This window comes from Arctopsyche grandis, chromosome 3 (assembly GCF_051622035.1).
Source record: "Arctopsyche grandis isolate Sample6627 chromosome 3, ASM5162203v2, whole genome shotgun sequence".
NCBI classification, from domain to species: domain Eukaryota; kingdom Metazoa; phylum Arthropoda; class Insecta; order Trichoptera; family Hydropsychidae; genus Arctopsyche; species Arctopsyche grandis.
In genome coordinates, this window is record NC_135357.1 from 4,319,495 (window position 1) to 4,391,583 (window position 72,089).

The window sequence follows — 72,089 nt, forward strand, 5'->3', positions numbered from 1 at the left end:
GCTAATTATAAAAAAAATGTATATTATTGAATTTTAAAATTCTCCAGTTATTAATCTATAAATATTCTTAACGCATCAAATCAATACAATAAAACATAAAAAAAACATTTTTATAATCAAACTCAGTTGGCCAAACTTAATTAGTCTACACTTCGGTATATTATTTGTTGTTCAGTGTAATTAGAAATATCTGATAAATCGAGTAGATTAAAGCAAACTCGAGTAGTATGTACCCTTTAGTATGTATGTATGTATGTATATTCATACTAAAAAGTGTTATTTATTTTTATTTAAAAATTTATTTTTAAAAACCACTTTAACAAAATCGACTGATGTTTTTTTTTATCAAATTTTAATTTCCACAGCCGTTTCAAACGAACAAAGTTCAATTTCTCAGATGAAAATATTAGTATCTTGAAATTGATCAAAACATAATACCGATTATAAATGTATAAAACCTTTTTACTCTCATTGTATTCGTACATAAATAATATTACATTTCAAATTGAAAATGCTCTCTTGAAATTTCACAAAGACAAAAATAAAAATATTATATAGCGTTTCTCTCCTTTGACGGTTGCTTTTTTATCTTTCGTTTTGTATTTTCTTTTTGTCACTTTCGAGACGAGTTCTACTTCGTTATCTAGATTTGTATATTATGAAGAGTCGAAATTCCAAGAATTCTCCACGTCCAGTTAAGTGGGGCCTTCAATTCAATTTTTGCCCGGGGTTAACTAATAAATTTAACTGAGCACACCGAACCGTAAAGGTGACTTTCCCCCCATTCACAAATTCAATTTCCCGGGTTTTTCAAAAAGTATACATACACACACACTCATATGTGTGTACCAGTGGCGTGCGGTGACTTTTCAACCAGAGGATGATGTCCAAAACACGATCAGTTTACTTGTTTAAATATTATTTTATTCTTCCAAACATTGTCATATTTATATTTATTAAAATGTCTTTGAGATGTTTTCATTTTTGAATGAATATTAAATATTGGTGTGGGTTTTGGCCTCTTAACAATAATCTTTTTTTATTCATTGTATGGTAGAGAAGCAAATTTCTTTTTTAGTACATTTTTTAATTAAACATTGCAATTATTACTAACAACGGTGATAAATCCACTTGCATTGTTACTTTGACTATCCATATTTAGGGCCATAATAAATAATAATTTAGGACGTAATAAATTACAATAAAATAATAAAAATAAATAACTTAGGACGTAACGTGCGAAATATCAATCAACAAATCAAGCAAAAGTCCATACATAAAAATATAGAGTGAAAAAGAAAAAGTTATATTATATAATAGGCGTTTAAGCAAATAAAATCTGACAAAGCAAGAAGACGCCAAAGCGATCGCAGTAGGCGAACAATGCGACCGAATATGGAGAATTTTCGTGGGAGAATTTTCAAACGTGTCTAATACGATATTTTTTCACCATCGTAATGGCGGATGATACTTTTACTTATATTGATGACCAAAATGAGCAATATGGTAAAGTATGAAAAGGATCGGATAAGGGGCAAAAATTTTCCTTAATAGTAATCGTAAGTGGAAGTAAAAATATGTATGTTAAAAGCGAATCAAGTCCATACATACGCAAAAGGAGATTTTGCTTCCAGAGCAAGTGTCGAGCGAGCGAGAAGACGTTGAGTCGTCTCACTCATGCGCATACGCAAGAGTGACAGCTCACTTGTGCGCATGCGCAAAAGATTTGTAGAGAACGTCACCATCCATGATGATACGAGCTTGATGTGAAAAAACAAGCACCGGTCGCGCATTCGGCTACGGTCTTTCAACGGGAATGCTGGTTTTGTCAATTTTTTTATCAGACAAAAGATCTTACATATCATAATCACGTAATCAAAAATAAATGAAAGAGAAATAAAACTAAGAAATTCAGAAAACAAACGGAATGAAAATATATTTGACGTAAATTTTAAGGGATGCGCAGCATCCACAGCATCCATGGACGGCATGCCACTGGTGTGTACCTGCCCGATGTGCGATTTTCGCGAAACACGGTTCGTGTTTTCATAGGTGCAAAACTATCGCAAAGTTCCGACTCTTCTCCATTAATCCGACCCATAAGGATAGACACGTCTTTATGAAGTTCGCACAACTATCCCGGTAGACGTTTCGGGATACTTTCCAAACGCAATAAACACGAGTTTGCTGAAAGTTATCGCACACTCGAATAAATCTCGCCAACCAATCTTGAACAATGAACGTATTAATAATCCTTAAGCTAGAGACTATAAAGCTATTTCACATTTTAAAATGGCTTTTCGGATATTTAATGCTGAGATCGTTCGTCGTGAACATTCTAATGCTATGTTTTTTTCGTGACGCGTTCTCTTACATCAGTGTTCGCCACGCGGGCTCTTTTTGGGCATAGTTCATTTTTCCAAGTTTTTTTTTTTACTAGCCTCTTCTTAGCTCGTTTTCGATTTTTTCGTCTGACGAAATTTGGGTTCTTATCCGATCGTTTTCAAACTTTGCCATTTTGCTCGATTTGGTCATGAATATATTGGTGTTTATTAATATTATGGTGTTTCCGTATTCATCAATAATATTATGGTGTTTCGGCCAAAAGTCGAATGACGTTTATATTTATCATTTATATCTGTGCGTGCCGACAGATCCTAATCAAGTTACTTCATACAGGTTTAAATATAATTAGTTATACTAAATTACATATCATCAAATACGATGCTATTTTTGGACAGTACGGTTTTTTTATTTAATTTATTTGTAGATATATACATATATACCATGAAGGCCTAACAGGTAAACCCCGATGCGTCTTCCTAGCCAATTACAAACAATGCAGCATTATTATTACATAAGTTGCTGAATTATGAGACATTAAGAAAGACTGATGATTATTTTTTTTTAATCTCAAAGTCTTCATCAGTTGATAGCAGTTCTACGCGAGTGCTCTTATTTGGGATCAAATATTATGTAATTAATTTTTAAATGGTCTCCAATCATTTCGAATTACTTATAAATTATATTTCGGATTATTTAGCACTTAAAAACTATTCTAGTTTTAAAATTACCAAGGTAAGTTCTTCGTAAGCATTTTGCATACTTGATCACTTCCCAGTGTAAGATCTTGAATAAATTATACGAGGGGGATGGGAGGGAAAACAATATCATGACGTGAGTCTAAACAGTGTAAAGGGTCAAAAAATACCGCGACCCTCACCCCGTTAGGTCCTAAAGACAAAGTTACGAGGATCAGCACCCAAGAGGACGCAAAATGGGAAAGAAGGGAGAGGAGTAAAAGGTAGCCGTATCAGCCCCGGGACGATACTTCTCACGGGAAGCTGTTCGTGGGTCCCTTTTCGGACCCTCAAACCCCGCCAGCCCTAAAGTTGGATACGGCCCGAGGAACTACCCCCGAAGGACCTTATAAGTTATTAAAGATTCCTGCCAAGATAGCCTGCAAAAGCCCTTTTAACCGGGCCAACTGCGTGGCCGTTCACCCAGCCGACAACATCTAAATAAATACACGTCCGTGCCGAAAAGGTTAACGTCCCCTCGAGCGAGCAATTAATTCAATCTTTGAAATGTGCACTTTCAATTTCGATTTATATATCTAAATCAGGTCTTTTCTCTTCGTGGACCCTTTCAAGTGAAATTTATCTTGCCTGCTGAAAATGTCCACTTTGTTTCAGTATATGCGAGAATGATAGCTCTGACGCAATTTTAATTTTTCCAAATGGATTTCAATTTCAATATCATATTCGTACTCAATTGTTCTGGTCGGTAAAATGAATAGTTACCAGCTTTCAATGTTTATTTTTTCCTTAAAATAAAATAGCCATAAAATATAGAGTGAAAAAAGGAAAAGTCATAGGCGTTTAAACAATCACAATCTGACATAGTGAGAGGGTGGCGAAAAGGGAAAAAAACGATCGGAACAGTGTGGACAAATGCGGCAATGTGAACAATAGACATCACCGAGAAAGATTATGGAGTATTTTTTAAAACGTGTCTATTACGATTACTTTTCACTGTCGTAATGGCGGAATTGATTTCCACATATTTTGATGACCAAACCGAGCAAAATGGCAAAGTTTGAAAACGATCGGAAGAGTGTGGAAAAAAACCCAAATTTTGTCAGACGACAAAATCGAAAGTGAAGTAAGAAGAGGCTAGTAATAAAATCGCTGGCTTCTTACCTGCAACGTTAAACTATATATATTTTTTAATTTCTACAAAAAGGCCTAACAGGTAACTCCAATGCGCCTTCATGGCCAGTAACATTATTAAGTATTATTAGTATTATACAAAGTAAATACATATAAACTAGTGACGTGCTCGTTGATTTCAACGGGCACATTTGATACACGAATTAAAATATAGTTATATGTTATATATAAATATAGTGTAAAGTAATTTGTAGGCGCGCGCGCATATTAATAATACAAAGTCGAGCGCTCATTAAACGCCCGTCGTTAGCCCGCGTCAAAATAATGAATAAATGTGCGTGCGTCTTCATGGATGTGTGTACACTCCCGCGTATCTGACGCTGACGCCACCCGTAATAAGCTCAAGCGCTCAATATCAGGAGCACGTGTCATATGCTCAGGTTCCCACTTCCCCGCTTCCCTGCGTCTCCTCGACACAATCGGTCGTCACGCCACATCCCTATATAATCCTGGTATTATAAAATTTGTTTTTTTGAAATCTCCATACTTGTCAACGCATCCACCACATACACACAAACAAAAGCTGAACCCGGCATGCGTTGCAATGCCAGAATTAAGAAATGCAATTTCCGTTCCCGTTCCCGTTCCCATTTGTCGGAAAAACGCATGCAGCGAACACGTTGGTCGCTCGTTGCAATGACACTCATTCCCATTTTTCTCATTTCCGTTCCCGTTTTTGGACGATTTTTTTTCACTGTAATATTCCCGGACATGCATACAACAAATCCTAGAATTTACATTGTAATCGGTTCAGTGGTTTATGAGCCTATTCGAGACACACAGACAGACATTCATTTATATATATATATATATATATATATATATATATATATATATATATATATATATATATATATATATATATATATTTATTTATTTTATTTTTTATTTCATACCAGGAAGGCATTACAGGTAAACCCCAATGCGCCTTCCTGGCCAAATTACAAACAATACAGCATTTTTTATTATATACATACATATGTAAGTCGCTAAATTACGAGACACTGACAAACTCGACAATTAACGAGACATCTATGAATTGTACATTTTTATTGTAATATTTACATTAATCATACTCAAATAGTGGTGACATAGTGGGTAGGAAGGATTTTTAGCCAATTTTTAATCAGGAATCGTTTCAACAATGAAATCAGAGAAAATTGGCAAACTCTGATAGGAAACGATCAACCAGGAGTCACAAATCCTGGTCTGACCAGCAGCATTACAGATATACTCAGAAAAATTCTTTTCAATCGAGGTCAGCTCAAGGGATCGAACTCGGCGCCTCTCAGTGTTAAGCAGAAGCTCAACGACCGAGCCACGCTGCTGGCTCAAATTAATCAATTTAGATTTTTTAAATATATAGTATTTTATAAATTTCTCTAGTAACTAAATAAAATAATTCATCATCCATCGGATGACATAAACACGTGCGAAATGTAACTGTTATGAATTACATTTTCAATCAATATATATATATATATATATATATATATATATATATATATATATATATATATATATATATATATATATATATATATATATATATATATATATATATATGTATATATATAGATATTATCAGCACCCACAGAGACGTCTATGGTTTTTTTTAAACAATTAAGCGAAATTCAGTAAATATGTACTTTTCAATTAATATCTACAAACATTTTAAGATGAAATTTGTAAATTTGCAGAATTTTATGCAATTCAGCGAAATTCTAGATTGCTGAAAACTCGAGATTTGCTAGAAAATCGGTAAGGTTGCCAATTTGTTGGAACCATTTCAATGAAAATCAGATAAATTGGCAAACTCTGATAGGAAACGATCGACCTGGAGTCACAAACCAAGGTCTGGCCTGCAGCAACTAGTGGTACTCGAACCCGTGACCTTCGAAAGTATTATATACTAACCACTAGTCCAGGCTGCGGGTTACATACATCGATAAACAATTTATATAGCATTATAGAGACATCTATTCTGCTGGTTGAATAGAGATCAATACGTGTTACTCTAATGCATGATTTATAACGTTGCAAAATGGAGTTAGGATGCAATATGTGCTTATTTTGTGCCGCGTATTGGTCCATTTTGCTGCACTGGCGCACTCTAGCGGATATTTCGATAAAGCTTCTATTCAATTTGCAACAATGGGATGAAAAGGCTCGTAAAATACATTCGCGTATCGGTAATAGCCGGCGTATTTTCCACCATAAAAATTCTATTATAATATTACATATACGAAACTCACACTATGTATGTATTTATGTTACAAATGTAACAAGGAGATTATTTCGTATCGTTTTTTATTCTTATTCTTCTACATGTACGTATGTATGTATGCATCAAATATATATTACTGGGAACATTTCATGTTATTCCAGAGCAATATTCGTCCGTTCGTTCCGAGTAAGCTTTTGTCGGCGACAAATTGAATTTGACCCGTCTGTCTGTGCACATTTTGTTTTGCAATTAACTCGTCAACGGATGTGCCAGACGTAGGACTTTCAAAGAAAAATACAAAACAAAAAAATAGTGTCATATTAACAAAGAGAAACAACGAACCGTGCCGTAAGTGTTGGAATTCGGAACGGATTTGTCAATCGAATTTATAGCACAAAGTGGTCCGGAAAGCTTTCAATCAGTGCGACATATTCATGCGCCTTTGTTCGACTGGAAAGCTGAAAGCTTACAGCTTTCCAAGAGTGTGGAATTTTTAGATGTAGAATTCAATGGACTTTAAAATACCGTTTGTGAGCTCTTTTCATGTGTCTCACGTCACGGCTTTGCTTCGGAGATCAAATGCGAGGTGACTATTCAATGCTCGGAATAAATTCTCGGACTTTCATGAAACATTCTCCCGAGGGCAGTAATTAAATATATTTCTATTCCTTTAATATAATTTTAGTACATTAGTTATTCGACGCTTTTATACATATGCAAATCGCTATAGAAATAATAGAAAACATATACATATGTATGTAGTTAATTAAAATACATCAAATTTATGAACACACATGAACGAGTCTTGTTTAAAAAATTGGAAAATATTATATTACTAGTGTTGGACCCGTTGATTTCAACGGGTGGTTTCGAAAAGGAATTGAAACTCGAATAAAAATAAAGTTAAAGATATTGAATCGACTGGTTTCGGAAAGAAATTGATGCACGAATTACGAAGTGATTACGAATTACGAACTACGTTTTGTGCATCGCCGACCTCCTGACGCCTTTGCCCCCGATGCCTCCGTCGCTCCGGGGCCTTCGGCCCCAGCGCCGCCGACGCCTCCGGCGCCCCCGACGCCTTCGGCACCCCGGGGGCTTCGCCCCCAGCGCCGCCGACGCCTCCGGCGCCCCCAGCACCCCCGATGCCTTCGGCACCCCGGGGGCTTCGCCCCCAGCGCCGCCGACGCCTCCGGCGCCCCCAGCCCCCCCGATGCCTTCGGCACCCCGGGGGCTTCGCCCCCAGCGTCCCCGATGCCTTCGGCATCCCGTCGCCCCCAGCCCCCCCGATGCCTTCGGCACCCCGGGGGCTTCGCCCCCAGCGTCCCCGATGCCTTCGGCATCCCGTGGGCTTCGCCCCCAGCGCCCCGATGCCTTTGGCACCCCGGGGGCTTCGCCCCCAGCGCCGCCAGCGCCCCCGGCAATGAAAAAACTGAAAAAATGAAAAAAATGAAAAAAATGAAAAACTGAAAAAATGAAAAAAATGAAAAAACTGAAAAAATGAAAAAAATGAAAAAAATGAAAAAACTGAAAAAATGAAAAAAATGAAAAAACTGAAAAAATGAAAAAAATGAACAAACTGAAAAAATGAAAAAAATGAAAAAAATGAAAAAACTGAAAAAATGAAAAAAATGAAAAAACTGAAAAAATGAAAAAAATGAAAAAAATGAAAAAACTGAAAAAATGAAAAAAATGAAAAAACTGAAAAAATGAAAAAAATGAAAAAAATGAAAAAACTGAAAAAATGAAAAAAATGAAAAAACTGAAAAAATGAAAAAATTGAAAAAACTGAAAAAATGAAAAAAAATAAAAAACTGAAAAATATGAAAAAAAAAAAAAATTTGTTCCCCATACTGGTTGATGGTTGATCGTCCGTCACATACAAATATACAAATATACAAATATACAAATATACAAATATACAAATATACAAATATACAAATATACAAATATATTTAGCGACAGTCCGTTTTTATATATAGTATAATTATTCACAGCAATTGTCATTATTTAGGCAATTGTCTTCCATTTCATCTCTTGCACTCTTTTACAGTCATCTTGCATTTTTTTACATTCTCTCGGGTTGACGGATGATTGATCGAATTGACAATTGGCCGATGGATATTTACCTGAACGGATTTTTGGCCGAATGGACATAAGCCCAACGGACATTTGGTCGAATATATTTTAAGCCGATGTACATTTGACCAAATGAAATTGAATTTTTTCAATTTATCAAAAATTTTATGATACATCGAAGTGATTTCTTAACAATCTATTTATATTTAGTAAGTATTGAATAATATCGATACATTATTCATTATTTTTATAGTTTTATTTAAAAAAAATAGCTTTTTTTACATACCTCCTTTACGTTTCACTTATGTACGATTACAATTCAAGAAAAAATTTGCCTCTTATCCAATCGTTTTCGTAAAAATATTTATTTCTGAAAAGTGTCTGACGTTTATCCAGTTTTTAGTTTTAAGCATAGATGGCGGTAGTAAAATAAAATTATTGGTATTTTTATTCATAATAATAATTTTATATACAAATTATAGAAGAGGTATGTTTTTAAAAAACTTTTTTTTATAATATAATTTTTGTAAAATGGATCAAAATAAAAAGTTATTTGAAAATGATATTTGTATTAAATAAAAAATAGACGATAATAAAAACGTTGTTTAAGGCAATAAATAGGATGGCGCCACCTAACAAAAGTATGTGTGCGTCATTATTGAATTTTGTTTTATTTTTATTTTTATACTATTTTTAACAAAGCAATTACATTATAACTAAAATAATAATCTGTAGCGATATTTTCTTTTTAGTTTATTTATCTCTTATTTTATCATCATCTTCACCATTCACAGCCATCCACTGTAAATTAGAAATAAAAGTCCGTCGGCCTAATTTCTGTTCGGCCAAGTGTCCGTCGGCCAAATGTTCATTCGGCTAAAAGCACGTTCTATTGAGTACCATTTGATAACTTGTTTGTTCCACCTATCGTTAATTCATCAAACTAACTAACCCATACATTACCATATCAATCTCTTACATATATACCAACTACCCTTATCATATTTCTCATCCACGTACATATTCCGTTTTCAGATTATACATACATATCTTCTAATCTATAATTTGGAAAGAGACTTTGTATGTAAATATCCTTGGTCGTCATCGTCCGTAGATCGGTGACGTCATCGAACACGTGATTCGATTTTTTTTTTTTCGATCCATGGGCGCCGATTTTTTTTTTTCGTTTCAATGGATTCACCCCCGCGGGGGCGCAAGGCGAGTAGCTTCATGGGGCCCCGCCAGGGGCGCCACAAGGGGCGCAGCCCCGTGGGGCCCCGAAGGGGGCGCAGGGGGGCGCAGGGGGGCGCAGGGGGGCGCAGGGGGGCGCAGGGGGGCGCAGGGGGGCGCAGGGGGGCGCAGGGGGGCGCAGGGGGGCGCAGGGGGGCACAGCCTCATGGGGCGGAGCCCCATGGGGCTCAAAAGGGGGCGGAGCCCCATGGGGCTCAAAAGGGGGCGCAGCTTTATGGGGCACAGCCTTATCGGCCGCAGCCTTATGGGGCGCAACCTTATGGGGCGCAGTCTTATGGGGCGCAGCCTTATGGGGCGCTGTCTTATGGGGCGCAGTCCTATGGGGCGCCGCCTTATGGAGCTTAGCCGCATGGGGCCCCGAAGGGGGCGCAGCCTCATGGGGCGTAGCCCCATGGGGCCCCAAAGGGGGCGCAGCCTCATGGGGCGTAGCCCCATGGGGCCCCGAAGGGGGCGCCGCCTTATGGAGCGCTGCCTTATGGGGCGCCGCCTTATGGGGCGCAGCCTTATGGGGCGCTGTCTTATGGGGCGCAGCCTTATGGGGCGTTGTCTTATGGGGCACAGCCTTAGGGGCGCAGCCTTATGGGGCGCCGCCTTATGGGGCGCCGCCTTATGGGGCGCCGCCTTATGGGGCGCCACCTTATGGGGCGCCGCCTTATGGAGCTTAGCCACATGGGGCCCCGAAGGGGGCGCAAGGGGGCGCAGCCTCTTTGGGGCCCCATGGGGCCCCAAAGGGGGCGCAGCCCCATGGGGCCCCAAAGGGGGCGCAGCCTCATGGGGCCCCAAAGGGGGTGCAGCCTCATTGGGGCCCAAAGGGGGCGCAGCCTCATGGGGCGCAGGGGGGCGCAGCCTCATGGGGCGCCGCCTTATGGGGCGCTGCCTTATGGGGCGCCGCCTTATGGGGCGCAGCCTTATGGGGCGCAGCCTTATGGGGCGCTGTCTTATGGGGCGCAGCCTTATGGGGCGCCGCCATATGGGGCGCCGCCTTATGGGGCGCTGCCTTATGGGGCGCCGCCTTATGGGGCGCCGCCTTATGGGGCGCCGCCTTATGGAGTTTAGCCGCATGGGGCCCCGAAGGGGGCGCAGCCTCATGGGGCGAAGCCCTAAACGGCAACTGATCATGGGGGCGAAGCCCTTGACGGCATTTAATCATGGGGGCGCGAAGGGGCGAAGCCCTAATAGGCATTAACTAAGGGGGGCGAAGCCCTAGGCGGCATTTATTCATGAGGGTGCGGAGGGGCGAAGCCCCAAAAGGCATTAGTTAAGGGGGGCGAAGCCCTAAACGGCATTTAATAATGGGGGCGCGGAGGGGCGAAGCCCTAAAAGGCATTAACTAAGGGGGGCGAAGCCCTAAACGGCATTTAATAATGGGGGCGCGGAGGGGCGAAGCCCTAAAAGGCAACTGATAATGGGGGCGAAGCCCTAGACGGCAATTAACCATTGGGACGTGGAGGGGCGAAGCCCTTATCGGCAACTGATCATGGGGGCGAAGCCCTAGACGGCAATTAACCATGGGGACGTGGAGGGGCGAAGCCCTAAAAGGCAACTGATCATGGGGGCGAAGCCCTAGACGGCATTTAACCATGGGGACGTGGAGGGGCGAAGCCCTTATCGGCAACTGATCATGGGGGCAAAGCCCTAGACGGCATTTAATCATGAGGGTGCGGAGGGGCGAAGCCCTAAAAGGCATTAGCTAAGGGGGGCGAAGCCCTAAACGGCAATTTATCTTGGGGGCGCGGGGGGCGAAGCCCTAAAAGGCATTAACTAGGGGGGCGAAGCCCTAGACGGCATTTAATCATGGGGGTGCGGAGGGGCGAAGCCCTAAAAGGCATTAACTAAGGGGGGCGAAGCCCTAAACGGCAATTAATCTTGGGGGCGTGGGGGGCGAAGCCCTAAAAGGCATTAACTAAGGGGGGCGAAGCCCTAGACGGCTTTGAATCATGGGGGCGCGGAGGGGCGAAGCCCTAAAAGGCAACTGATCATGGGGGCGAAGCCCTAAACGGCAATTGCTCATGGGGCGTGGAGGGGCGAAGCCCTAGAAGGCAAAGGCTCAGGGGGGTGCCGAGGGCGAAGCCCTAGAAGGCAAAAAAAAAAGTTGATTTTTTTTTTTTGATTTTTTTTAAAAAATTTTTTGATTTTTTTTTAAATTTTTTTTTTAAATTTTTAAATTTTTTTTTTTTTTTTAATTAAATTAGCTTAGTCATGTTTAAGCGGTTTATATTATAAACACTGAGCGAAGCCGGGTAATACAGCTAGTCTAATATATAATTTCGAAAGAGACTTTGTAAGGTTTAAAGGTTTGTTGGCAGCATCGAAAACAAATCAATGTTGACGACGATATCGATGTCGTTGAAAATTATTTTTTTTCGATTCAAATAAATTTAATAAAAAAACAAATGAATGTTTACTATTAGATTGTTTTGCCATGTTAATATTACAAATACCGAGCGAAGCCGGGTAAAACCACTAGTCTATATATGTATATATAAAAATCAATGTTCGTCTGTTTTTCTATTTGTTTGTCACGTATGCGTTCCTATACCATTCATAAAACTTACAGGAGTTATTGTGTGTATATCCAAGATGGTTTCTGTAAAAAAAAGCGCCCAAAAACGGGAACGGAAACGGGAATGAGTGGCATTGCAACGCAATAATTTCAAATGTTTTGCAACGCATGCCGGGTTCAGCTAGTCTAATATATAATTTTGGAAAGAGACTTTGTATATATGTATGTATGCATTCTTCGTTCGTATAAATCCGTGACGTCATCGAACAAATAATTCGCTTTTTTCCGATTCAAAGGATTCGAAGTTCCCGGGGGCTTAGGCGACGAGGGAGAAGCCCTAGGAGGCGCAGACATCGGGGGCGCAGATTTCGGGGGCGGAGCCCTAGAGCTCCACCCCTTAGGGGGGCAGACGTAGGGGGCGGAGCCCTAGGGGGTACAGACGCCAAGGGTGGAGCCCTAGGGGGCGCAGCCGCCGGGGGTGTACATATATATTTTTTTATAAGAAACTTACTATATATGTTTGTTTGTTCGTGACAGTCAATTTAATAAAAAAAACAAATGCGTATTCAAATAAATTTATATAAAATAAAACTATTCAAATAAATTTAATAAAATGTTTACTATTGTCTTGAAGTGAACGTGCATTCGCATGGCACATTTCAGGTATTATTTCCTAACGCATGCGCGCTTTATGTGTTCATGCGTTGTTGTTTATTTTGTACTTGGTTATGTAAAGTGTGGTTTTTTATTAGAACAGTGATGTACGGTTGTTCTTGTGCGATATTCTCGTCTTCACAACCGTCTCGTTCTCCGATAAAAGGGTCTCTTAGACTGTATTCGTGGGGGGGGGGGTGGTGGCCTCATGTTGAGGGCTTTAAGGGTCAAATTCCTTGACCTTTAAAGCGGGCTAAGAATTAGATTAGTCATATTTAAGCGGTTTATATGACAAATACCGAGCGAAGCCGGGTAATACAGCTAGTATATTATAAAATATAAACTTATTTAAAATAATAATATATACATGATTTTGTAAATATTCATTTATTTATGAATACAAACGGATTTCATTGAATAGTGTATTTATAATTTTTCTTTATTTATTTTTAAAATGCACGACAACCCCAGTTTGAGGTCGATAGAGTGTTAACGAGTCCGAGATCATACATATTCACGTTTACGTTTGAATATAAATTTGGAACAAAGCCTTTCTTTATTAGCGATCCTTTTAAACGCATTTGGCAAATGCGCAATTCTAATCGAACGCAGTGTCGTCGTAGTGTCACGTAGCTCCCGTTATCACGAACCGGGAATTCCCGGGAATGGGGTTTCGATCGCCGAAAGGTTGCCATGGTAAAAGATGGCTGGGACGAGTTCTCCTTACCACCGGAACCGTTTGTTACCAAGGCACATACACACACACACACATAAAGGAAAAACTTACAGATAACGTCAGGACGTTAGGGGAAAATTTATACTGCACAAACTTGTTCCCAACAGTGAACCAACTCTGATACAAGCTTTTGCAGCTAATTAAATGTAATAAACACGTACAAACATACATAATAGTGATGGGAATTAAGTATATAATTAGATCAAATACGCACTGATACATTTTAATCGAAGGCTTGATGGGTATGGGGTTTTAATTATTTTATTTTGCAAAGTCGAATTTGTGCTTTCAATTAAAGTATCCATTACCCTGATAGTGCATTATTCGCTGGGTTTCCTCACTAATCGCGCTTGCCCTTTAATACTTGACTAATGAATTTCCCGACGAGTTCTTTTTCGTTTCCGTTCTATTTTTTCTCGTCCGCCATTTTGGATTGTCTTAATTGCATTTTGGCGAATGAAAAAAGCGTCCGCTTTTAGCTTGCCGGCCGTTTAATTGAGCTGAATACATATTTTATTGTAATATTAATTTATTTTGTAATTATTCTGTGTCTGTGATGCTATGGGGGGTGGTGGGAGAATATTTCGATGAATCCTATTAGCATTATTTAATTGGCGAATGTTTATATATTTTGATAATATTTTATAGGTATATAATAAAACCAGCAGCATAGACTAGTTAGTGGTTAGAATATCTTGCTATTAAGTGTAGTTATGGGTTCGAGTCCCACTGGTTACTACTGGTCAGACCTTGGTTTGTGACTCCAGATCGAGCGTTTCCTATGAGAGTTTGCCAATTTTTATAATTTTTATTGAAACGGTGCCTGTAAAATTTCCTTCTCCTTCCTATGTCTCTCGCAAATCATGAGTTATTCAGCTTCTCAAGGTACGCAGGGTTGTATATAATATACTGAAAAAATTTCTCTCCATATACATATGTACATATATCTCTGTGGATGATTATCGAATATATATGTATATATAAAAAAAAATCGTATTGTATACATAAATGCTATATTGTTCCATACGATGTTTGGAATGCACTTTGCAATGTTTGACCATATATGTCATGTATAATGTAAAAATATATAATAATTATGTATTAATATAAATTTTGGTGTGTTTCTTGACCTGTATAGTACACTCGTCGCATTTGAGCGATCTGTAAAAAGAGTGTTTATGATTAATTGAATAAATAAATATTCGCTTTCATTTTGTTTTATCAAATGTTTCTTTTTTAGTTTTTTGACAAAACATCCGGCTACCCGGTTTGTATATACATACATATGTACATAATACTAGTGTTTTTACCCGGCTTCGCTCGGTATTTGTAATATAAACCGCTTAAACATGGCCAATCTAATAGTCAACATTTTATTAAATTTATTTGAATACTTTTATTTTATTCAAATTTATTTGAATAGTCTTTTGTATTTTTTTATTAAATTGAACGTAACGTAATCTTCGACCCAAACAAATAAACAAACCTACATACAAAGTCTCTTTCGAAATTATATATTAGATATTGAAAATATACAGAAGAAAATACACTAAATTCCAATTTCCTTAGCCTTTTAGCGGTCTGCTTCTGTCTTCGATTCTGAAAAAATGTTTTAATACTATTTTCAATTTTAATCAGTTTTTCTTTCTGTAGACAGCAGAATAAAGTCTTATAAAGTGCATATTCTTTATTTTTCGTTTTTCTTTCAGAAAACTTGCATTTCGTATTTTCTCGTGTTTAAATTTAAAACTCCATCCAACTCAACGCAGTTTGCGTCTCAAAGGAATTCATCTTGTCAACAAGCCAACTTCTTTTAAACAAAGCGAAATATGCAGCGAACACGAACAAAATTTAGATAGAAAATTTTAATAAAATCGCAACGACGATATTGAATTTTTAACATTTCAATCCGGCAGCTGCTCTTCCCGTACACATAACTACCCCCCCTCCCCCTATTCTAGACTGGGGAACGTAGGGTAATTCTTCTTATTTTAAGATGGGGAAATTTTCGGACTTTTCTCCAACGCGAAATTATTTATCACTCGGCAGACGCGGCCGGAATTTTTCCGGTATTACCATAAAGCAATACGCGAATATTTCCCGGGGGGATTTTCGCATAAACCTAAATAGGTTTTTATCGCGATTCTCATATTCTTCTCGCAAGAAATGAGGGTTGAGAGGGGACGAGAGAGGGTGTGCTTGTCAGGTAGGGCAAACATTCGGTTACATGAAAATGTTTGTCCAATGAATTGGGTCGCATTCATCCCCTAAGCAAATCCGCGCACGACCTAAACCGGTTCATATACACGTCAGATAAATATTTTTACAAAAGGAAAACCCCAAAGGATTTTTGATTCATTTCAAATAAAAAAAACAATTAAAATTGAACTTTTCGAATGAAAAATTCAAATAAAATTTGGTTCATTTGCGCAGAACCACGAAGCGAGGCTTTACGACCAGACGTTTGCATTAATCCGCGAAGCTAGATTTTTACTACCGTAAATGTATAATACGACAAATCTATGTATATACACACATATATTATATGTTCTATTCGGTACATCAGGAGGCTGATATTTTTTAGACATACATACATATAAATGATATAAGACGTATGTATGTTGGTACTGTCATCCAGTGGATTTCCAAGCGTTACCATTATTAAAAATTTAAAATCTTCAGTTTTACGTGCTGTCATAAATAAACCGTCATTTGACAGATATGTATTTTTTTAATGATTGGAAATAGAAAATTTTCATGAATGCAAGCTACATACATACATTTTTTGATAATAATAATGATTGTGAAAGTGCAAAAAGCATTTCTTTGATTTTGATTTTCAAATGCTTTTTATTATTACTAAATTATGTTCACAATACATCTTATATCTATTTTAATAGCTACTGATCTACTGATCATTTATCTATTTTACAATTTTAATTTAATTTTGTTAGTAATCATAGTATTATATTATTCTAATGTTAACGAAGACCTGCAATCGTTATTGATCGCAATTGATCATTCATGTTTGTCTATTAATACTAAAAAGACAAAATCAATGGTCATATATAAAGAAAAAATGGATCCATTAAACATGAGTGTGCGCGGACAAATCATTGAACAGGTCGAACAATACAAATACCTAGGAGCAATGATCAATACGGACGTCAGTTCCGAAATGGAGATAAGAAGAAGGATCGAAATAGCAAGAAATGCCTTCGGCAGCATGAAAAATGTTTTGTGTTGTCGAAGGTTGTCTATGAAATTGCGCTTAAGAGTCCTGCACTTCTATGTTTGGTCGGTGTTGCTGTACGGATGCGAAACGTGGACACTGTTAGTAGCATCCATGAACAGGATAGAGTCCTTTGAAATGTGGTGTTACCAGAGGATGCTAAAGATCTCGTGGAAGGAGCATGTAAGAAACGAAACAGTCCTCCAGCTTCTTCATAAAAAGAGGGAGCTTCTTGACACTGTGAAGCGCCGTAAGATGGAATACTTTGGCCACATTATTCGCGGCCCCAAATATCGCCTTCTACAAACAATCATAGAAGGGAAAATAGAAGGCAAACGGTGGCTTGGGAGAAAGAAGCTCTCTTGGCTCCGGAACATCAGGTCATGGATGGGACTCGGTCTCGAAAAGTTATTTCGGCTTGCCCATGATAGAGAAGAATTCGCACGGGCCATAAACGATGTCTGCCCATGGTAGTCGCTTACGTCCCAATGCGGATTCGGCATTAGAAGAAGAAGAAAAATGTTAATGTACAGCATAATAGGAAAAAGAGCTCAAAAACGTCTTTACAATTCTTATAAATGTTCATAATGCATCTAATATATAATATTAATTAAAGACTCTCTAAAGTCGATGACCTAAAGCAGATTGTGTTTAGGTAATCTGTGTGTTATACCTGAAGGGTATAGACATTTTGTTGTAATCGCCGAGACTCTTCACAAGTGTGTTAGTATGAATATTAGTGATTCTGTCATAGAATCTACTGGTTAGTTTGTTAGTAATGTCTGTAACAAAAGGAATAATATTTATGGCATGCAGTTTTTTCAAGTTAGTTCATATGGGTGTATTATAAATTAGTTTTAGGGATTTAATTTGTATTATTTGGATAAATGTATAAAATAGTATAGGTATTACCCATATATCTACCCTGCTCCCTTCCTTTTGGGCATGCTTGGGTATAATTCCCTTGAACTTCGGAGAAACTTCTCATTAATTCGTTTTGTTCTCCAGTTTCTACGTGGTAATACGTTATGCCCGTCGTTGCTGGAACAGTTGGGACTTTTTGTTCCTTATAATTATATATGTATGTATGTGCGTGGTAGACATAATCATTTGATGATTGCCTTATTTTATGACCTTTTTGATATAGATTTAAATATATAAATTTATGATAAATTAAACTTAACGAAAAATAGAACAAGTATCATCCGTGAATAATCTGGTTGCTAGCTAAGGTTATTTGGATTTTATTATGGCAGTATTTAATTTGATTGAAAAATGTTTATTGTGAAATATTATCATTATTTTTTAGACATTATTTTATTTTTTACATATATACCAGGAAGGTCTTACAGGTAAATCCCAATGCGCCTTCCTGGCCAATTACAAATTACAATTACAATTACGTTGAATTGACACTGAAAAACTCGCAAACTAACGAGACATCTATGAATTGTACATAAATTTTATTGTACATCAATCATACTTCAAATAGTGGTGACATAGTAGGCATGAAGGATTTTTAGCCAATTTTTTTCCGGGAACCGTTTCAACAATGAAATCAGAGAAAATTGGCAAACTCTGATAGGAAACGATCAACCTGGAGTCACAAATCCAGGTCTGACCAACAGCATACTCTGAAAAATTCATTTTCATTCGAGGCCTGGCCCAGGGATCGAACCCGGCGCCTTCTCGACGCTAAGCAGAAGCTTAACAACCGAGCTATGTTGCTGGCTAATTAAATTATTGAAAACTTAATTAAATTATCCCGTTGAAATATAATATTAAATATAAATATGTATATGCAAACACATATTGATATTTAATATATGTATACATACATACATACATATATACATATACATATTTGTGCTCATTATAATTAAACGTCAACTTAAAATTCAAGAGGAATTGTTAAATTTTACAACTTAGTAATACGTGGGCTTAGTAAGTTGAAGAAACGCTTTCGTCTCTACGAAGGTTATTTAATTTATAAAGGTTATAAAATACAAAATGCTTTGTTCTGTTTTATACATAATTAAAATCATGTACACAAATACAAATATATATGTATACAAAAATAAAATAAACTTTTTATTTTTTTTAATGTCCCGTTTTATCTATAGGTACGTATGTATGTATATATGTATATATATATATATATATATATATATATATATATATATATATATATATACGTACCTATATATAAATATCATTCATAGATAATTTAACTTCAAATAATACCTCATTGTCTCGACACTTCAAAGCTCACAAGTTCATAGTCTTTCTGCATTGAAACTTTGACCAGACCCGTTTGAAGATATTTACCTATAAATTAAACATGTAATAATACAATGGTTTTGTATAAGGAAAACCACCTGTTAACAATATACGACTAACGGCTTTCAGCTCTTTTCTCGGAGTATTATGTTATTTACATTGTGCGAATTCGATATCCGGCACAGATGCGTAGTGAGAGTCCCCCGTTCATCAATCACTTATCTTTGCCGAACAAACATGTTTACCTTTTTAGTTAAGCTCGAAGGGTGGGGGGGGGGGAAACTGGGAAATTGGGGATGAAACGGGGAAGGGTAGTAGATTTCTGGTCATTTCCCGTGAGATTTGAGTGACTTGGGTACTAAATGAAAATTTGACCCCAAAACGACAATGAGGGTTCGAAACACAATTTGACGTGTAATACGGGGACTTTTTGAATAACATGTTTATGATAGAAAAAATGATAATAATACAATAAATAATGTAAAAAAAATTATAACGCTTATAAGGATAATAAATATTAAAATATATAAACGTTTCAAATTACATATTTTTGAATACGAATGAAATGCTATTTGATGTATTTAATTTGCTTAATACTACATAAATATATATACATACATATATTAGTTTATATATTTTTTTAAATAATTATATGATAAATCTAAAATATAATTTCAATAAACCTTTTTTTTTACTATTAAACTTATAAATTTCATAAATGTATAAATATTGTATTGAATAAGGAGTACATTAAAAAGAAAAAAATGTTTCATCTCATGGCTGTTTGCAGTATTCATAAAAAATAAGCGAATGGATTACTGAAATTAAATATGCAGATATTCAATTATTTAACCAAAATTGTAATTAAGAATTAAAAAACCGGTAAGCCTGTAAGCAAATAATTAAAAAAAATATTTTATGGCAAAACTCATGGTTTATAAACTATAGGGTTTTTTTTAATTTTTTTGATTCAACAAATTGCTTATTAAAACCCCACAAAAATATCAAAAACGAACAATAACCAGTAGCATAGTAAAGTGACTGGCGTGTAATGTTTCAACTGAGTTGTCACAGGTTCATTCCCTGGCCCAGTGCTGTTGGCCAGATCTTGAATATATGATTCAAGATCTTGAATATATGATCGTTTCCTATCAGAGTTTGACAATTTATCTAATTCCATTTAAACTCTTCCAATAAATTGGCCACCTGCCTATGTCTCTCAAAAAGTCAAGTTTATAGCATTTTGAATTTGCTGGTATATAAAATGCTGTAAAAATGTCAAATTTGTCCGTATATTTATATATATGTGATTCTTTATAAATTGCTTATGGATATTATAATTGGCCAGTTTACTTGTTAGGCCTTTCTAGTATATATTATATTAACCAGCAACGTGGACTATTAGTTAGCATGTTATGCTTTCGAGCGGAGTAGTCACAGTTCGATTCCCACTAGTAGCTGTTGGCGACCTTGATTTGTGACTCCAGGTCGATCGTTTCCATTCAGAGTTTGCCATTTTTTGTGATTTTCATTGAAACGGTTCCTGTAAATTGGAATTTTCTTTCCAAACTTTGATGTTCGCCAATTTCTATAATAAAATACTGCAAAAATTTCTCCTTACATGTCACCGTGGATAATGTTTGTATGAATTTGTTTGTATGAAAATGCTTGTATTAATTTTATTGTATCTGTATTAGTACACTTGTCAATTTGGAGTGATCTGAAAAGGCGAGTATACATGTTCGGTTGGAATAAAAAAAAATATATACACATGTATGTAAAAAAAATAATCCATGAAAATTACCTGAAACAAGTATCCAGTCAATCTAAATAGCTTACAATATAATCCAGATATGAAACTACCGTGAAGTGGCATGGAATTAGATGAGTTTGTTAACCCGAATTCTACCTTTTAGTAAACAAGCATAAGCTTTATTGACTAAGCCATCCCCACAGTAAATAATTAATCCATCGAATAATAATTAAGTATTCCTTTTTCGGTGATCATGAAGAGTGGCACTTGAGAGGTACGTACGTATATTTCATACATTTTTGAACGAATCCCCATTTGGAGATTCGTTAGGTTTCGTGTAATTTATGCTGCTGCCAAATGGCCGGCAGTAGGCTCGAGTGCGAATATGCTCTTTTTTCGTGAGCTTCCGCATATTTTCTCCGAACGCTGGGGGTTGGAATGGGGGAGGATCACTTCCTGTCACTTTTGATGCGCACTCGAGTGCGGAATATTTCCCTGGCTTGGTTGTAAAAGGACGAATGTTACATTTTACATATCCACGTACATATTTCTGGGCCACGGCCCTGGTTTTTACTCTACATAAATGATCTTCTTTTTATTAATAATGCCTTTTGTTAAAATTTCGATCCATTTTACAGGTTGATATAAAAAAAGAAACCGGAACTATTTTTATTACAAGGTTTTTATTACTTGCACTTCGTCCGTTAGTACTAAGCCTGCTATAAAGGTCAAGGAATTTAACCCTTGAAGCCCTCAACATGAGGCTACCCCCCCCCCCCAACGAATATAGTCTAAGAGACCTTCGTCGGAGAACGAGGCGGTTGTTCATGACTATCGCACATCACTGTTCAAATAAAAAAACCACACTGTACATAACCAAGTACAAAATAAACAACAACGCATGAACACATAAAGCGCGCATGTGTTAGGAAATAATACCTGAAATGTGCCGTGCGAGTGCACGCCCACCTCAAGTAAACATACTTCGTCCGTTAGTATGAAAAAACTTCCCAAACTCTTCCGATCGCTTTGAAGCTTTGCCATTTTGCGAGGTTTAGTCCCCGATAGAGATTTCAATTGTTTCCGCTTAGTCGATAATGAAATATAATCGTCATTAACATGTTTGGAAATTCAAAAACTGTGGTGTAGATGACATAGTAGATGCCGCTATGGATGTTCGGATGTTTTCCGACGCATATTTGACTTTCCGCCTCCCCCCCCCCCCACCTCATTTTGTATGATTTTAATTGTTTATCTTTTTCACACTCTGTATGTATATCTTATAAAATTTTGCATTATAGCCTCTCATTATCTCTTATGTATATTTTTGATTCACTTATAGATTATATAATATAATCGCGTAAGGATATAAATGTAAAGGTGACCCAAGGTTTACATCATAACATCCTCACGCAACCCAAGGTTTTAAGTGCACGGTTTCAGTTTGGAAGCTTCGATTATATTAAAACAGTTCTAATTTAATAGGTGTGATAAACCACAAAAGAGAGACAATGTGCCCAATTTTTAAAATAAATTGAATTTTTATTAAGAGTGGTATAAATTTAAAACGAATTCCAAGCACTTTGCGTTTGCGCGAGCTTTTATCGTTGGACGTTCTATAATATAAATGTCCTCAACTACTAATTCGTTTTAAAATTATTTGTAGATTATTACGTAGAAAAACAATGGAGAATTTATGCCACAGTTACCCCTTTATATTTTATCTCCCTTAGGTTTTATTACTGTCAGCGTGAAATATATCTCCTTCGCATAAAGGGCACAACCCTATAAATACGTAAAAGTACCTAAATCTTCAGGTACAAACGGACGACAAACGTTTTTATTTTTCATTTTGGTTTGCCTTAAAAGCAAGCAAAAAATCTATTTATGATATATTTCACAAATAAATTCAATAATGCCGATTTCGAAAACATTGCATAAATCTACATTTTCAATATTACAATAAGATCACTTTTAAAATAAAGGTTAACACATTTATAATGAAATTAATCAAAAATACTGATTATATTATACAAGCATGTATGCATGTAATTTTTTTAATATTCGAATATATGTAAATATCGTATATAATAATTGTCTAATGCGTGTATTTGGGTATAAATGGCGTTATCAGTTATCCTAGATATCACTGCCATCTTTACGGAGAATTTAGGACTATTTACTAAATTCTATAGAAAGGGTTTCATTTAAAAAATTTAATTTAATAATTTTGGCATTTACCATTATTTACTGCCGAGCCACTAAATGTCCTTACAATTCAATTTCATCTATTCATATAGTGATATTTTTGAATTTCGAACACATTTCAATGAATTCTATATTATAACTTTGTTTTATTTATACATATATGTATACCAGGAAGACCTAACAAGTAAATACAATGCGCTTTCCTGGCCAATTAATACTAGCGAAAGCTGATTTTGTATTGTTGACTGTTCATTTAAATATACATATTTATAAATCTAAGATAATTTTTCTGACAAAAATACATGTTATTTAAGATTATTTGGTACTTCTACAAACGAATCTATCGTGTCAATTCATAATAATAAAATAATAATCATATTTCACCTTGTGAAATTTCCAAATTTTAAGTATACCAGTGTTTCTCCACTATGTTATGATTCTTCAATAGCTCACCCATTTAATGTTTGATTTCCAAACTGCGTATTTATAGGACGTACGTAGAATTGACACGATAATAATATGATAATGAAATTTCACCAGGTAAAATTTCCAAATTTCGGGCAGATATATACTGTACAAGTCATTGAAATCCCGACATCTTCAAATTTACACTTTATATTGTTTTTTCGGAATATAACTTTTGGGAAATTGTCGTTATAACGTCTAATTTGAGCGCTAACGTTGGGGCGCTAAAGTCAGCGCGCTAAAGTCGGCGCGCTTAAGTCGGTGCGCTTAAGTCGGCGCGCTAAAGTAGCCACAACATTGAAATATTTATTGTAGATATTATATTTATTTTAGTTTAAATTTTAACATTTAAATGACTAACCGGAATCAAATATGTGAGTAAACCTTGGCAGAAATTAATCGAATGGATTTTTCGCCCACAGAGAAAGCCTAAAAAAACACACAATCTTTCTTCTCACTAAAACATACCCGTGTACATATGAATTTATTATAAAATTTTACATTAATAATAAAGTGTAATATAAACACTTGCTTTACTTTAGGAAAGTATGTTTTCATTAATTAAAAGGAGATTCTTTATGGCACCATAACAAACTTTAATGTCAGTGACATTTTTACGACTTGGACGTTTTACGGTCATTTTTTTATTATTCGCATTTCACCCTCAACCAAAAAACTATTTCTTATCCACACATTTTAAATAAAAATAAAGGGTTTATTTGCCAAAAATCCCGTAAATAATATTACAAAATTTTCATATTATGTACTAAAATTAAATAGTGAACACATTTACTTATACAAGTGAACTTACATTTTGATACTTTTTCGTTTTATCATCTTATTTTTTTAACAATTTGCCACTCGTCGAACTTTATCTTTATAGTGTGTTCACTTAAGGCAGAGCAGGTGGTCCATCTAGGTGGAATTAGCCTGTTTTGAATATTACGCCAGTCATGCAAAAGTTGCTCTCCCGGTCGCACATGGCGACTTGAACACTTAAAGCTCCTTTCGAAACTTTCGACATCGTTTCAAAAATATTTCACGCACACACCCAATTAAGAAACACTCTGGAAAATGATAAACACCGATAATAATCAAATAGCCCCAGTTAGAATCTGTTCGATTTTAATTCTGCAGTCCGATCTGTAATTTTCAACTTATAGTTAGGAGTATCTTGGAATATGCCTCTGTGATCTGGAATACTTCCACTAAATCTCTATCTATGAAACTTGAACTTATCCAAATACGCTTTCTTCGACTGCTTTATGAGGAGCAATGTGGGATCTTCATACGTGGGAATAGTATGAAGAGCCAATCACAGCCGAGTATCCTAGACGTGGGGATTTGACTCGACCGCGGCCGAGTCAAAACCGAAGTAGGGGGGGGGGGGTCTGAAGTCGGTGATGCACAGGACATATCACTTCGTAATTCGTAATTTCTAATTCGTGTATCAATTTATTTCCGAAACCAGCTGTTTCGGAACTACCACCCGTTTTGCCACGAGGGGGGCAGGGGAGATGCCGACGGGTTGGGGGCGCCGGGGGCAAAAGCCCCCGGGGCGTCGGAGGTGGCGACCCCTGGGGCGCCATACACACATATTATTTTTGATATAATACATTGAATGAATATGTACGTAATAGGAAAAAATCGTGTGTTTGTTTGTTTATTTATATGTTGTAAAAAAAAAATCAATATAAAACGTATATGACAATATGTCATATTATGACTAAAAATTAAAAATTAAAACTAAAATTAAAATTAAAAATTAAAAATTAAACAGAGAAAAAAATCGCCCTGGGTGGGTGTCGAACCCATGAGCTTTCTATTGATGACTGTTAGGTTGCTGTTCTGATAATCAAATATTTTAAATTAATAACAAATTTTTCTCTTTTCACATGTGTATTATTAGTACAAAAAAAATTATTAAAATTATTTGTTCATACGAATATCAATTTTAATATGTGCATTGTTTAAATAATGCAACTGATGATAAATCAAGTATATTACTAGTACATGTGGGCAGGGGGGGCTTGTAATTTTAAAAACGGGTAGGGCACGAGAAAGCTAAAGCATTTATTATATGTTTATTTTTTTTTAAATAGCTTTATACATATATTTTTCGTAATATGACTTTTTGAATAAAATTATCGACTTCGTTCATTACATGGTTCTGAAAAAGCAAAAATGTTATAGACAAAAAATATTTAACGATAAAATTGTCATATTGTGATTGACAACTTAAATATTCCGTGCAAAATATAGTTTAAATGTCGAAAAACGTTGACGATTAAAGAATATACATATACATATATAGACGACTGGGGCTAACTAAAAGCGACCTTTTATATACGTTAATATGGATATTTTTACATACCTCTTATACAGTTCACATGGTTTTCGTGTTAGTGGTAATTTTTTATATCTCTTATCTCTTATCCGATCGTTTTCATACTTTGCCATATTGCTCATTTTGGTCATCAATATACGTTAATGTATCGTCTGCCATTACGTTGGAGATAAAATATGGTATACAATGCGTATCAAATATCCACAATTTTGGGTACGGTGACGTCTATGACGGTGACGGCAAGCTACTATAATCTATCTTCAACCTTTTCGCCGTGATATGGCCATATCAGATTTTAATTGTTTAAACGCCTATAATTCACTCTATATTTTATAAAATTTGCTCTATAGGTTCTCGTTACCTCTAATATATAAATATTTATAGTTTTGATATATGTATGTCTATATAAATTTAAAATTTGGCGTCTAGCTTCATGTAATGTAATACACGATATATATTGATTTTTGGCCAAATATGTCAGATCTGACATTTGACTGCTAAAAGTATATCTCTTCAGTGAGTTTTGTCTGCGAGATAAGTATTCAATAAGAAGTTATGTTGTATCTAATTGTTAATATGATTTACAATAAGCTTACATACATTTAGTTTTTTACAATAAGCTTATTACTCTGCTTTGAATGACTGTTTACAGTCTAAGGTTAAATTAAATATATTGAAAATATATTTAATTTTTCTTTATCTAAAACCATATATGTATATGTACATAGCTGTCTTGACCGGTAAACATTATTAACAACTTTACCATTAATTATTTTAGATACAAAAATACGAATTTTTCGTGAATTTGGCGTTATTATATTATCAAAATGTATAGTGTTACTTGCTAATTCAATTTCTATCCTTATATATTTTTTATAACAATTTAGTGCTTTCAATGTTTAGTGGAATTCGTCTAAACATTTTCTTGAAAATTCCTAAAATCATTATCGAGCCCCTGAATTAATAAAGATGCTCTCTAAATATCCTGTTCTTTCTGCTGAAGTGCAATGTTAACCTTATTCCATTTACAAAAATATAAGATTCCACAGATTTAAAAAAATTCAATAAACTTATAATAGTACATTTGAAAGTTTCGCAAGTGATTGTGAATTAGCAAAATTATGATCTTATTTTACGATGTTTAAAACTGAAAGTACATACATACATACATATGTCCAAATTTCCTCATATTAATCGTGAACTGCTTCCATTGATTTCGATTTTGAACACCATCTCCTATCTGAATGTATTTCCAAGCTAATCATAATGAACGATGATATTATTTCCCATCTATTAGAATTAGTAAACGATGAAAAAACATTAAAAAAGAGTTTGTAAGGTTCCGAAAATTTCGTTTTCATTCGCTCGGTAAATTTTTCAGAACTCAAAAGTATTAAAAGTTAAACATGCATTATGCTCCCTCGAACAAAGTAAATAATTAAAACATAATACGTACCTACATATGCAGTATGTATGTATGTACATATATACAAATGAATATTTCAAAAAAACATCGAATTGTTCTTAAATTTTACATTATTTATTAAAAGAATAAAAATAATAAAAGGGGAGCCTTCGGCGCCCCTCGCATCGAGCGCCCTTGGCACTCGCCCATTTGCCATAACCTCGCTACGGCACTGACTATACCCACAGTGCCACTCGCAAGTGCCAGAGTAGTGGGTAAACTGAAGCTGGCGACCACGGGACCACGGCAGATAAGCAAATGAATTACGGACCGGTTCAATTGCTTATCCAATTGAATTACGCACCAAGTGGTGAACGGGATAAACAAACACTTGTTGACTCTTAACGACACACCAACAATATATAAAATTTATTTCCTTTTTTGGTTAAGAGAACTGTGTGTGGGGCAATGCCCCGGTCGCCCTTAAATACTTCTAATTATTGTATATAAACTTATATAAACACATATACATACATATATGCATATCAGACTTATGTATACTTTTATCTCAGGTAACGCCTAGAAGTATGCCAGTGCAATGCTATGATAGAATATATGGAAATAGATTAATCAGTCAGTCATTCGAATAATAGAATAGTCTAGAGCTCGTCCGCATAATAATATAATAATAAATTCCATTGTTGGGTCGAAACAATGCCTTAAGAATTTCGCAGGTAAACTCGCGCGAAAGCTTTCGCCGCAAATGAACGCCATTCGTTGTACAGGCTGGCCGCAAAGTAACGTTCATTATAGTGCGGTTATAGATTAGGCTTCCTTCGCGAAGAAATTTCTTTGAATTGTAATGTAAATTTGTTCAGCTTGTCCGCGGTTCAACAAAAGCTCGTTAACAATACTTTTCGACGGTGCTCAAAAGGCAAATTCAAGTCTATATTACGTACATATATGTATACACAATTTAAAGCAAGCCAAAATGAATTGGTGAATTATTAATACATCATAATGGGCCTCATTAACATGCTATTTCAGTCTATCGATGAAATCAAAAGCGCTCAAACGAATTCGCAGTGATGACAATACATATTTATTAACCAGCAGCGTGGTCTAGTGGTGAGTATTGAATTCTTTCGTGCTTGATGTCACGGGTTCGGTTTCCACTAAGAGTCTCGTTGTTGGCCCGACCCTGGCTTGTCGAGGTCAATCGTTTCATATCATAATTTGCCAATTTTTCTGATTTTGATTTTGGAACGGTTCATGTAAAATTGGCTTTTCCTTCCCAATTTTCTATTGCAAACCATCAGTTATTGTTATATCTCAGGTTTCGCCAGATTTCTCACCATATATGTGAGATGTGGTTGTTTATCGAATGTAAAAATTCGTATTGTTACATGAAAAATGTTATTAACCATATTTGTACGATGTTTGTAATATCTGACCATAGATGTCAGGTATTGTTTCGATTTACATGTGTATGTATGTAATAATTATGTATTTAGATGTCTCGTTAATTATGAGTTTCCAATGTCTTGTAATAAATTAGCCATAGTGACGACCTTGAGTTAATCTGTAATGTCACTTTAATCGAAATTGTAAAAAATAAATAAATATGTACATACATATATCAAAATGGCAATTTTTATTTTATTTCAATCGAACATGTACACTTGCCTTTACAAATCGCTCCAAAGCGAAGAGTGTACTAATACAGATACAATACAAGAATTTTTATGTCATTCGAATTCATACAAAAATCATCCACAGTGACATCAATGGAGAAAATTTCATAATACAAAATGTCGAAACTCAAGAAGCTGAATAAGTTTAGATTTGCGATTGGAAAGAAGATGCCAATTTACAGGAGTCTTTTCAATGAAAATCATAAAAAATTGATACGATTGAAAAGGATACGCTCGACCCGGATTCACAAACCGAGGTCTGGCCAACAGCTACATACTAGTGGGAATCGAACTGTGATCACTAGTAGCTGTTGCTATTCTAACCGTTAGTCCACGCTGCTTGTTAATTTAAGTCCAGCATTGCAATTAAATACACTGAGCAATAATGAAAATAATCAATCTATACTACATATGTAAGTTTGACCCATCAAATTCGAATATGTCATTGATTTTAGTTGGATTCTTCTCATTTATGAGATATACGCGTTTAAAAAGGTGTGCAATTTTTTTTACAGATTTTTGGCTTTTGCAGTCTCTAATTCAAAATCTAGTATAACAGTGCCAAAAAGGATTGTTGAAATCAATAGTCACATGTTTATTCTATTGATGGAGATTATGATTGCATTCAAATACTTATAATTATGTAATGCGCAAAATTAATTCATGGAATGTGCAATATCTGCCTCCAGTACCATATTTCAAAGACATATTTTAAGCATGTATATGTATGTATATCGACTTCATACATATACATATATGTATGTAGATATATATTTTTTTAATCAATCATGCATACTCGCCGTTACAGATCGCTCCAACGTGGAATGTACTATACATATCAAGAAACATCTATTATAAATACATATATACATAGGTAACTATTACATATTTTACATTAAACACTACATCATTGTACAAAAGCATTGTTAAAATTATACAAGGCAAATACAATCAACATCTATGGATAAATTTGCAGCGTTTATATAAATCAGCAAAAAATCGAGTTGCCAATCTCGAATGTTTGCGAGATTGGCCAGGGATGCCAATTTGTAGAAACCGTTTTAATTGAAATCAGATAAATTGGCAAACTCTGAAATTATCGACCATGAGTCACATATCCAAGGTCAGGCCAGTGAGAATCGAATCTGTGACCACTTATTTCGAAAGCTTTATATGTATGCTTAACACTAGTCCATACTGCTGGTTTAATCTACAAATCAATAGAGATCACCAGAAATTGCACCAGGCAGATTTCCGCTTTCCTCATTATAGAACGCCTTTTCCATAGCTTGATAGTCAGACAGATCATCACCGTTTTTGCCATTGCTATTCTTCTGCGGATTTCTAATTGACATTCTTCTTTTTTGAGATTAAGGCACCTAGGTTAATAAAATCTTTGACTTCCTCATAGTCCTCTTTAACAATCGTATAAATATACAATATTTATTTTAATTTACATCTCTGCTATTAGACCTAGTTAAGACTAAGTCTGTTTTGATTACTATAAGATTGTAAAACTGTAAAGTTTGTTTATTTTGAAAATTGGATGCTGTAAAATTAGAGTGTGTGCAGAATCAATGATGAGAAGGGATCTTAAAATGAAATTGTGGGTGAGAACTGTGACCTTATGAATATTGGATTTATATAGAAATGTATGACGTCATGTCGATGTTGCCAAAATGTAGAAATTATAGGATTCAAGCTTTATCATTATTATTACATTGTTGTAATTGTGTAATTTGAAACTGCAGCAGTTGCATTTTCCGCACGAATTGTGTTAACGTGTGCAACATATGTGCTGTAATAAATACATTGTGCAACAAAGCGTAATATTTATCCCAGTCATATAAATAAACCTTTGCATATTTACATTTGTATGTATATGTACATACGTTTAAATTTATATTATTATATGTATGTATTGTAAATTAACTTAACACTAAAAAAATACTTTGCGTCAACGCAGCATGTAAATATGCTAGAGAAAATTAAACCTATTCAAAGCAATCAAAAAATGTAAAAAAATAACAGATTTGAGGTTATGTACATATGTATGTATTCGCCGATGACTGTCAAACGAAATCGATGACACAATATGTACTAAAACTAATATCTGGGCCTGGTTTGGATGTACTTTTATTGTACACACATACCTAGCAAGTTTTATTACAAAATGTGTAGATCGCACTTTGACACTAATTGTGGCTAGTATTACAATAAATAATTTTTGACAGTTCTAATCATCGACATACGGGATGACAAAAACGAAGTGGGATGACCTTAAAATGGCTTATAAAATCTAGTATAATATAGGCTCGTAAAATATCACAGTTCTGAATAGATACTCTCTATATTGATAGATATGTAGTGCAAAAATTATAAAGTTATAGGCGCTTAAACAATTAAAATCTGAAAAAACGAGTAGGGGGTGGAAATTCAAACATATAAGGATACAGGCATAGATCTAGAATATACTAGATCCGCCCTCACGTGTTATACTTGTCTCTCTTTTGGCGCATGCAAAATACATGGCGCATGCAAAATACATGGCGCATGCACAGTTTCTCTTAGTAGGTAGGTAGGTACCGCTGCGTCGTAGGGAAAAAAATCCAACTTCCCCGGTAGTTAAACCCCCCGCACCCCTCAGTTAGTGAAGACAAGATCTCCGACCAAAATAACACGTCTGGGCCCATCTAGTGTATTATACATCAATGGATACAGGCTAATGGAAACGGGTTAACTGTCAGCGTCTCCAAATTTTTTTGATTCTCGAACGTGTTTATGACGATTATATATACTTCACCATCAAATTAGCGGAAGCAGCTTAAATGTCTATCGGTGGCCAAACCTCGCAAAATGCCAAAGTTTCAAAGCGATCGGAAGAATCTAGAAATTTTGTCAGTTAATAGAAATCTTGTAAAAAACTAGTAACTGGCAAGATTTTATCATTCAATACGCTGGTCGATTCACCGAAGTAATCTCGCGTACGATCCTATGGTCCATTTAGTAATTTAGTGGAGGTGAGTTTAAAACGTTTACATACAGACAATTTATAAGAGAAGTTATCTCATAATGTACCCATTCAACCGAAATAAGGCGAAAGATTGCGAGTGAGAGAGAGAGCATTTCGCTCAGTAGCAGATTCGCGGATAAGATACATGTGACACAATAGCCCGCGATGTTAAACGAAGGTAGAATAAGGGCAAGAATACGAAACGGAATAACAAGAATAGGTAGAAGTAGAAGAAGAAGAATAAGAAGCGAGCGGAAACGGAAAAGTGGCGTTTCCTAATGCGTACAGTGAAGGAAAACTCGTTTCGTTAATTGGTTTAGTTTTAATTGTCTCGCAAGCCCAGACGTATGCTCTGCATAAATTAGGTTTCTTCGTTTCGAAAACAAATACACACACACACACATATATTTATACATGGTGTTCGAATATATGTACATATTTATATACATACATAGAATGCTTGCTTAGGGCGAACGTACGATTACCGTCGTCTCTGTGAATATTTGACTATGCTGCTATGATTCTAATCCATTTCCATCTTATTCCAAGTGTACATATGTATAATATATTTATAATTCACATATATGTAAGTGTGTATGAATATTTTCCAAAGCGTTTTCAGTAAGACGATAATCAAATATTACGATTTATTTATTAATATACACTTTATGTATTTACATATATATGAAAAAGTCAGTATTTTCTATGAAATTACTCGTAAAATATCAAGATATGCTTAAAAATTTCATTTTGTCTGATATATGCATGTATTTAGTTGACTCGAAACACAAAAAGCACGCTTATATTACCATTATTGACCTATGCTTCACCTGTATGGAATAACGCCTCGAATACTAACCTTTCCAAGCTCCAAATAATACAAATTAAATACCTAAAAATAATTTTAAAACACACCCAAATATGTATACTAACTTGAAAAAACTGCATGCCATAAATAATATTCCGTTAGTTACAGACATTAGTAACAAACTAACCAGTAGATTCTATGACAGAATCACTAACAACCATACTATCGCACTTGTGAAGACTCTCGGTGATTATAAATAAAGGTCTATACCCTTCAGGTATAAACACAGATTACCTAAACAAAATCTGCTTTAGATCGTCGACTTTAGAGAGTCTTATTATGAGCACTTATAAGAATTGTAAATAGGTGTTTGCGCGCTTTTTCCTATTATGCTATACATTAACATTAGAATAGAATAATACTATGATTACTAACAAAATTAAATTAAAATTGTAAAATAAAAAATGATCAGTAGATCAGTAGCTATTAAAATAGATATAAGATGTATTGTGAACATAATTAAGTAATAATAAAAAGCATTTAAAAATCAAAAACAAAAAGCACGCATTAAAATATGCTACATCTATTATATTATATCTGGACATATAATTAAATATATATTATATCTGGACAAATAATTAAATACATTATTTTGTATTTATTATATTTGAGAGGAAGAGTACCCAGATAGTATGAATCCTATATTAAAAATATTGAATTATCTATTTAAAATGATGTCAGTAATTTTTCCAGAAATTATAGTTCAAGTTTAGTTCAAGAAAGTTTAAGAAATAATTCCAGAAATGATAGTTCAAGTTTACCTTCATATTTAACATAATAACCTACATATCTATTGATAGAAAAATTAAATTTAAATGAAAAATCGAAAATGATAAATGATAATGATTGACGTATCCCAGATTTATCTTTACATAACAAAGATAAATATGTGCTATCTAAATTAGCAATAGATTAAGTATGGAAAATAATCAATCATCTACTATCAACAATCTGATGAAACTGTTTCTACTATTTAATTAATTTTTAATTTTAAGTAGAAGCAGACATCATAGAATGATAAATCGAATGAGTAAGACAGATAAATAATTTAATATCAAACAAATATGTTTGTATATACAAAGAATCTAATTATATTACATATATTTTAAATTAAAGAACTATAATTTAAATATGACTAAATCACACCTATTGTTATTTCATCTTTTTTTTATTATATCAGGTATGTATTTAGTAACATATGTTAGTATATAATATATACTAACTTACACGTATAATTTTGAAAACGATGATATATGTATGTATGTACTTATGTATGTATAATACAATTTAGTGATAAATGTATGCGAGTCGTTGTTAGCATATCTATCTGTTTGTAGAATGAAGCTTTTTATTTGACATAATATTAGTGTGAGTGCTTGTCAAAAATGATTTGGGTACAAGTTTTTCTTTTCATTTCTATCTTTTTTTTCGCGCCTATTCTCGCCCTCGACTTCAACTTACCTTCGAAATGGAGCTTTCTCTCATTCTCCCCTCGCACTTTTCTCATCCCTATCTTTGCCATCTAATGTACGGAGTGATTCACTGCTCGTGATAAATATTGCAGAGCTTGGATTTAAACTCTAGTTGACTTTTGTTAGACCTAAAGCGACTAAAATTCAATTTAAAGAAATACTCCAACAAGAAAACAAAAATGTACGTTAGGAAAACAACTTGTCGCTCTGTTCACAGAGCTAACAGAATAAACAATTTATTATAATCATACATACTATATGGACTTATACAATCAAGATATGTATATAAATTGTTTAAAGTTTCATCGTTGCGTTTCATTATGTGGGATCTTAAATCATTAAATAATTCCATTACGCACAGTAAGTACATTAAATTAATCACGTGTTCGTGGGTGCGCTTTGTTTGAAGCGTGTTCAAATTCAAATTCAAAATTCAATTTTGGCGTCAGCTTAAGGGTTAACTACGTACTCGAGACGTTCCTTTCATTAACTTATGAGTTTAATTCGTTTATATATGTATTATTGTTAAAAAAAATTCTAACTATCCGTTCTTTTGTTGGTTGCACTTTATCATCAGAGTGAATTGACACATTCAGATGTTTCATTCGGAATTTAATTTCAGAGTTCGATTATATCGATCGGGTGCTCGAGCGAAGCGATTAAGTGTGTCCTAGTTTCTCCTCTCCGATTGGGATTTCGTTCGTTCATCTCAGAAGATAATAATGAAATTGTGAAAACCACTCGGTCTTAAATAAGAACCACTCTACTTTAATTTGTTATTAAATACAATTTCTACTCTCGTGAAATAATATTATCATTCGGCGACTGAATAGTAGTAGTTATTTTATTAAATGTGTCCAATAAAATATGAAGCACGTTTCATTTTGATATTTACTAAGCGATCATTTTGATATTTACTAAGTTAAACATTGTGTTATTAGTTTTATTTTGATTTTTAAATGCTTTTTATTATTACGAAATTATGTTCACAATACATCTTATATCTATTTTAATAGCTACTGATCCACTGATCATTTTGTATTTTACAATTTTTATTTAATTTTGTTAGTAATCATATTATTATTCTATTCTAATGTTAATGTACAGCATAATAGGAAAAGAGCTCAAAATCCAATTTACAATTCTTATAAATGCTCATAATACATCTGATACATAATATTAATTAAAGATTCTCTAAAGTAGACGATTTAAAGCAAATTGTGTTTAGGTAATCGGTGTTTATACCTGAAGGGTATAGATATTTTGTTGTAATCACCGAGACTTTTCACAAGTGTGTTATTAGTGATTCTGTCATATAATCTACTGGTTAGTTTGTTAGTAATGTTTGTAACAAACGGAATATTATATATGGCTTACTGTTTTTTAAAGTTAGTATATATGGGTGTGTTATAAATTATTTTTAGGGATTTATTTTGTATAATTTGGAGCTTGGATAGGTTAGTATTCGAAGCGTTATTCCATACAGGTGAAGCATAGGTTAATAATGGTAATATGAACGCGCGATATAATTTTATTTTATTTTGAATTGATAAAAAACTATGGCGATTAAATATTGAGGATATACCCCGAATCGCCTTGCATTTAACTGCCTCAATGTGAGGTGCCCATCTCATTATTTTATGTTATTAGTTTGGGATATAAATGTTGTTTATATATAATTAAAAATTTTGTAAAATAATTTTTTTGATAAGGAGGTTATTTAAAGATAAATTTGTCTGCACTTTTAAATGTACTTTTAAAGATATTTCAATGCTATACGTAATTAATCTTTGCATGTTTGTATAAATCCATTTAAATTTACAGCGACCAAATTTGGTATACTATCACGTAATACCATTGATGGGTTTTACAGCCCTTTGAAGATTTTTTTCCCAGTTAACCACCTAAGTATAACCGGGAAAAACCTGGAAATGCTCGGATTTCCTTCACACGAATGCATACGATTTTTAAAAATTTGAATAAGGATCTTTATTAAACATTAGAATGCAAAATATGTATGTATTTTATTATAATAATTACGTTTGTTATGATTAAAATTTCATATTAATTTATAAAAACAAAATATTATTTATAAATATGTACATATGCACATACATGTGTATAAGAGAAAGTCATGACTTCGCGTTTTTGACTGTTGCTTTAATTTTTTCAATATAAGTCTTTTATTATATTTAAATAGTAAAAAAACATAAATAATGTTTATATTTAAATAGTTAAAATTTCATAGTCAAATTTGGTTTATTTTAGAAATTATAAATAAATATATTTAAAAAAAATGTATTTACCCTAAAGGTGTGCAACTTTTTGTTGAAACACTACATAAATTTCGAAGAAAATTTACATTTAGAGTTCAGCTACATTTTTTTAGTATTTTTTTGTTTATTCTACATTATGTATATAAAAAATAAATAAATACACTTGCAAACTTTAAGTATGTACTTCTTGAAATATTTTATCGTCAAAATAGAGACTAAATTATAGCATGCACACTAAGATAATATTGTACCTCATTTTAATATAAATCCAAAGTATACTAAATGCTTCAAAATTTTTCGAACGCCATATAAATCGTAAGTAAAAGCGAAAGACCGTAAGTCTGAAATAAAATTTAAAAATTATGAAAAAAGACTTCGAATATCCCCGCCTTAGGGCTAATGCGATGATTCCGATTCTAATTTTATACGTCGGTAATAAATGGGCCACAAATTTTCCGCGGTTTTCCACCCTCTAACCCCCCCCCCCCCCCAGGGACTACCCTTCAATTCAGTTCGTTAGTATTTTCTTCGCTCGGGCGGATAAAGTGCCAGATAAAATATAAAATGGGAATTTATACTATAGCCGGTTAATGTACGGACGACAACAACAACGCCGAGAGAAATGTTACATTTAATATTAATATTTACTTAATTAGTGGATCGTAAAGGTATACTTTTACACTTCGCCGAGCCATTAGCTTGCTGATTAATAATTGAAACCGTTAAAAGTGTCGTCAAAACGAAAACCCGTCGACTTAAGCTCGCCCTAAAGCGCTTTGTACCTCTCTCCTTGTAAAATTAGACCAAAACATGGGCAAAACATTGGGTATTATTCCCAATGATGTGCAAATAATTGGGTTCGCTTACCTTCCATTAGAAGAGCGTGTATATTGATCTTTAATTTGGAATTGTGAGTTGGAAATTCAGCACTAGAAGATCTAGAAGTGCACGTTTATTTTATGAAAATAGTTTTTGTTTGGTTATAATACGTAATTTTATTTTATTTTCAACCGTATATGTATGTACACTTGCCTTTACAGATCGATCTAAAGCAACGAATACAATAATACAATCAATACAAGCATTTTATACAATGCAAATTCATACAAACATCCTTCAAAGTGACATCTATGGAGAAATTTTTGCCGCATTTTATTATATAGAAATTGGCGAACCTCAAGACGCTGAATAACTTAAGATTTGCAAGAGAGATTGGAAAGGATATGCCAATTTATAGGAACCGTTTCATTTAAATTAAGAAAAATTGACAACCTCTGATCAGAAACGATCGACCCGGAGTCACAAACCTAGGTCCGGCCAACTGCTACTAGTTGGAATTGAACCGTGACTACTCTGCTGGTTGATATATGTACATATGCTAGGAAGGCTTAACTGGTTAACCCCAATGCGCCTTCCTGACCAATTATATTAAAAACATCAATGAAGAATTATAGAGAATCATAGATACATAAATATATGGACAAATTCGAGATACTTTAAACTCTGGTAAGAAACGATTGACTTGGGGTCAAAAACCAAGATTTAGCGAACAGCTACTAATCGGAATAGAACCGCGACCACTCTGCTCGAAAGCATAATATGCTAACCACTATTCCACGCTGCTGGTTATATGTTGTAACAGGATATATTTTAGACGTTTGTCATTGTTGATAGTCGATGATTGACCTAATAATGTATGTATATGTAGTTATGTAGTCTGCTATCATCCTGATGATCATAAATATGTATATAAATACATATAGTTTTTTCACCAGGCCACACCCTTTTACTATCGACTATCCGAAAATGATTTTAATCCGTTCGGTTGTGTGCGAATTATTGCCTCTAAATGATTGAGGGATCGCGAGGGGTCAAGTATGGTGGATCTAATTAAATCCAAACCACTGGCCTTCTCATCCCCCGTTCGGGAAAATCCCCGGAAAAGGTAGAGGTCGTTGCTCGGGTTCAGTGCTCATAAAACCATACATAAAGGGGATTTTTTCCGCAGTGACGTCACCATTTTCAGGGAATAACGTTTCGTTAGCACTGCAGCTAGCACGCTGACCTGGAGTTTTCCCGGGGGTTTTCCACGACGAACGGTACAGGCTCTTCCGGCGATTCGATGTAAACGAAACCCACCCTTAGCACGTCCGTGCATTGGATTTTCTTGGAAAAATGTCACAACGAATAGTAATTAAGTTGTTTTTCGATGCTAAATTACCATATGTATTTTCATTAATATAAATTACCTTATGTATTTTCATATGCAATACTAAATACTAAATTATCATATGTATTTTCATTTCCATAATATTTTCATATGCAATACTTGAAAACCGAATTTTGATATATGTAGTATATAGTGTCTTAATATATAATGTACAAGTATTTATATTTATTTTTTTGTCTTTGCAGGTATGTGTTACGTCTAAAGAAAAAAAGCAAAAATAATAATCAACTGCATTTCGATTGGATATTGAAGGTATTTGTTAGATTATATTAAAATATAAATACAAATATTTTGGCAACAATTTGATTTAAAAATAATTCTGACAAAAAAATACTATTGATATAGGTTTCAACTTTGGGGAAATTCTTTGGGATCATAAATTATCAAATTCAACCCCATATGAATAACCGCGCCGAATAATTTATAATACAACATTTAATCAGTAATACGCTTGAATAAGCTTGAAAACTTTATGTATCTCGTATTATCGGAGATAGAATATAACGGTTGAATAACGTAAATTTAAATATTAAGACTAATTAAATGGCCGCGTCTTTGAACAATTTAAATTTTGTAGCTTTTTTAAATTAAAATTTATTTATTGTTAATTTGAATTTGTCAATTTTGATTATTTTATAGTGTTATTTACATATATTACATAATCCACGATACATACATATCTATGCATGTACTTATCGTCAATTACACTGTTCGGTACGAAAAATGGTTCAGAGACGAGATATGACTTTTCTTATAGATCTATGCCTGAATCTGGTAATAAAAAATGTTTATTGGCTCGAGATTCGGGTATATATGTATGTGTTTTTTAAATCGCGCAATTTTTCTATATCTACCTAGGTGTTGTTCGGTGGATGTATTAAAATATGTCAATTTCCTATTCAAAATGAATATTGGAATCTATAGTTGGGTATTTTATCATTCATTTGTATTACTTTTCAGCTTTAAAATATCTCTAAATAGTCATCCAGTTTGAATCAAAAGTAAAAAGTACGTATTTTCACTTGTGATTTTTTCCCACTGTTAATACTATTTTATATTGAGTTTTTTTCTATTGAAACATGTTTATTAGGATAGTGTTCTGGCCAAACTATTTTTGTTTTTGTTTAAAAGGGTTAATTGGAAGTGTGCTGAATTTTAAATTGGTAAAATTGCGAGCTAAAAATTCAAAGTCGTTATTTGTCGAACCAAAAAAAAAAAGTCTTTATTTGTCGAACAGTGTTATTAAATAGCAAAAGTTGGTTTCGGTGAATAATTCAGATCCTTAATCAATGTAGTAGAAATGCCAAAATATCTGTTATATACATAACACCACATCTCAAATTGTACTAATTAATTATTATTATTTTTATTCCGCGCTAACAAACCGCGTAAACAAATTACGAAAGTTCATTCGGGTGTCAGATTTATCGCCTCTGTTGGCAGAGCTCTAAAAAAGTACCGGTATAATAATATAAATATTTTCGTGGAAGTTTTATTCGACGGCTCGGGGGAAACTCGCACTAATAAATATAAACCGGAAGCGTTTTTCTTGTATAACGAAATGAAAAATGGCCATCGAACGTTAACAAACAATCGCTTTGTGTCCGACCGATAAAGAGAAACCGAACGGTCTCGCGAGCGACAACGAGCTTTTCTATGTTTCAATTTTTACGATTCGAATGGAATACAGAGGGAAAAAAATGAAAATCCACCGCAAAAGCCTTTTGTTTGTCGTCAAAGAGTACAAAGGAAAGTGTAAAGCGGACGGGACAATGGGAAATGTGCTACAAATCGATATTTGCAGACCTCTCAAATGCACTCGTACAAAGAACAACAATTGTAAAAATCCTCGTGTGAATATAATACATCTACTACAATTTATTACCACCTAATTTGTATGTAAATATTTTATAAATATTGCATATTATGTAAATATTTTATAACTGCATCCATTTTTATTATAACTGATAAAAATATGGCAACTAACTTATTATTCAATCAGTTATCAATACACTCGTATTTTTTTCAGTTTTAACATTTTCATGATAAATTTTACCATTTTGTTGTAATTAAAATGTTCGGCTTTAGCATATGTTTATTTGAGAAATCATTTTCAAAATCAATATGAATTTCAGCAATACAAATTATGAAACCTTTTAAAAGTCAACACAATAGATAAACTATATTTTATACAACGACAACCATTAGATCGTAGCAATTTAAAAAAAATACGTACAAACATTGTATGTATATCCAGTGGCGGCTCGTCCATACGCACTGCGGTACTGCAGCACCCCCAAGGAAATTGAGAAAAATTTAATATTATTATATACGTAAATGTATGTATATTATATGAAAATATCAATACTATTTAAGCGTGTATTAATCTCGCCCGCACACCGATACATCCAATAATGATCATACATCGCGGTACTAATATCAGAAAAAGAGACATCGTTTATGATTTTGTGCAGTACGGTTTTCGATGGAATTGCTCGAGTGGGCGAAGGAGGGGCGCGGGGGCAGCTAGAAGCTTGGTCCGTACTGCACTTCCAACAGTGCTATACACATTTCTTGTTGCGTTCGTGTGCGCGCCGCGCGCTCGACAAGCTCCTCACTTTTCCTCATTTCTTCTGCACCTTTTGTCTTTCTTTCTACACCTCTTACACTTTCTACCTTTCTACACTTCCTTCTACACGTCACTCTAAGTATTTAAGATGGTATAAAAATCAAGAGAAGCTGAGCCAATGTTTTCAAGAACTTAAGTATTCTTCCGAAAATACTGATAAAACAATAACAGATTCTACCAATTTACTGAATACAATTTTTTATTTTAGTCAGAACTTTTTCACAAGTTAATGCCGCACGTAGAAATTATTTATCTAGTAATATCGATGCATTTTCAATTAAAGAAAACTTAAAAAGTTTTACTAATGTCATTATACAAATACGAGAAAAAATAGAATCCAAAAATATGTGATTCATATATTATCGCACATATTATAGAAGCCAAAAATATGTGCGATGTTATTATTAAGGATATAAAAGAAAGATATACTTTTTCTAATCAATTAAAAGCTGTGAAATTATTTAATAAAGAAAATTTTGAAAACTACTGAAAGAAAATGCCAATGAAAGATCTACTACTAACCGTTGAATCATATCCAATGTTAGATAAAGAAAAACTTCAAACTGAATTAAAAGTGTTTTACTCAAGGAAACGATTTATTAATATTTTTAATACTTATTTTTGCAATCAATTTATGCAAAGTTCGTGTGGAAATAGCAAAACTTATTCAAATTCTGCTTACAACTTCAACTACCTCTGAGCCAGAACGGTGTTTTTCATCAATAAATAGAATAAAGACATACATATACGAGTATAAGAAACACAATGGTTCAGGAAAGATTGACGGCTTTGTCTATGCTGTCAATTGAAAAAAAAATGATTATAAACAGTAAAAAATTTAACGAAAAGGTGATAGATCTTTTTTCAAGGAAAAAAGACAGAAGAATCAATTTTATAATGAAATAAAATACATAATTTTGATAATATTGATGTTAATAGTAAAATATAATCTAAATAAACATTTTTTATATTTTTAATCAACCGCAGCACCCCCAGATATCTTATCCACGAGCCGCCACTGTGTATATCTATGCTAAAAAAATTCACAAATTAGCAATTAATATAACGAATTTTAGCAACAAATGCTGATATACGTCGATCGTTTCCTATCTGAGTCTGAGTCCAATATATCTGATTTTATAGATACGGTTGCAAATATTAGCAACATTATCTTATTCTAGCAAAATTCCGCATCAAGCAAACATCCACAGCAAAAAATCCGCACAAAAACAGCATCTCGAATTTGCTGAATTATAAAATCCTGTGTAAAAAAATTATTTTTTACCTGTATATGCATACATATATAAATAAATTCTTCTAAGCATATTTAATAAACATAATTGCATTACTGAACTATTAACTATTCAATATTTATGCCACATTCAGTTAGATTCGAACCCGTAACCACACTGTTCGAAAGCATTACATGTTAACCACTAGTCCATGTTGCTGGATATAAATAACTCACCGGAATTTATAACTCAATTTCACAAAATATAAAATATTTATTTACCAATGACTTGATTCAAGAATATCTAAAAGTATTTCGAAGAGTGGACGTTCAAAACATCACCGAAATGCGTCTCGATAGAAAAAATCATCAACAGTTCACATCTGAAAGTGCCGCTTCAGTTCGTAGACCGTAATTTGAGTACCTCTGGCCGAGTATAATACAATAGAAAGTCAAGTGCTCCAATTCAGACACATTAAACTTGATAACGTAACGTACATATGCGAGCTCCTACAGTTATTAATTCGATTGCTCTTTTTGCGGCGGGGCTTTTATTACCGTGAATAACATGGCTGTGGAGTCGGAGTCAGAATTTTTTATTGACTCCACTCACTGGTCCACTGTGCGAGCTTTCAAATGAGAGAGCTTTCGTCTAATTAAGACCTTAGCGATAATGATCGTTGTGCCAGACCGAAATATTCCAGGATTTCTATGCGCGATTTTGGGAGCCCAGCTTCCCGCGAGGTGCGGGTAGTTGCAGAAACCATCTCGACTTATCAAATATATACATATATATGTATATATATATATATATATATATATATATATATATATATATATATATATATATATATATATATATATATATATATTATTCATATAAACATATGTGGGTATGCTGGCCGTAGTAATTTCCCGGAAAACGTTCGCCGTGTTGGCATTTCGGCTATTTGTTCAACCGCCCCCGTAGTGTACGTGATCGTTGAACATAACAGTGGACCAAGTCCGCCTGGGACGGTTTCGAGTGTGGCCTCGAATTGTGGAAAATTTGCCGCATGTGAGGTTTTAATAATATAATACTTTTCTTAGAACGTTCTCGACGAAAAAAATGGAAATATTCCATTAGGCTCGATGCGAAGCAAGCCTTCACTTTGAATATGTATTAAATTTATAATTTTATATGTAAAATTGGTTTATTAAATTATACAATATTCGTGCGTTGTGTTTTTATTTATTTTTAAGAGCTTAATACATTTTTAAGCCTGAAAAAATTCAATATAAATTGTATGTACAAAGGAATTACATATATATTGAAAATAAAAAATGTAATGAAATTTTCGTAATTTTATGCGTATACAAGATTTACTCAGAATTTTAATTTAAATGTAATAAAATAATCCGTTATACTGAAAATTTTGTTATTTAATCATTAGTTAAAGCGAAATTGAAATAAAAAAATGACTACTCAGTTGATTTTAAATTCGTATATACAATCTTTTCACAATTTATAAAAATTAATTAACTTGGTTCACTCACATATTAGAGCAGGCTTACATACTTGCCGTTTCTCAATATAAACACGCTTTCAATGATCACACGACGAACACCGTGTTTTATTCCTTTATATACATAATATGTATGTATATAATATGCGGAATATTCGAGTCATCTTTATTGTTTCTATCAACGCTTTTCTTCGAAGGCTCTCTTTTATATAATACATATTTGCAAGTACGTATAATATTTGACGACGTTTCTAATGCGAAAACTTCCTTTATATAACACAACGTGTATGTTTGTTGCGAGAATAATAATAAAAAAAATCGTAGTTATATAGATATTGTATGGATAGGTCTAAAAATAGAAAATCACGTAATTCCGGAGAAGAAAAATACGGTTGAGTCCGAGTTATGGATGAAGATGCTGAAAGGGGTCCGGAAAATGGCCGGGATTCGAAGCGTTTGCAAATATAGAATAATGCGTTGTCATCTGAAACTGTCAGATCTGACTATACTACACAGGGCTTTTTCCGAATCATGAAATAAGTACCGTGATATCGGTTTTGTCGCTTAAATTTCTAACATACTGTACATATATAATGTAGGCTTTATCGACTTTTTGATGTTAGGCTGACAAAATAATGAATTAGTCGTCAAGATTTCTGTGTACGTAATACATAAGTTCAGATGAGTTTTGACGTCTTTAGGGATGCTGAAATTTGACGTCCCGCTTATTACGAGCACGTCAAACCACTCGCTATATAGGAAACTTACAACAGACCGCACGATTCTGACTTGCTTAAAGTTTAATACGTATTTTGACAGTTGATATTAGATGCTGATCGTTCGAAAGCGAGTGAGCTAAGCTTATACCTAAAATAATCAAAATAATGTATAAATTGGAAGGTATACATGTATGTACATATGTATGTATGTATACTAAAACATTAAGATTTTGGAAGGTTATTTTCTTACTTTCATCCACACGAGAAACGCTGGATATTTCGGCTACGAATATGTAGATAATATTTAGATGAAAATTTGAAGACGATGAAAACATTTATTGGTTTCAATATTCCACTGCTAATTTTGACGCAAAGTCTCGTGATTTTAATTAATTCTTGCGTAATTTTCACGAACATTTGGTCCACTGATCTTCTCAACCATCCTCTCATACGCATTTACTTGTATTATATGTATAAATTTCAGCGTGTATTCGTTCGGCATATAAATTTCTTCAGCTAAACAAATTATTCGTCTGAATAAATTGTCTCGACAATCACTATCGAGTTTCAAAATTTAACGCCAGCTTACATTATACACTTTGACTTGGCAATGTAACGAATCGAAACTTTTCTCCGGATGTTGCTTTGAACCCTGTTGAGAGATTTTTTAGATAACTTTAACCCCACCTCTTCTCAGACCATTCTACTTTGTATATCTGAAGAAATATCTCGCTTCGCTGTAGAGCGATTTCTTGGCCAAATATTTACTGGCTTCGCTTCTTGAGCATACCTAAATTCATTATTAGAGAAATATTAACTATTGTATAATAGAGGCAAGTGTAAAATATGTACCGGAGGGAAAAAGCACAATTTGGATTTTCATTTATGGATCTAGTAGAAAGTTTTTGTTGTATCAAGGAAAAGTTGAATAAAAAAAGTCATTGATTTTTATTAATGACCTGTGCCACCAACCAATCAATTTATCTCGACAAAAATTTCGAAAAAGTAGTTTTTTTTTCATATATCTCTTTTTCAAGAATAGTTTTGATTTTTAAAAATATTTTTAGTAATAATAAACACCTAATGCTTACTTATTTATGATAAGTTTTGACGGATTATGATAAGTTTTGACTGATTAATGGGAATTCAAAGTCAACTTTTCGTTAGAAAGTCCCGATACAAAGCACGCCGTGCTTGTAATTTTGTTTGTATAAAGCGCTATTATTACAAAATCGTAATATTTTTTATGTTCCCGTAATTATTATGAAAATAAAAGTCATTGAGAGCTTCCTTAAGCTTTTTAACTTTTATTTTGAAACCAAAAAACTTTGGCAAAATATTAAGAATTTCATGAAATGTAATGCGGACAAAACGACTTGTTTTGACGTAAAACCTAACATTTTCGCCCCAGCCAAATATACATACATACATACATATGTATTTACATATATTTAAATAGTTATTTTTTTAAAACTTCACTGTATAGAAAAGAAAACATTTTTTATATTATAGTTATTTTTAATAAAACAAACATCCGTTACTTGTTTCATAAAATGGCGTGGCAATTTGCATGTATTTGAATTTTGTATGAGAAAAAAATTGTTTCAAAATTATTTTTACTAACAAAATGTGATGTTAAGTTCAATTTATATTTATTAAATTATTTTTATGTTATAAAGGTATAATACAAACTATTCTATATCATAAAATAACATGTTTAACTTTTTTTCCAATACGAAGCATCCTCCAGTCAACTATTCAGACTCGGCAAAAATATTTAACCTTATAAATGGCCTCTACCGTAAACGCTATAAATCAACATTGAGACACAAGAAAAGCCATTGTGTATACACTCTTCTGTATCGAACATTCCAACCATATATTATACATCTCTCGATGAACAATATCGAGGGAATGGACGAAGAGAGCCGAGGGGGGGAGGGGTTGGCTGGAGAAAACTTTGATATTTGGCTATTGTGTAAGTGCCGTTGTGATATACATAGTTGGATGTGATTTACGACCTTTCATTTTAATACAGTGCTAAATTTTGAACACGTATAAAGTGTTGGAAAATCGCCCGAAAGAATTTTCCGGCGCGAGGTGAAATTCGCGTGAAATGCGATCCACGCTAAGCTCGAGACAAATTAGACACGAAAATGGCTGCGAAAGAAAAAAATTGAAAAGATTTTACGAAATTAGGAGAATGAAAAAAAATCTGTGGGGACGGGAGTATAATTTTCATTTCCTTTTACCAAAAAAATGATCTTATGACAACCAATTGTTGTTTCGTTAGTCTTTTTATATCTATATACATACATATATGTGTATATTATGAAGTAAAAAGTCGTGTATGTATAATATAATATGTCTGCAGCTCATAGCTCTTAAGGGTTTCTGTCAAGGTATCATGTTATTAAAACTCATGCATTGATGCAACAGGATGACTTCACATTGTATATAATTCACGCTGAATTACCGTTTTGTTTCCTTGCCAAGGCGTTGGAAATTTTAAACGTTTTAATAAAGATGTCCTTTTTACGCTCGTACTTCATGAAAATTACCCAGAGGCGAGGGTGGGCTCGGAGTCTCTGCCTTCTGAAGGGTAGGAAAGCGACTGAGATATAGAAGAAGATTTTGTGCGTAATTTCAACGTTTCGCAGGGAAAATCGCGAACTTGGCCCCAGTTTTTGGATGGTATTTTGTCAAGCGTGTAAATCGTCGTTGATACTGCAAAGGAAAACGGGCATGACGATACGATTTTCTGAGGAAAATCTGAGCGCGGGGGATGAAAAACGTCTGTCAGAGTTGGTTAATGATACCTGTGGCTGCGTACGAGTTTATTGATACAAAATTTCATTGTTGGATTTCAATCGTTCAATTCCTTGTTTGAAATTTCAATGAAAAACTGATTCCCAATGTATATTTCTTACAATTTATATATGGACGATTGATATTATAATATTCTACTCAATGTCTAAAATAAATAGCGTTTAAAATCTGTAGAGCATCAACAAGGAGATAAAGTATCTTTTAAATATAATATTATTTACGTACATATGTACGTATATACATAGGTGCAGTATGATACCTATATTTATAAAAATATGTAGTTTTTATTTTCATGTTCTTGTGAAAATATAAAATGTAACTTTAAAGAAGTAAAAAATTCAATTATTAATGAATGATTACGATATGAATGTATGAACTCATTTCAGTATTACTTCTACTAATGATATATTTCTATTACAATGTTACTGTCTCGTATGTATTTAGGAAACATTTTCATTATAATAATAAAATACTGAAGCCACACGATATTAACTAATGAGGAGATTATAATCCTCATCTTCAATATATATCAATATGTATATCAAAATTCATGAATATGTACAATGTTTTCAATATGATTATAATAAAAAAAATAAACCACGTGTAATACATTATAATATAATTATACGACTACCTACTAACAATTATGGAGAATAACGTTAATCAATTATATTAATATCTAAATATAACACAAATATGCATGTACATACATATGTAATATACATAAGTATCTATAATACATATGATTGTGTATTTATAACTCATAAATGTATAAATATTAACTTAATCTTTGAGAACATAAGTATCTTGCGTATTATGGATTGTAATTTACCGTCAAATTTCAAAACCCGGTTAACGGTAAATGATTTTTACTACCACCGGTATACCGGTATTTATCGGTAAATAAAAAAAATCGTGGATTAGATAACTCTATGTATATGGTTAATTTTCATATCATAATTAAAAATAAATCTCAGGTAAATAATGTTTTAATCATATTTATTTATTTTAAGTTCAGACCATTTGAAAGATTTGATCCGATCAAAACAACCATCTGATCGCATTTATATTACGATTTGGTTTGTCTGTGTTGCCAGTGAATTTATTAATTTGAAATTGCCACATTTAATACTGAAAATAAACAAATTCCAGATAACCTAGTCCATTATACGCCATTTGCATCGATTTTTAATGTAATATTATTATGCAAGCTGTAATTGGCCAATGACAAACATTGGCCAATTACAGCTTTTTAAATAATTTAAACAAACCGTCATAGAGACATCTATGGATAAATTTTTAGCATATTTTTTGTTAAACCTACATTTTCGGAGCTTTTTTTATATATGTACATATGAGTTGTCAAATTTCGAGATGAAAAACTCGAAATTCGGAAGACATTTATGGACAAATTTGCAGCATTTTTATACGAATCAGCAAAATTCGAGATGCTAAAACTATAAAATTGCGTGAAATATGTAAAGGTTGCCAATTTGCTTCATAAACCTAGGTCTGGCCAGCTGCAATAAGTGGCACTCGAACCCGTGACCACTATGTTTGAAAGCATATGTGAAAACCACTAGTCAACGCTGCTGGTTTTATATAAAAAAAATATTTCAATATCAGAATAAGAGGGAATTCATTGCTTATATTTGATTACACGAATTTATATATTTACTTATAATGTATATTTACTATGAAAAACAAAACGTTGAAACTTTAAAGTATATACAATATTAAATGGAAAACATTAACGATGTATTTAACATATGTACGTATTTATGTATATATTTTTTCATTCTAACTTTGGAAACAAATTAAAAACACGTGTACATTTTAACGAGCCTAACCAGATTTAACTTTTCAGAAAACTTTTCATATATCACACACATAAGAGGCCTTTTCAACATTGTTACGTGCAAAGTTTCTCAAATTTGCGAGCTTAATTTTATAAAGCTTTCCGCTCCAGAGTTTCGCCCACTACTTTCGCAAAAGACAAATTGGAAAGTTACCTTTTTTTTATAAATGGTAATGAAATGGTTTTTGCTGTTTGTGACGTTCTATTATATTCCTGTCATTTGCATGAGATAATTCAAAAGTGACAATAATTGGTTTACAGACATATATACCTAAATATATAGGTATACATTTAGATTCTGCATACCTAGGAAACAAACACAGACATGTACATATATGTAAGTGCGTATAATGGTGAAATTTAACTTTTATTACGACAGCGGAGACAGGTCGAGAAATTAATCCCGACCCGGGATTAGCTGGAATCCTAAGTAATCCCGTTTCTGCGGCCAATACTGGAATTTCGTATTAGGTCTCGTTTCATAACACGAAAACGCCATTCGATTATAAAGGGTCAACGTATCTGGTGACTTATTTTCGAAAATGTAATAAAAATTATTTATTTACATGTGATTTTCTCCTCATTTCAAGTATAATATGTATCTATTCCCTCTAGTTGTCGAATATAAATTACAGATTTTATAATAAATGTATATATTTGTATACATTTAAAATTACAAACATATGCATGTATGTATATCTTATCAACTATGTACATACATATATATGTACGTACATACTTACATATGTATATGTAAAAATAAAAAGCGTTATATTTGTGCCTATCTAAAAAATAGACTAGCTCTTGTGCTTGGAAAGAGGCTTACACAATTACATATATATGTTATGTATATATCTAATGTATTAATACTAGTGTTTTTACCCGGCTTAGCTCGGTATTTGTAATATAAACCGCTTAAATATGGCCAATCTGATTGTAAACATTTTATTAAATATATTTGAATTGTTTTTATTTTATTTAAATTTATTCGAATATTCGTTTGTTTTTTTCTACAAACCAAACAAACGTACAAAGTCTCTTTCGAAGTTATATATTAGAGTTAATTTAACTTATTTAATTAATATTAAAGTGTTAATTTAATTTATTTTTACAAACCTCCTTTGCATTTCACATGGTTTTCGTATTAGTGGTAATTTTTATATCTCTTATCCGATCGTTTTCATACTTTGCCATATTGCTCATTTTGGTCATCAATATACGTTAATGTATCGTCTGCCATTACGTTGGAGATAAAATATCGTATACAATGCGTATCAAATATCCACAATTTCGGGTACGGTGACGTCTATGACGGTGACGGCAAGCTACTATAATCTATCTTCAACCTTTTCGCCTTGATATGGCCATATCAGATTTTAATTGTTTAAACGCCTATAATTAACTCTATATTTTATAAAATTTGCTCTATAGGTTCTCGTTATCTCTAATATTTAAATATTTATGGTTTTAACTCTCATATGTATGTATATATAAATTTCAAATTTGGCGTCTAGCTTCATGTAATGTAATACACGATATATATTGATTTTTGGCCAAATATGTCATTTAATTTGACCACATCCTTTAGCATTTTAATTTCTAAAGGAAGACAATTGAAATTTATATGCCTTATCATATTAAATTTTGCTGATATTTTTTGGTGCTACAAATTGGTATTTCAAAGTTATTTTGATATCTTATTATCGATTTACATATTTAATTTAGCATTGTATTTTACTTTAATGGTTAAATTTCTCTAGCATCATATCAGAGATATTTGCATACTTTAATGCCATTTTGTTGCATACTTTGATATTTGCACACTTAATGCCATGACAGTTATGCCATTTTGCGGGTTTTGCTCCCAATTAGAGATTTCAATTGTTTTCGCTTACTCGATAGTGAAATATAATCGTAATAAACATGCTTAAAAATTCAAAAAAATGTATGTATGTTTGACTTTCCGCCCTCCGCTCGTTTTGTCAGATTTTAATTGTTTAAACGTGTATAACTTTAACTTTTTCACACTATATCTTATAAAAATTGCATTATAGGCTCTCATTATCTTTCATATATACCTTTTTTTTGATTTTTAAATGCTTTTTATTATTACGAAATTATGTTCACAATACATCTTATATCTATTTTAATAGCTACTGATCTACTGATCATTTTCTATTTTACAATTTTAATTTAATTTGGTTAGTAATCACAGTATTATATTATTCTAATGTTAATCTAAAGCATAATAGGAAAAAGAGCTCAAAAACCTATTTACAATCCTTATAAATGTTCATAATACATCTAATACATAATATTAATTAAAGACTATCTAAAGTCGATGACCTAAAGCAGATTGTGTTTAGGTAATCTGTGTTTATACCTGAAGGGTAAAGACATTTTGTTGTAATCACCGAGACTCTTCACAAGTGTGTTAGTATGGTTATTAGTGATTCTTTCATAGAATCTACTGGTTAGTTTGTTAGTAATGTCTGTAACAAACAGAATATTATATATGGCATGCAGTTTTTTCAAGTTAGTATATGTATATGGGTGTATCATAAATTATTTTTAGGGATTTATTTTGTATTACTTGGAGCTTGGAAAGGTTAGTATTCGAGGCGTTATTCCATACAGGTGAAGCATAGGTTAATAATGGTAATATGAGCGCGCGATATAATTTTATTTTATTTAGCATTGATAAAGAACTATGGCGATTAAATATTGGATATATTGAGGATATACCCCGCATCGCCTTGCATTTCGCTGCCTCAATGTGAGGTGCCCATCTCATTCTTTTATCAAACGTTACTCCTAAATATTTTATTACTGACTGCCATTTCAGACTTTCTCCAGAGGGGATTTTCAGATCTGAACTTGGCTTATGTTTTCTAACACTAAAGAATATGGCGTCTGTTTTGGTTTGATTAATTTGAATTTTCCACTTAGTGAACTGTTCAGTCATTGTTTTAATTGCAAATTCAAGATTTTTAAGAATAGTGTCTGGTTTTTTGCTACTTGTGAAGCAAGCTGTATCATCTGCATATAGGGCTATGTGACAGTTTTTTGGAATAGGTATGTCATTTATATATATGGAGAACAAGAGTGGGCCAAGCAAGCTCCCCTGCGGAACGCCAGTTGCGATTATTTTTGGAGACGATAATTCATTATTTACGCTAACCACTAGCTTTCTACGAGTTAAGTACGATTTGATGATGAGAATTAGGTAGTTTGGTATTTTGTTAATAAGGAGTTTATGAATGAGTCCATCGTGCCAAACCGTGTCGAAGGCCTTTTCTATGTCGATACATACCATTCCGGTACTTCTCTTCATATTAAAGTTCTTCGTCACGTGTTCAGTTAGTCTTGTTAGTTTTTGGGTCGTGGAATGTCCAGTGCGAAATCCAAATTGTTCATTTATTAATTTCTTATTTACGACTTTAAGTAAACGTGTGTAGATTATTTTTTCCAGAATTTTTGAAAGCGTGCAAAGTAAGCTAATGGGTCGATAATTGGCTGGGTTTTTTGAGCTTTTATCGGGCTTAAGTATGGGAATTACGTTGGCTGTTTTCCAGTATTCTGGGAAATACCCGGTGAGTAAACATGCGTTGAATATTTTAGATAGTGAGACTAAAGCTTTAAATGGAAGTTGTTTGATTGTGATGTTATCTATTGAATCTCGCCCAGGTGCCTTTTTATTTTTTAAATTACGTATTATATTTTGGATTTCACACGGATGCACCAATTTTATATTTTTAGTACTGTTAGTGGGAGTTTTTGTGATGATTTTAATGGACCGGTTGACTTTATTATGCGTTGGTATGTGATTGTAATGTTGTGTGAGTGTGTGATGTTTTTGGAAGGATTTTGATAATAGTTCTGCTTTGTCGCAATCACGCGCCACTGAGATTCCTACATCATCTAATGGAGGAATCGAGTTTTTTGTCCTGCGAATCGCTTTAGCTAATTTCCATAGAGAGCCATCAACTGAGCTCAATTTTTCTAATTTTTTAGACCAAGCTTCATTTTTGATTTCTTTGATTCTAATTTTAATTTGATATGTGAGCTTATTAATTAATGTTTTCAATGCTGGATTTTTTGATGTTTGCCAAATTTTACGGAGTTTATTTTTACTTTTAATTAGATTTGCAACAAAGTCAGTTATCTCTAATTTGTGTTCTATGTATTGTGTCTTAGGTATGTGAAGGTGTTTGGATCGAGTTATTGATTCCGTTAGGTGTATTATGGAGCTGTCAATTTCGGTTTTGTTTGTGAGTGTGGTAGAAGTTAGAATGGTTTGGTCATTTATGTACGACTTGAACTATCGCCAGTTAGCTCTTCCGTAATCCCAACTATGCTTGATGATTTCCTCGGGTTTCCCGTCGATTGAGAAGATTATCGGGAGATGATCAGACGACAGGGTTTGAAGGGCATTTGGTGTCGATATTTTTGGGCAGTTCTTGACGAGGACAAGATCTAGTGTGGATGGTTGTGAGTTATTTGTGGGATAGTGTGTGTATGTATCCGGATGAAGTAAGATTGTATCTGTTAGTTGAATGTATTTAAAAAGAGTTGTGCCTTGTTGGTTAGTGTTTACGCAACTCCATAACGGATGTTTGGCATTAAAGTCACCAGCTACCACTACCGAACTACCAATGTTAAATATTTTGTTAAGATCGGATGCCAATAATCGTTTTTGGGGAGGATTGTAAGCGGATGCTACTATGTGACGGGTGTTGTTAATTGTTAGTTCGATGGCGGTTAGTTCTAAATTTTTTAGTGGCGGAGTTATTACGCGACAATGTTTAATTGACGATTTTATAAAAATGGCAACTCCCCCTCCATGCTGTTCTCGGTCTTCGCGATAGCAGTTAAAGTTAGGTAGGTTAATACGGATATGAGGTTTTAAGAAGGTCTCGGAGATTAAAACTATGTCAACACAGTACTCACCGATCGCCGACTCTAGTTCGTCAATCTTATTCTTAAGTCCACGAGCATTCCAAGCTAGAATGTTCAGGCGCCTCCCGTTAATCAAAGACATCGAGATATTCGACAAGCATGAGTGCCAGCTCTAGTTTGTCGGTGCAACCGCTGGCCTTGGCACGAATCTCCTGGAGGATCTTCAACATCTTCGCCATTGACGCCATGGAAGTTAGGTCTGTTGTTGGTTGAATGTTGGGATTGGTTGGTTGGTGGGGTTTTTTAGGGATATTTGGGATATTTGGTGAAGGAGTTTTAATGGTCGGTAGCTTTGGGAAGTTATGATCGTTAACGACCGGGATATTTTGTGGCTGCGCCACTGGGAGTTTCCAAGGGTTGGCTTTGACAATTGATGCTCGATTCTTCCTCGATTCCAGCATTTTTAGATAGCTCTGTCTTTTTGGACAGTCTTTGAAGTTAGCGGGGTGAGATCCTGAACAGCCTGAGCAGACAGCAGGGGTAACTATTCCTTGATTGCATTGTGCGGTGAGGTGAGTGCCGGCACATTTGACGCACTTGGCCTGCCGATTGCAGTTTTTCGCAGCGTGTCCATATTCTTGGCATCTGAAACATTGAGTAATATTTTGTGATTTACTAGTATATTTAACGACACTGACCTTTGTGTAACAGATGTACCGGATTTCTTTAATCTTCTTTGCCGATACCGATGGCTCGAAGAACACCAAGTATAGCTCGGTGGCGTTGCTCCTAGGCTCCTTCGTCTTCATCTGTATGACTTTGGTTACAGGGAATCCCTGTCTGATGATGTCATCTTTAATATCAGCTTCCGGCAATTTCGGCAAGCCACGTACGACACTTTTTATTTCCTTTCCTCCTTCCTGGAAAAGGTATGGAATTGTCGGTCTGGTGTCAATCCATCCCGAAGTTTTTTAAAGTCTTCAAGACTTTTACATTGTATCTTGACATTATTTTGACCAATGTAAGTCATTGTGAAGTCTTTTATAAACTTCTTGATCGACTCGATCATGCTGCCGTGAGTGCCAGTAGCTGTCATGATGATGGGCGGGATTCTTTCACCGCATCTGGGGACATCGGAAACTTCCAAGAGCCCTTCAAATTTGTTTTTCTCCTGAATTTTAAATTCAGGAGCAACATCTTTCACGTTCTTTGCCGTATGTTTTGGAAACTGCCACTCATTCTCCATTTGAGCGGTCTGAGAGCAGCCTGGTTGAGGAGCTTCGGTTGTAGTTATCAGTGTCTTCTTAATTCGCTTTTTCAGGTTGGATCCTCGCATGGTGCCAACATGTGTTCGTTTGGTGTTCGTTTTGTGGGGGGTGTTTGTTGTGTATGTTAAAAGGTGTGGGTTTTTTGACGGTATGGCGTATCGCTGTATTATGAGCGCTCGCACAGAGAGTACGTCTTCGGCACGTCCGTTCTCACGGAGCGTCGAGCGACCTATATTATTACTTCACTAATAGATTATATAATGAATGGTAAAAATATGTTTTTATAAAATTGAAATGGCCGATGCGGTGTTCTTTCTTTGGCCAAGGCGTTCTTGCTGCTTGTTTGACGTCTCTCTTTTCGATCTCATTTATTTATCTTTGTTTTCAACTCTTCGATTTCATCTTATTGGATTGATTTTGAACTGAGAGCGTCTCTTCCAAACTGCGATATGTTACGAATCTTTTCTCATACTAGATTTTATAACCAGCAGCGTGGTCTAGTGGTGAATGTTGAATTATTTCGTACTTGATGTTACGAGTTCGATTCCCCGCTAAGTCTCGCTGTTGGCCAGACCTTGATTTGTCTAGGTCGATCGTTTCTTATCAGAATTTGCCAATTTTTCTGATTTTCATTGAAACAATTCCTGTAAAATTGGCGTTTCCTTCCCAATTTTTTGTTGCGAACCTTTAGTTATTGTTATATCTTAGGTTTCGCCATATTGCTCACCATAGATGTCTCTGTGGTTGTTTATCGAATATAAAATTCGTATTGTTACATAAAAATTTTTCATCGTTATTTATCGTATTAATACGATGTTTGTAATATATGTATACTGACCATAGATGTCAGATATTGTATCTATGTAATAATTATGTGGACCAGGAAGGCGCATTTGGGGTTTACCTGTTAAGCCTTCCTGGTAAATAAGCCACTTTCATTGCACATCGTTTTTTCATCCCACAATCGTAGGTTACAGATGTTAAAACTTCGTTGTTGAAATAGTGAAATAGAAAATAGAAAGTGCATCTACACATTTTGTAATAAAACTTGCGAAGTATGTACATATGTACATACCTAAAAAAAATGTTATCCAAACCAGGCCCAGGCATTGCGTTATCGATTTCGTTTGACAGTCATCGGCGAATACATACACAGTCTCAAATTTTTAAATCGTTCTATTTCTACAGTTTCAAATTCAATTTTACATGCAACAGCATATTTACACACATACATGCTGCGTTAATCCAGAAATTAGTTATAGTATACTAGTTGTTTTACCCGACTTCGCTCAGTATTTGTAATATAAACAGCTTAAACATGGCGAATCTAATAATAAATATTCATTTGTTTTTTTATTAAATTTATTTGAATCGAAAAAAATATATCCAAACAATCGAATCGTCATAGAAACTGACTTTTTTTCGATTTCCAATCAACTATAGTTACAAACTTACAAAGTCTCTTTCGAAATTATATATTAGATGTATTATATATTATACCAGAATCCGGTGGCTCCCCCGGTGCCCCCCGGTCCTTCGCTAACGGCGCCCCCCGTTCCTCGTCCCCATGTAATCATGGAAATTTTGACTGTTCCAACCATTTTCCAACCAACAATATTTACATACATTCAAAGTCTCTTTCGAAATTATATAATAGATTAATATGTTTTTTTAGTTTTAAGTTAAATAAACGTAGTAAAAAAAAGGTTTTTAAAAACAAACCTCTTCTATAATTTGTATATAAAATTATTATTTTGAATAAAAACACCAATAATTTTTTTTTACTATCGCCATCTATGTTTAAAACTAACAAACAAACGTCAACCGTAAACGTCAAATAGAATGTCGGCGGGCAAATAACAAACGCGTCTTACACGATATATTTGCACCATTGTAATGGCGGAGGCTCCATTTACTTATATTGATGACCAAAATGAGCAATATGGCAAAGTATGAAAACGATCGGATAAGAGATAAAAATGACCACTAACACGAAAGCCATGTGAAACGTAAAGGAGGTATGTAAAAAGAGTTTTTTTATAAACAAGGTTTATTTTACATTTATTTTAATACTTCATGTCAATAGACGATTTTATACCTATAGATTATATGTAGAAGTTTTAAAGTAATAAAAACATATATACACATATTTTTAACATTACAATAATTAGTTATAAAAAAAAGTTTTTTAAAAACAAACCTCTTTTTTTTAGTTTTGTAATCTTAAGATATATAAACTATTATTTTGAATAAAAATACCAATAACTTTATTTTACTGCCGCCATCTATGTATAAAACTAAATACTACATAGACGTCACCCAGATTTCAAATTTGCAAACTTCACACGCGTCTTAAACGATATTTTATCTCTATCGTAATGGCGGAGGGTCCATTTATTTATATTGATGACCAAAATGAGCAATATGACAAAGTGTGAAAACGATCGGATAAGAGGCAAATTTTTTCCTGAATTGTAATCGTAAGTTAAACGTAAAGGAGGTTTGTAATTATCATTTTGAATAAAAATACCATTATTTTATGTTACTACCGCCATCTATGTTTAAAACTTATAAACAAACGGTGGATAGACGTCAAGAACTATCTTGACGGGCAGATTTAAAACGTGTCTTACACGATATTTTTGCACCATCGTAATGGCGGAGGATCCATTTACTTATATTGATGACCAAAATGAGCAATTTGGCAAAGTATGAAAACGATCGGATAAGAGGCAAACTTTTACCTGAATTGTAATCGTAAGTGAAACGTAAAGGAGGTGTGTAAAAAATACACCACATTTGATAGGGATGCGGTGCATCCGCTCTAAAATCGCCAGACAAATTGAACGACAGATTAACGGACGGCTGCTTTAAATGCAATTCTCGTCTTCTCGAATGATAGATTGCACATCAGATGACGGGTAACCTTTCGATGTGCACAGATGCAATTATTAAAATGGTAATTATTAAAATTGAGTTGGATCTTGCAGGCGAGTTTAATAACGGAAGATTCGATAAGTTCCGAATCTTGCCTTATTATTATACTCGCCAGAAAGATCCAACTCAATTTTAATAATTGCATCTGTGCACATCGAAAGGTTACTCGTCATCTGATGTGCAATCTATCATTCGAGAAAACGAGAATTACGTTTAAAGCTGCCGTTTTGTTAATCTGGCGATTTTAGAGCGGATGCACCAAACCCATTTGATAGGCATTCAAAATTTTTGAGTACAAAATACAATCGACCAAATCCGTCATACAAAATATTACACACATGCAATTCAAAGCGCATGTACATATATTTTACGAATTGCATATGTACATACATATTACATATGCACATACAATACACGGAATGCAAATAAACTTTGCTCGTATTATACGACCGTGGTAAACGTGCTTTTGAATAGCGTTCGTAGGTATTATAATACCGTGGTTTTAGTGCGGCAACGGTTCATCAGCATGCATGCGCCACCGAATGGGTTAATCTCAAAAGCTCCATATACACGTACGATATCAAATATATGCACATATGTATGTATTTGGGTATGTATGTATGTACGTCAACAATAGTAACATCGCATCAATCTCCTGCGACACGCAAATGATGATATACGACGTACACACGTCGATGATAAGCACAATGATATTCGTATCTATCCGTCTAGCGGAGGGAAAGAATGGAAGATCACGCCCCTAAGATGAAGATCGGGATAGATGGAATGAATGGAAAGACGTAAAGAATTTTTATTTCCTCTTTTTTCCATCCCCCAATCCTATGTCGTGTGTTTGCAACAAAGAAATATTTCTTCCGGATCGGTGCGATACACGCAAACGCTATTATTATTAAAAGCAACGCTACAATGTGGGGTTTCATCTCTCTCTTTCTCTATCTGTGTGTGTCGCTTCAAGAAAAGAAAATATTTTTAAGATATCTTCTATCCTTGTCTTTAAATGGTATTTATTTCAGATTTTTATTGGGTCTCCTTTCTAAGATACGGCGGCACAATTGAATGATGTTATATAATGAATTTTGTATGAATTCTTTCGTACTCTGACAATCCTCCGTATTGAATTTCAAATAAATATTGTTAAATTATATTAAAATTTTGTTTTTTTGGCAGATAATATATTTTATATAAATACGTATTTATTTCAGATTTTTATTGTGTGTCCCTTTTAAGTTATGGCGGCACAATTGAATGATATTATATAATGAATCTTGTATGAATTCTTTCGTACTCTGACAACACTCCGTCTTGAATTCCAAATAAATACTGTTAAATTAAATTAAAATTTTGCTGTTTTTGGCAGATACTATATTTTATATGAATACGTTTTATTGTGTATCCTTTTTAAGATAAAGTGGTGCAATTGAATGATACTGTTACGTACACCGCGTAAGTGCAATCGGATTAAGCCGAATAGAATCCCAAAGACTGTGTGACCGTTTATAATTGGTTTTGAGGATTATATCTAGACCCTAAGTGCATTTACGCTAAACAATGGCGACCGAGTTGGCTGTTATTGGTCCCTTCTCAGAATTGACCTGTACCGTGGGACCGAATGTCATAGGAATACATATCCGTACGTGACCATAACAATAGGTAAACAAATTAGACGTCGTAGATGTCCTGAGAGATCTATCCCTTATAAGGCGATACTTAGGCGATATCAATTCATTATTGGACTGAGCACTGCCAGTGCGTGTATCTCCTTAATCATCAATAAATGCTGTGAGACGACTTTGGCCTTTTACTTGGATCCTCCACCCATCCCTACGCAACAATACTAATAAAAATAAATTTAATAAAAAGCAAATGAAGATTTTTTTCGTGGTTTTCATTTCATTTCCATTTACCGAGCCACCACTAGTATTTTCTAAAACCAAAGTTTTCTCTCACATTATTTATTTGATATTATTCTTAAATAGTAATATTAATGCAAATAATAATATCAATGTAAATAACGTAATAATATTAATGTAAATTAAGCAATGAAAATATATAAAATTTACGGACTAATAAGCACTATCATTGGGGTCGGCAATGGGTTAGTAAAAAGGTGGTTGGGAATTGTATTTATGCATTGAAACAGGTGAAAAAGATAACGAGCTCGAAACCGGGTCATGTTTATTTGGTGAAATTCTTTTTTTGTAGAAAAAAAATAAAATAAAAAAATGTTTCAACATTTCAAAGGTATTATATTGTGTTGCGGTTTCGTTTCGAATTTTAATTAGAACATACATACATATAAAGGTTCAAAAGTAATACCGACGTTTTTTCGCTTATCTCTTTTTTACTCACAAATATGGCCACTAGTATGTACAAACGGTGTAAAAATAAAATGACTTTTTCGAGGCTAAACATGTTTGAGAACATATGTACATCATATCGGTTTTTATGACTAATTTTAATATAAATAATTCGGAATTTGTCAAAAACATTACATACAAATGTGCACAAATAACACCTAAGGCACATTTTATATGCAATATATTTCATTGCGATATTAAAATTCGTTTGAAACAAATGCTTTATGTTCATATTAAAGGCAAACAAAAACTGGGATTTTTCAAAGCTTTTATTTTAGTATTTTATATTCTAAAATGACTGTAATATAATAATGAAATGCAAAGCTACATTAAAGCTCATTTATCTATCTTAACAAATATTTAATCATCATTGCGGAGCGCATACTTATTAATCCCAAAATTAGGATTTAATTCAATTTTTCACGAACAAAGTATTGCAGGCGTATAATAATTAAATTTTCTTTTTCATTTCTGTTATTTATTGAATTATATTGAATTTTTTTTCATAAAATAAGCACTCAAGTAATCGAAATGTTTCAAAAACAACTCCCTAATTTGAGATCAAAAATTTTATCAAATAAATTAGGCATATATTTATTACATTGAAACTTTTTTTTCTATTGAGTAATTCATTTTTTTATTTTATTTCATCGAACATGTACACTGCCTTTACAGATCGCTCCAAAGCAACGATTGTACTTATACAAATACAATATAATCAATCAATAGAATTAGTATACATACCTAAGCATTTTATACAAACATCCACAGTGGAGAAATTTTTGCAGCATTTATAATCAAATTGGCGAACCTCAAGACGTTGAATAACTTAAGATTAGCAAGAGATAAGAAAGGAGATGCCAATTTTATAGGAAACGTTACAATAAAAATCAGAAAAATTATCAAACTGATAATAAACGATTGACCTTAGTCACAAACCAAGGTCTGGCCAGCAGCGGGACTCTAGTGGGATTCGAACCCGCGACCACTCTGTTCTAAAGCATAATATACTAACGACTAGTCCACGCCACTGGTTTGTTTGTCTTTTCACAATTTCATAATAAAACTTCCATACATATGAGCTGCTATATTTGAAAGAGGTGAAAGTCCAATTTTCAGTTACAAAACTACTATTTCTATTTGACTTAATTCACAAATTGTTATCACTTATTTTAATTCAATATATTCAAAATCTCGGAAAATCAGAATAAATGTATTACAGACCACCAGTATTTTTAAATATTGTAAAACTCAAAACATTCAATTTCATTTATGTGAGATATTTCTCAAAATGAAGAAAAGTAGACTTACGTCAATTACAAATAAAACGGCTCATATGTTAAAATGATTTGCATGCTTTATTTATTTTTTTAATTCATACCAGGAAAGTCTAACAAGTAACCTCAATGCACCCTATTAGCCGGAAACATTGTACAATTGATACAAGTATTATTATATAAAGTAAATACATATCAATTAACATCTACAGAGACATCTATGGTCAAATTTGTAAATTTGCATCATTTTATATTCAGCGAAATTCGAAATTGCTGAAAAATCGAGATTTATGAGATAATGAGTCCATTTATTTAGAACCGTTTCAATGAAAATCAGATAAATTGGCAAACTCTGATAATAAACGATCGACCTGTAGTCACAAATCTAAGGTCTGGCCAGCAGAAACTAGTGGGATTTGAACCCGTGATCACTTAATTCAAAGCATTATATGCTAACCACTGGTATATTCTGCTGGATAATTAATTTTAAGTTTTCAAAGACATGTATGTGCTTTCAAAATAAAGGGTCCCATTATGTATAGTTTTAATAATGCGCATAAAAGAATTTATCTCCAAGCGTATGAAAAGGTAAAATATATAGGCGTAAGTTACGCCAGGTGCAATATAGGCGACCGCACAGCTACAGACTCCAATAAAAATAAATCTACGATGGCAATAAACCGGCGACCGGAAACCGGTGGGAGTGTCCGAATTTCCGGTTTACACAGAGTCCGGTCGACAATTTTATTAAGCGAAACTGGGTCAGTGTGGGAAACCGACCGACCGATCCGGGGGTGGATCTTCGATTGGGTTTAATTAAACGCCATAATGCGTTTGCAAAAACGTGCCACGACGTTAGGAACGCACTAAACACGTAATAATGGACATTTGCGAAAATAAAATGCACTCTATTCAGCCAATTTGTATAGCTTTTTGAATTCGACGATGCAATCTGCAAAGTTGGCTTTGGCCCAATCCGTTTTCCGATTTGGCAAGTCCTCGCTTGAATTGGTTCACTTTTGACCATATCTATGTATGTACATATATTATTTTAAGTCTGTATAAGCTTGCTTTATTTTGATTATTATTAGAATATGTAATGCTATATATAAAAAGTCGCTTTGTTGTTTGTAATTCGATCTTTCTAAAAGTTTTCATACTGAATAGAAAAATAAGTGTACTTAGAATTTTTATTTCAAAAAGGTCAGCAAACTTTGAAAGTCTCGTCTCTTATACACAAATCGTCTTGCTAGTATTCGTGTACATCTCTAGCTGAAAAATAAGTGCAGACGTTTAATATCGTCTAGAGGTCATGAGACGCTCTGTACTTGAAGTCCTGAAGTACGAATAATCGATTATCTTATTTTAAACTAACATCTAACCGAATTGTAAATAAATAAAATAATAAAAACAAACAAACTACATACATATTAGTCATAATGTCTAATCAGATATAATCATATAACAAATGAAGCTACTCAAAGAAGTATGGAACGATGTATGCTTGGCATAACGAGGAAAGACAGGAAAAGGAATACGTGGGTGAGAAGTATGACAAGAGTAGTGGATATAGTGGATAGAGTGAAGAAATTTAAATAGTAATGAGCTACGTGGCTACATGAATGGATGAAAGGTGGACAAAAGAAGTACTAGAATTGTTCCCGAGAGAATGCAAAAGGGTAAAAGGAATACTGCAGGGAAGATGGGTAGACGAAATTAGGAAAATGTGTGGAAAACGGAGACTAGTGAAAGCGTGTTGGAGAGGCCTTCATCCAGCAGTGGATGGTGAGCGGTTGTAGATGATAATGATGATGAAATTCAGCTATTACTATCTTGTGAAGTGGCTGAAATCGTGAAGATATAACTTCAGGCACTTTTAAGTGACCTTTTCATGTGAGTGCTCTTTGATAGTAATGTGATAATATATCGTTAAGAGTACTTTGGATTTAACTTATATTTATCTTTGTTTAAAGAAACATTCAATCGAAGTAGAAGTAAAATAAAAATACCAGAAACAAACTATATGTTTATCAGTCATAATTCAATGTTTATGTCTTAAATTTCTCAAGAATTCTTGAGAAATTTTGATGTATGTATATGTACATATATAACTATATATAAATGTACATATATAAAACAGTAAAGTATCGTTTATTCGACATTATTGGATTCAAAAATACAAATATATGTTTTCGCATTGTTGGAATGTAATTTTTGTATTGCATTCTTCCGATTATTATTATTATTTATTCTTATCGGAGAGCTTTCTATAATCACCAAATCAAAGATGACACCGCCAGCAGGGTAGAGTAATAGAAATAAATAGTAATAGAAAAAAAATCAGGTCAAAAATTACGGTAAATGCAATCAGAGGATAATTGAGGGTAGTCAAAAGATATTGTTTGCTTATTTCTAAAGATTGACGCGTTTGCAATGTCCAGGTCAAAATGAGATAAAGATCAATTCAGAAAGTAATCAAAATAAGATTTCATCATTCCCAGATCCCTTATTGAAACCTTATAAGAAGTATGCACATTAGGTATAAACCCGCCCTTTTAAATGCAGCTTTATAAAGTGGTTGTAAACTTTTTGAAAATACTAATTTCTCGAAAAATTATAAATTTCTCAAGAAATGAGAATTCTCAATTTGGCATTTTTTTCGAGAAAGAACACTAGTTGTATCTAAATCAGGTGGCCTCCAAATTACGGCTCGCAAACGTATATCAAATCCACAAAAACCATAAATATTCCAAAACCTAATACTTCATATATATATATATTAATTAATATTTTGCCTCCATTCTTAGGTTTTGAGAATTCTGATCTATATACATATGTAAGTGATCCAGAAACACAAGGAATACCTACAAATATATGTATAAGTTAGCAAGGTAGACCACGCATTTGAGTTGAGTTGAATCGTAAAGATGTATGAAATTGGATGGATGAATGTAACTGAAAATAGAGAATAATATAAGTGTATTAAAATGGCTTTTGTTTGGTAGCAAATGCTGATTAGATGATTGTAGAATAATATAATTATTTTAAATTTAGCGTTCGCCCGTTATTGTGCCGCACCTACGAAAAACGCCTCAACGGTCACACATAAGTAATATAATACACGTCGCCGCAAAAGCTCCATCTTGAATGAGTGGGATTTTCCATTTTCCAACTTTCTCGAGTGTATACATCACGGTTAGCCGTATTTATGTGAGACATTTAAGGGATCGAAAAGGAAAATGAGGTCTCGAGAGCGAGGGTCCACGACATTGATGGATCGATACGATCATACCTCGGAGGCTGGGAGTAACGATTTTATTAACACACCCAGTGCACTCTTACCTGTCCTGGTTTTCCCGCTTCGGGGGACATCAATCTCCCGGGATTTCGTCTCTCTCCCCGCCCACACTTAATTTTTCCGAGACGAGAGTGTTTGCCGAATCTGACGATTTATCACACTCCTAAGAACAGACAGTGTTCGGTCGTATATTTTTGTTATGACGATATAAGCTTAAATCGTCGCGTAAATCACGAAAGCGATCGTTAACCCTTTCCGGCCGGAAAATATGTATCGTAGATCATTGGCGTTATTGCAGGGGTATGAGTCGGGAAAAAATCCGACTCCAACCTACAAATTTAACCTAAGGATTTGAAAGAAGATTTCATTTATAATAAATTTCAAATTACATAATTTTGAATAATAATATACATAAAATTGAATGTCTCTTTGTTTGTCTGTCTGTCTTAATTACAAAATTACGATTTTACCGACGCGAAAGTTTGAAACGCCATTGTGTAGTCAAGGAAATGTGTTCGTTGGTAACCACGTTACCAGTTGGTTTATGACGACACTGGGTTGAAGAGACGTTATTTGAGGTCTAACCATCACTTGAAACGCGAACGGGAACGGTGCAAAAAAGTGCAAAGCCTTAAAGGGTTGATAGCTCATATCATTCAAAACATTTTGAGCCACACATATATAAGTCCAAAGTCTTATTTTATTTTTTTATTATTTTTTTTAGTTCAACAACAAATACAAAATATTCAAAAAAAAATAACAAAATAACATATAAAAATCTATTAAAAACATGAAAAACAGATAAAACCCAAAATTACCATCATGGAAGTGATTTTGATTTTGATTTTTAAATGCTTTTTATTATTACGAAATTATGTTCACAATACATCTTATATCTATTTTAATAGCTACTGATCTACTGATCATTTTCTATTTTACAATTTTAATTTAATTTGGTTAGTAATCACAGTATTATATTATTCTAATGTTAATCTAAAGCATAATAGGAAAAAGAGCTCAAAAACCTATTGAAAATCCTTATATGTAAATGTTCATAATACATCTAATACATAATATTAATTAAAGACTATCTAAACTCGATGACCTAAAGCAGATTGTGTTTAGGTAATCTGTGTTTATACCTGAAGGGTATATACATTTTGTTGTAATCACCGAGACTCTTCACAAGTGTGTTAGTATGGTTATTAGTGATTCTTTCATAGAATCTACTGGTTAGTTTGTTAGTAATGTCTGTAACAAACGGAATATTATATATAGCATGCAGTTTTTTCAGGTTAGTATATATGGGTGTATTATAAATTATTTTAAGGGATTTATTTTGTATTATTTGGAGCTTGGAAAGGTTAGTATTCGAGGTGTTATTCCATACAGGTGAAGCATAGGTTAATAATGGTAATATGAGCGCGCGATATAATTTTATTTTATTTAGCGTTGATAAAGAACTAATTGGCGATTAAATATTGGATATATTGAGGATATACCCCGCATCGCCTTGCATTTCGCTACCTCAATGTGAGGTGCCCATCTCATTCTTTTATCAAACGTTACTCCTAAATATTTTATTACTGACTGCCATTTCAGACTTTCTCCAGAGGGGATTTTCAGATCTGAACTTGGCTTATGTTTTCTAACACTAAAGAATATGGCGTCTGTTTTGGTTTGATTAATTTGAATTTTCCACTTAGTGAAGTGTTCAGTCATTGTTTTAATTGCAAATTCAAGATTTTTAAGAATAGTGTCTGGTTTTTTGCTACTTGTGAAGCAAGCTGTATCATCTGCATATAGGGCTATGTGACAGTTTTTTGGAATAGGTATGTCATTTATATATATGGAGAACAAGAGTGGGCCAAGCAAGCTCCCCTGCGGAACGCCAGCTGCGATTATTTTTGGAGACGATAATTCATTATTTACGCTAACCACTAGCTTTCTACGACTTAAGTACGATTTGATGATGAGAATTAGGTAGTTTGGTATTTTGTTAATAAGGAGCTTATGAATGAGTCCATCGTGCCAAACCGTGTCGAAGGCCTTTTCTATGTCGAGACATACCATTCCGGTACTTCTCTTCATATTAAAGTTCTTCGTCACGTGTTCAGTTAGTCTTGTTAGTTGTTGGGTCGTGGAATGTCCAGTGCGAAATCCAAATTGTTCATTTATTAATTTCTTATTGGAAGTGAGACAAAGGACTCTAGTATGTATTTGAAATCGACATTTGAACATAAACAATAAATAATAATTGACTAACATACCACTTTTAACTTAGGCAGTATTAGCAATTAACTGTGAGATTTTGGTGTTTTTACCAAAAACCTTTAAAAATGAAATTAAAAAAAAAAACCGTAAAAACTTGGACTAAAGTTATTTGTGACTCAAAATGTTCTAAATGATATGAGCTATCAGCCCTTTAAGGCGTTGCACTTTGTATATTTTATTTTATTTATACCAGGAAGACCCCAATACGCCTTCCAGAACAAATAATTACAAACAATGCAGCATTTTATTATTACATAAACTACTGTATTTCCAGAAGCTGAAGAACGCGAAATAACAATTAATTAATTAATTAATTGAATTGAGACATCTATGGATTTAGATTATTGTACATACTTTTTACAAATTATACACACAATAAATACAGAAGATTTGTGACAACAGGAAAGACCAATTTCGAGGAACCGTTTCAACAATGATAACATAAAATTGGCAAACTCTGATAAGAAACGATCAATTTGGAGTCACAAATACTCCCAAATCTAACCAGCAGCATGGCAGATCGAACCTACTGATCACTTGCTGCTAAACACACACGCTACCATTAAGCCATACTTCTGGCTATATACAAAATAATAATAATAATAATAGCTATATAATAATAAAGCCATATATACAATTAAAAAAATATTTTATTAATACAAAAAATAAGCGTGAAAATATTCCACACACCAAACTTTATACACAACAGTTTTCATTAAGCAAGACGTACCAAACTGGGTCACATTGACACTTTAACGCCTAACTTCAACCACGCCAGTTGGACCGGTACAATTTTTCAACCGACGACAAAACAGGACACGGTCCAACCAAATCTCGAGTCACTTACGACCTTCTTGCAAACGAACACACCGAACGTCGCTTATTTATCGAGCGCTCCCCAGACAGGAACGCACACTCCTTTGTTCCAGAGAGTCTCCAGACGAGCAGAGCACACACGAGGAAACCGCACAAAGCTATGGCATTATTTATGGCGGATTCCAAGGTGTTCAAGTGGAGATCTTACAAAGCCCCGAGATTAGGAACAGGGAGCGTCTCGACGAACGAGACCGGATGAGTCGCCCCTGAGCAACCTCTCCCAAGTTTAATTATTTAAAGTGACAAAACGTCGGAGGTTCCCTGCCCAGATGGATTACCAGATGGCTTTGGCGTAATATTACGCCGCTCGTTGCGTAATTTTTGAATAGCGCATCCTCCCAATAAGCGCAATTTCCTACCGCATACGTACGAATGTGCGCTAGTGGAATTGACCGTACGCTTCTCAAGCTTTTCCTCTTTTGCCTTTACTTAAACTCACCTTGTATATCATCATCAATTACGGCCATTCACCACCCACTGCTAGACGAAAGTCTCTCCAACACACTCCCGTTCGTCGCTGCTGTGAGCGACTGTATTCAACCTCATCCCACACATTTTTCTATTTTCATCCACCCAACTCCATTCTGTCGGATACCGTTCGAGCACTTCTTTTTGTCTATTCTTCTCGCTACTTGACCCGCACATTGCCATTTCACTCAACCCACTATGTTAACTACCCACCTGCCTGTCCCTTCTTGTCGTTGTCTCTTCTGTATGTCGAGCATACAGCGTTCCATACTTCTTCTTTGAATGTAGTGCATTTGACGTCACCATTTTAATCCATATTGATCTATTTCTTTAAGAAAATCTTCCATATGTAGTATAGCTCGGTGGTTGTGTTAATGCTAGCCTCCAAGAGGTGCTGGATTCAAGCAATGAAAACAATCTATTCGGATGTATTTTTGTAGTGTTGCTGGTCAGACTTGGATATTTGTTACTCCAAGTCGATCGTTTCTTATCAGAGTTTGCTAATTTATCTGATTTCATTGTTGAAACGGTTCCTCCATCAAATTGGCAAAAATCATCCTACCCTCTACGTCAAAAATATCTGAATTTAATTTATGTACAAGTCTAAATCCAATTTAATTAATTAATTGTTAATTTCGTGTTTTTCAGCCTCTTGAAATAGAGCAATTTATGTATAGGTAATAAAAAATGCTGCAATGTTTTAAGAAATAATAACAAGATTTTTTGTCGCTCGTAAGCAGAGAAATTATAATATTTCTCTGGTTGTTAATGCGTATCGTCGTAATTCAAAACATTGTTGTAATTCAAAACATCAACGATGATCTAATTTTAGCTCAATCTCGCTCTTTAGCTTAATTTTGATATTTAATTTAATTTTTATTTCAATATTTTGTAAGCTACTGGTTTTAAAAGTTGGCTTGTAGGCCGTTCGTTGGCTTGGTGCGTACGCACCATTATACAAGTCTTTGTATATACATACATATATGTATTTATTTTTCGAGTCTTTCACATCCCCTAATTCTGGAATTGGTTTTGTCTTTGGGAAAAATCATTTAAAGAGTTAAAGTACTCTTTTTACTGGCGATACTTGTTAACATATTGCATCCTGCTCGTGCACACGCAAATAAGACTAGCAGTATGAAAGGTTTACACGTCACTAGTGTTTGAGTACGAGTAGGGAGAACGATACAAGTCACGTTAATACAATAGCCAAATAGTACTACCTACTATATCACCGCTATATGATTATATACACTATGATTAATGAACAATAAAAAATTATGTACAAATTCATAGATGTCTCGGTAATTTCGAGTTTCCATTGTCTCGTAATTCAGCGACTTATGTAATAAAAATGCAGCATTGTTTGTAATTTACCAGGAAGACACATTGGGGTTTACCTGTTAGGCCTTCCTGGTATATTTGTATATATGTGTGTAAAAATATGTATGTAAAAATAAAAAAATAAAATAAATATATTTATTTTTTATTTATTTATTTTTATTTTACATACATATTTTTACATACATATGTATATACAAATATACCAGGAAGGCTTAACAGGTAAACCCCAAATGCGCCTTCCTGGTCCACATAATTATTACATAGATACATGTAAATCTAAACAATATCTGACATCTATGGTCAGATATTACAAACATCGTATCAATACGATAAATAACGATGAATAACTTTCATGTAACAATACGAATTTTTATATTCGATAAACAACCACAGAGACATCTATGGTGAGCAATATGGCGAAACCTAAGATATAACAATAACTCAAGGTCCGCAACAGAAAATTGGGAAGGAAACGCCAATTTTACAGGAATCGTTTCAATGAAAATCAGAAATATTGGCAAATTCTGAAAAGAAACGATTGACCTCGACAAACCAAGGTCTGGCCAACAGCGAGACTTAGCGGGAATCGAACTCGTAACATCAAGTACGAAATAATTCAACATTCACTACTAGACCACGCTGCTGGTTATGTATGTAATATATGTATGTAATATATATACATATATTGTGAAGTCCGGAAAAGTAGATGTGTTCAGATGTGTCGAAACTGTTCGAACGTGTCGAGACAATAGCATCGCAGTTCAATTTTTCTAACAAAAATTATGTATTTATAAAGAGCCTTTTATAAGAAGTCTTGTCTCAAAATATGGTATATGTATTGCTGGTTGTTTCACATTCTCCATATGCCAGTTCGTGCACATGACAGTGTCATGTATAAAATAAGATATCGTTTTTGATACGAGCTGAAATTCTGACAATATTAATACATCATAGTTTGGGAATCGCGTCTTTGGGTCGCACAAGTAGTTTGACGAGGGCTTAAGAACCCAGCTGTTGTTTCAAAATGGCCCCAGCCAGGGCCGTACGTGACTCGAGTGCAAATCCCAAGTTTCTGCACACACGCGAGTTCTCCCGACCGAAGTTTTCCGATTCGGAAAAGGAAACCCTCGAATTTTTCGCGTCGAAATATTGGCAAAACACATATATTACGCGGCGTATCGGAAAAACACAAATTTCCCGGCTCGGTGGAAAATAGGTGAAGACCGGAAGCGTCTTCTTCATTCGATTGATCGAAACGGCACGTGCGATGCTAACCCTCTCACCCGCGCATTTACATTTTGCAATGAAAATTTTTGATCTTTTCTGACTAGATTGAAACAAGGAAAATCTTCAAAGAAAATGTATACATTTTTT